At 38.1% G+C, this 72,089-nt stretch overlaps 1 protein-coding gene and 2 pseudogenes across 1 annotated transcript; 1 reads left to right on the plus strand and 2 right to left on the minus strand.

Annotated features, from left to right (window-relative positions):
- Nucleotides 1-18,716: 18,716 nt before the first annotated feature.
- Nucleotides 18,717-22,878, minus strand: LOC148197295 (uncharacterized; annotated as a pseudogene).
- Nucleotides 22,879-30,985: 8,107 nt separating this feature from the next.
- LOC148197296 (uncharacterized) lies at nt 30,986-35,229 on the plus strand. Its single transcript, XM_088092576.1, has 3 exons — nt 30,986-33,597; nt 33,670-33,754; nt 33,830-35,229. Exons 1-3 carry the CDS (start codon nt 30,986-30,988, stop codon nt 34,625-34,627), a joined length of 3,495 nt encoding a protein of 1,164 aa, XP_087948702.1. The 3' UTR covers nt 34,628-35,229.
- A 7,864-nt stretch (nt 35,230-43,093) lies between these two features.
- On the minus strand, nt 43,094-49,153 carry LOC148197297 (uncharacterized; annotated as a pseudogene).
- Nucleotides 49,154-72,089: the final 22,936 nt, after the last annotated feature.

A 72,089-nucleotide genomic window follows, 5' to 3' on the forward strand; every position in this document is an offset into this window, starting at 1 on the left:
AGCAAACCATCATAACAAACCAGGTGTCCAATAGAGTACATCAAACCTAATCTAAAACAAAAATAAATAAGTTTAGAACACTTAAACCAACAAAAGCATAAGTTCATGATAGCATTCATCAGTAAATGCTATCTCAGCTCCTCATCAATCTGAGCTGTCATCTGTATCTTCTTCCTCTCCTTCTTCTTGGATCTTATAGTCTTGATTCTTTTAGCATGATGAGGAGGCCATCCCTGCATCAAACTTAATTCACAAAACCAAAAGATACATTGTTAAGCATTAGTAAACCACAATGAAGAAATCAACCCCTTCAATGATGCTCTCTCCCAACCCCAAACATAGATGGAAAACTAGTGAGAACGTGAGTGGAAGGGAGATTTTCTCAAGAGGGTAGAGGGAAAAGATGTGGAGAACCTTGGAAAAGGTATGTAGGAGTGTGTGTGCAGAGAAGAGCCTGAAAATAGAAGCTTATGTGCAGCTTAGGGTATAAAAATACCCTAATGGGCTTGGGTCCACTAAGGGACAACCAAAGCCCAATCTGCGAGAGTACCGCTCAGCAGTAAGTTGCCGCTCAGCGGCACTTTCGTGATGTGCCCTTCTCCTTCTTTTCTTAACCTACGTGCCTCCTAGACATGCCCCTCACTGGTTCCCTGCAATTCAATGTTCATAATACTTATGCAAACCCTATTATGCAACTAAAATGAAACAAACAGAAACATTCAATCAACTGGGTTGCCTCCCAGGTAGCGCTTGTTTAACGTCACGAGCCTGACCCAAAATCCACCAACACCCATCAGTAGGTGTAACAAACTTACCAACACCCATCAGTAGGTGCAAAATTTTCTTACCAACACCCATCAGTAGGTGTTACAAACTGAGTATCCTTCAGTAGATACTTAACCACCTAGCATCCTTCAGTAGATGCTATATCCAACAAAATATTTACAAAAATAATGTCCACAGATTAAAGGTTACAAAACCAAAATCAAAATCAAAAGTTTTTAAATCACTGGGTTGCCTCCCAACAAGCGCTCTTTTAACGTCATTAGCTTGACCCAATAAAGCTCATGTTCCATCTTCTTTTTCTTCTTTCTACTGAACTTCTTCAGAAATTTGATCAAACCGGGAACCTGTTGCAGTGTCTCAATCATAGGAACTTTAATTTCCAATTTCTTGAAAATTTCCATAAAGCGCTCAAATTCCTTCTTCCTATGATACTTCTTTGGATGAGGAAGAGGTTTTTCATATGATTCTTTCTTTTTTTCTCTCGTCCTCTGATAACAGTTGAAAAACTGTTATTTTCATGCTTAAAATTGATACTAAAAGCAGCCTTTATACTTAGAAACTAGCTTGAAATCAAGTTTTTCTTCATATTTTCATAAATAAGAGAGCTGGACAGGTTTATGCTTGATTTCAGTGTTTTTGTGCAGGTTTTAAGGTGAATTTGGTAAAAGAAGTGAAGAAGGAGAGAGATGGAATCAGAAAAAACATCAAAAAGTGCAAAAGGAGAAGCCGAAGTCACCGCTCAGCGGCAGTTTACCGCTGAGCGGCACTCAGGAGCTTACGGGAGATCTGCTGAGGGGCAAAATGGCCGCTGAGGGGAAGAAACTACTAACGCACTTACCGCTGAGCGGCACTTTTATGGGCTTGGACCTAATTTTCTGTAATTTACGAATAATATATAAGCTTTAGGGTTTCCTAGGGTTAGGTATCTTTGGCAGAAACGAAGCAAACACTCTCTCTTCCACCCCTTTGAAGGAGAATCTTGGATGCTCAGGCTTCCTCTTCACATTTCTAGGGTTTTATCTTTCATTCTTTCATTGTTATTCATTTAGGTTCACCATGAATATGGTGAACTAAACCTTGTATGTTTGTTGGGGAATCAATGTAATCTTTTGAAGCTCTCATATATGGAATTTGTTTTTACATCTTTTATTTAAGACATATGCTTTCTTTCATCATTAGTTAGGGTTTTTCCTCTTTGCTTAATGCTTGCGTTGTTTAACTTATTCAATGCATGATTATTGGTTTTGTCGATACGGGAACGTACGGGGAAGTCTAGATCCGGGGAATCTCTCCCAATAGTATATTGGTTGTCGTTAAGCTCCTGCACTTGATGAACTAATTATTAGGAATGCTAGGAATTGTATGAACTCGTAATTAGGGAGAAGCCTTCTTGAAAGGTACTTTAGAGAGTGGCATTAACAATGATGATTTGAATGTTGAATTCCTAAAATATATGAGAGTGGATAAGATGAAATTGACCCCCAACAACATATTCATACATATATCTCATTGAAAGTGTTTATCTTTTGCTTTTGCCATTGATCAAAACCTCATGCATACATGTTTATTTTCGTCTTTTGCATAATATAATCCAAATATTTCGTCTTTAAGTCTTAGCTAATCAACAAACCACACAACTAAACTAGGCCGTGAGTCCTTTGGGATGAACGATACTTGGTCTTACCAAGTTTATTACTTGAACGATTCAGTCATACTTGCCGATAGTAAAACAAGTTTGTGACATCATATTTTGGTGATCATAAATTTGTCCATCAAGTTTTTGGCGCCGTTGCCGGGGACTCGTGGTTTAACTGGTTAATTTGTGTGATTATTGATTATCTTTGACTTTAATTTTGAATTTCTGTTTTTATTTTTCGGTTATTATTTTATTTTGTTTTATTTTTCTATTTTTTTTATTTTCTGTTTTTTGTTTTTATTTTTTTTGTTTTCTGTTTTTATTTTTTTCGTTTTCTGTTTTTATTTTTTTATTGTTTTATTTATTTATTTATTTATTTTTTCTGTTTTCTGTTTTTATTTTTCTATTTTCTGTTTTTATTTGTATCTTCTAGCTTGCTATCATTTATCTTCTTATCTTTTATTCTTTGTATCTTCTCTATCTTTTTGTGCTAACAATTGTTTTTAGGGTTTTGTGCCTAATGTCTGCAGAATGCAATTTGGTCAAGAATTTAACTATATGGGCACTCAATTCTACCAAAGTAATCTCAACCACTGGTGGGAACATGACTCAAGCATGGATCAAAGCCAATTTTGGCAAGCTGCCGGACAATTTGAGAACCAACCACAACAACAATGGCAGCAACAAAGCTTTAAAATCAACAAAGGGAAGCAAGAGATCTCTTCATTTAGACAAGGCATGGAAGAATCACTGGGGCATGCATGGGACAGGTATAAAAGACTATTACGAAAGACTCCCACGCATGGATTTAACGAAGGAGAAGTAGTCCTAATCTTCCTTGGAGGTCTTGGTTCACAAACCATGATGATGCTTAACGCCTCAGCTGGAGACAATATCAAATGGAAGACTCCAGAGGAAGCCACAGAAATAATTGAAAACATGACTACTAATAACAATAAGTGGAACAGTGAAAGAGGAGCTCCTATTCAACAAAAAGGAGTTCTACAGTTGCAATCCAATGATGCCTTGATAGCTCAGAACAAGTTAATAACTCAACAATTGGAGAATCTCTCAAAGATACTTGAACAATTGCCACAAGAGGTAAAGACTGTTGCACAGGTACAATCCCAGTTGTGCGAATTGTGTGGAGGTGACCATATCAATGGTCAATGTGCCTTTCCAGTTGAAGCTTTAGAGGATGATAACTTCATGGCCAATGCATTTCCATACTGTCAAGGGAACTTCAATCAAGGGTGGAAACCACACCCAAGTATTGGTCAAGGACAAAGTGGGCAAGCTGGACAATCAAGGCCATTTCACAAGCAACAACAGCAACAACCAACCTTATGGCAACAAATGTCTACACTTAATGAAAGATCAACAAGGTTGGAAGAAACTCTTCAGCAATTCATACAGAAAACTGAATCTTCTTAAAAGAGCACTGAAGCTGCTATTAAGAACTTGGAGATTCAAATGGGTCAGATTACCAAGCAATTGGAAGAAAGGCCTGAAAAAAATTTTGGGGCTAATACTGAGGTTAACCCCAGGGAAGAATGTGAAGTGCTAGTGAGTGTAAATGTTGAAAAATTTGAGTTGGAAAAAGAAGAGAGAGAAGAGAGAAAAGAGAGAGAAGAGAAAGAAGAAGAGAAAATTTGTGTGAAAATAAAGAAGTTGAGAAGAAAAAGAGAAGGGAAGAAAAAAATAAGAGAAAAGAAAAAGAGAAAATTTGGGGAAAAGAAGCATAAGAAAAAGAAGATGAGAGGAAACAAGAAGGAATCATATGAAAAATCCCATCCTCATCTAAAGAAGAATCATAGGAAGGAAAAGAAATTTAAGTGCTTTATGGAAATCTTCAAGAAATTGGAGATTAAAGTTCCTATGATTGAGACACTGCAACAAGTTCCTGGTTTGATCAAATTTCTGAAGAAGTTCAGTAGAAAGAAGAAAAAGAAGAAGGAACTTGAGCTTGGGTCAAACTAATGACGTTAAAAGAGCGCTTGCTGGGAGGCAACCCAGTGGATTTAAAAATTTTTGATTTGGTTTTGTAACTTTTAATTTGTGGACATTATTTTTGTAAATATTTTGTTGGATACAACATCTATTGAAGGATGCTAGGTGGTTCAGTATCTACTGAAGGATACTAAGTTTGTAACACCTACTGATGGGTGTTGGTGGATTTTGGGTCAGGCTCGTGACGTTAAACAAGCGCTACCTGGGAGGCAACCCAATTGATTGATTGTTTTTGTTTATTTTAGTTAGGGTTTGCATAAGCATTTTGAACATTGAATTGCAGGGAACCAGTGAGGGGCATGTATGGGAGGCTGATAACAGTTGAAAAACTGTTATTTTTATGATTAAAATTGACACTAAAAGCAACCTTTACACTTAGAAACTAGCTTGAAATCATGCTTTTCTTTATATTTTTGGAAATAAGAGAGCTGGACAGGTTTATGCTTGATTTCAGTGTTTTTGTGCAGGTTTTAAGGTGAATTTGGTGAAAGAAGTGAAGAAGGAGAGAGTTGAAATCAGAAAAGACAACAAAAAGTGCAAAAAGGAGAAGCCGAAGTCACCGCTCAGCGGCAGTTTACCGCTGAGCGGCACTCTGGAAGTCACGTGAGGTCCGCTGAGGGGCAAAATGGCCGCTGAGGGGAGAAAACAAGTCACGCACTCACCGCTGAGCGGTATTTTACCACTGAGCGGCAGTTTAATGGGCTTGGACTTGACTTTTTGTAATTTACGAATGATATATAAGCTTTAGGGTTTCCTAGGGTTAGGCATCTTTGGCTGGAACGAAGCAAACACTCTCTCTTCCACCCCTTTGAAGGAGGATCTTGGATGCTGAGGCTTCCTCTTCACCTTTTTAGGGTTTATTCTTTCATTCTTTCATTGTAATTCATCTAGGTTCACCATGAATATGGTGAACTAAACTCTGTATGTTTGTTGGGGAATCAATGTAATCTTGTGAAGCTCTCATATATGGAATCTGTTTTTACATCTTTTAATTAAGACTTATGCTTTCTTTCATCATTAGTTAGGGTTTTTCCTCTTTGCTTAATGCTTGCATTGTTTAACTCATTCGATGCATGATTAGTGGTTTTGTCGATACGGGCACGTACGGGGAAGTCTAGATCCGGGGAATTTCTCCCAATATGATATTGGTTGTCGTTAAGCTCCTGCACTTATGAACTGATCATTAGGAATGCTAGGAATTGTATGAACTCGTGATTAGGGACAAGCCTTCTTGAAAGGTACTTTAGAGAGTGGCATTAACAATGATGATTTGAATGTTGGATTCCTAAAATATATGAGAGTGGATAAGATGAAATTGACCCCCAACAACATATTCATACATCTATTTCATTGAGAGTGTTTATCTTTTGCTTTTTGCCATTGATCAAAAACTTCATGCATACATATTTAATTTTCGTCTTTTGCATATATAAAAATCCAAATATTTTGTCTTTAAGTCTTAACTAATCAGTAACCCACACAACTAAACTAGGCCGTGAGTCCTTTGGGAAGAACGATACTTGGTCTTACCAAGTTTATTACTTGAACGATTCGGTCATACTTGCCGATTGAAAAACAAGTTTGTGACATCATAATTTGGTGTTCATAAATTTGTCCATCAAGTTTTTGGCGCCGTTGCCGGGGACTCTGGTTTAACTGGTTAATTTGTGTGATTATTGATTATCTTTGACTTATTTTTTTTTTATTTTTAATTTAAATTTCGAATTTTTATTTTATTTTATTTTATTTTCTGTTTTTATTTTTCAGTTTGTATTTTATTTGATTTGATTTTATTTTATTTTTCTGTTTTTTTTATTTTTCTGTTTTCTGTTTTTATTTTCTGAATCTTATATCTTCTCTTATATCTTTTTGTGCTAACCAAATCTTTTCTAGGGTTTTGTGTTCTTGTGTATGCAGGAGGCAATTCGAACTAGGAGCAAGAAAACAACAGAACCTCTACTTGAAGGATTAGAAGACAGTAGACGGAGGAGAAGAATCAGAACATCTAGAGAACTTTTTCCTCCTCCGGAAACTCTGGTGCAACCATCACCACAAGGTTCTGACAATAGCACAGAAAATATGGAGAACAATAATATCAGAAGAACTCTTGCTGATTACACCAATATAGCTGGACCTCAGCACTTTAACAGCATAGCTAGACCTAGAGTTAATGCAGCTAACATGGAAGTCAAACCAGCACTGATCCAACTGGTGAAGAGCAATCAATTTAATGGGTTATCTCATGAAAGCCCATATGAGCACCTTACTACATTTAATGAAATTTGCAACACAGTGAAAATTATTGGGGTGCCAGATGAAGCGATCAAACTTAGTTTGTTTCCTTTCTCATTGGGAGGCAATCCTAGCTTTGGTTGAATTCTTTCCCAGAAGGAAGTTTCACAGAGTGGGAAGTAGTGGTAACAAAGTTTTTGAACAAGTACTTTCCACAATCAAAGGTGACAAAAGGCAAGCAAGAGATATCTTCATTTAAGCAGGGCATGGAAGAATCACTGGGGCATGCATGGGATAGATACAAAAGTCTACTAAGAAAAACACCCACGCATGGCTTTGAAGAACAGGAGGTAGTCTTAACTTTCCTTGGAGGTCTTGGTTCACAAACCAAGATGATGCTTGACGCCTTAGCAGGAGGAAATATCAAATGGAAAACTCCAGAGGAAGCTATAGAAATCATTGACAACATGGCTACTAGTGATAATGAGCTCAACAGTGAAAGAGGAGCTCCTATGCAACAAAAAGGGGTTCTCCAATTACAGACACATGATGCCTTGCTAGCTCAAAATAAAATTCTAACTCAACAGTTGGAGACTCTGACTAAAACTCTTGCACAATTACCTAAAGAGTTGAAAACTGCTGCACAGGTACAAACCCAGTTATGCAAATTATGTGGAGGTGATCATATCAATGGTCAATGTGCTTTTCCAGTGGAAGCCGTGGAGGATGTTAATTTCATGGCTAATCAATTTCCATACCGTCAAGGGAATTACAATCAAGGATGGAAACCACATCCAAGCATTGGTCAAGGACAAACTGGGCAAGCTAATCAATATAATAAGCAACAGCAGCAACCAACCTTTTGGCAACAGTTATCTATGCTTAATGAAAGATCAACAAGGTTGGAAGAAACTCTTCAGCAATTCATACAGAAAACTGAATCTTCTCAAAAGAGCACTGAAGCTGCTATAAAGAATTTGGAGATTCAAATGGGTCAGATTACCAAGCAATTGGAAGAAAGGCCAAATAGAAATTTTGGGGCTAATACTGAGGTTAACCCCAGAGAAGAGTGCAAAGTGGTAAAGAGTGTGAATGAAGAGATAATTGAGTTAGAAGAAGGAGAAACAGAAGAAAGAAGAAAAATAGAGAGCAAAAATACTTTTCCTTTTCCAATAAATAAAGGGAAACAAATGGACTTCACAATATTATTCAGAATGGTGGATAATGAAGCACCTTGGGAACAGATTTTACAGAAAATTGCAATTTACACAAAATCTGATGAAGAAATCTCTACAAAGAAGAGACGTAGAGATGATGAGGCAAAAGAGTGTATAACTGTTAAGAAAGAGTCATTCCCTCCTAAAGCATCAGATCCAGGCAGTTTTTCTATCCCTTGTACTATAGGGAAGAAAAAGGTAAAGAAAGCTCTCCTTGATTTAGGTTCAAGTGTTAACTTGATACCTTATTCTTTACTGGAGCAAATCGGCAATGTTAAAGTGAAACCTGCAAAGGTTAAAATAGTAATGGCTGATGGATCTTCAAAGGAGCCATGTGGGATTGTAGAGGACATTATAGTTTGTGTTGGCAAACTTCAGTTCTTGGCAGACTTTGTGGTGATGAAGATGGAGACTGAGAAGATACCTATCATACTTGGAAGACCGTTTATGAAAACGGCCAGGGCTATCATAGATGTAAATGAAGGTATAGTGGTGCTCCAGGACAGAGAGGAGAGAGTGGTGGTAGATGTCTTCAAAGATGAGACGCAAGCAAAGGAGGAAGAAGCTAGTTATAAAGCTGCATTTCGAGATGCACCCATGACTAGCCGTAAAGATGAAAATCTTGAGGTTTCAGGTAACCATTGTTTGTTGTTTCAAGTACCCAAGGAAGAAGAGATTGGAAGAGGAGAAGAAATTCCTAGAGACTGGAAGAAAAGAAGACTCCAACTTGGCACACCTGTAAGAATCAAGAACAAGTTGTGGGTTGTGAAAGGCTTTAAAGAGAAGGAGATGATAGAGATAGAGTCTCCATATTCTAGAAGAACCAAAACAGTTCAAAGGAAACAGCTGAGGAGTTGGTGGAATGACAACATCAACTATAAAGAAGATGAAACTTGAACTTTATTGGGTCAAGCTAATGACATTAAAAGAGCGCTTGCTGGGAGGCAACCCAGTGAACTTTTGATTTGGTTTTGTAACTTTTAATTTGTGAACCTTATTTTTGTATTTAGTTGGTTGGATATAGCATCTACTGAAGGATGCTAGGTGGTTAAGTATCTACTGAAGGATACAATGGCTGTAACACCTACTGATGGGTGTTGGTAAGAAAATTTTGCACCTACTGAAGGGTGTTGGTGGATTTTGGGTCAGGCTCGTGACGTTAAACAAGCGCTACCTGGGAGGCAACCCAGTTGATTGAATATTTTTGTTGATTTGTTTTAGTTAGGGTTTGCATAAGCATTTTGAACATTGAATTGCAGGGAGCCAATGAGGGGCATGTCTAGGAGGCACGTAGGTTAAGAAAAGAAGGAGAAGAACACATCACGAAAGTGCCGCTGAGCGGTACTTTACCGCTGAGCGGTACTCTCGCAGATTGGGTTTTAGTTCCCCTTAGCGGGACCCGAGCCCATTAGGGTATTTTTAAACCCTAAGCTGCGTATTCTGTCACACTTTCAGATTTTTCTCTACACAAACACTCCCACATACCTTCTCCAAGGTTTTCCACATCTTTTCACTCTTCCCTCTTAAGAAAATTTCTCTTCCACTCAATTTTTCATTAGTGTGCCATTAAAGTTTGGGGTTGGAAGAGAGCATTCTAGCTTGGAAGCATTCTCATTGCATCTAGTATCTCCACCCAAGTAAGTAAAATGCATTTTGTTCATTCTAGGGTTTTTGATTTTGAATATGATTGTCAAAGCATGAAGATTTAGGGGTTTTGATTTCTTTGCATGATTTGATGATATATTTGATGTTTGAACCGATTAAACTGCATGATTATGAACTGGAAAACTGAAAATTGCATTTGGGTGGAGTTAGGAAAGCTTTAAAATAGGTTTTTCAAAAATCTGCAGAGTTGCCGCTGAGGGGTAAACTGCCGCTGAGCGGCACTCTGCCAGATTTGGTTTTTCTGGTTTTTTGTGATCTGGAATGTGGTACTGGTGGCGCTGAGGGGAAATTCTGGCCCTCAGCGGTGGTTTAGCTTCGAAAGGAGTTGTGTTTTGTGTTTTACTAATGATTAACATCATGTTCTGTGGTTTTGTATTTGTGTTTTCAATGCAGAAATGGCATCCTCTTCAGGAAAAAGATTGAAAACCATGGCAACCAAGAGAAAGGAAAAGGAACCAGAGCAACCCCACTCTAGCAGGTTCCTCTCTAGGAAACATGAGAAGCATTTTAAAGTGGTTCAGGACAGGATACTTCTAATGGAGAGAAAGGTTGGAATGATACCTAACTTTGCTCCTCAATTTGGAGAGCAAGTGTTAGGGAATGATTGGGGAAAGCTAGCCACTTATCCTGCACCTGCCAACATAGCTGTGGTAAAGGAATTTTACACCAATGCAAAGAAGATTGGTGATTATCCAGCTGAGAATTATTTGGGCTATGTCAGAGGCCATGCTATCAGGTATGATCCTGATTCTATTAATAACTTCCTGGACACTGTATGGGCTGGTGAGCAGTGCCAGTTTACTCTTTGCATGGAGGAAGGTGCTGATTATGAGGATGTGGAGAGGGTATTGTGTATACTTGGAGGACACTTCCAAAGGAATAGATCTGGCTCAGTGGTTAACATTAGGAGGACGGATTTGACTCCTCTTGCAAAGTATTGGATGGCGTTTTCTCATGCCAACATTCAGCCATGTTCACATGTGTCAGATATTACTCTCAGCAGGGCATTCTTCATTTACTGTGCTATCAGAAACTTGAATGTTAATATTGGGCAGGTGATAGCTGATGAGATTAGTGTGTGCGCCAATACTTCAAACAACAAAGCACCACTAGGACATCCTTCTTTGATCACGCACCTTTGCAAGATAGCCGGGGTGGACACTTCTGCTCCACCATTTGAGAGGCCAAGAAAAGCTATTGATGAGGCCTATTACAGACAGTACTGTGGAGGTGAGGATGCAGCTCAGCTAGTTCCACCACGCCGCTCGTAGAGAGAGAGGGCCAGCACAGAGCCAGACATCTGCTGATACACATGAAGCAGAACCATTCCAGATGAGGGACATGTATATGTCTCTTATAGGTGCTCAGTTGCAGTCCATTCACAGAGGGCAGGTGGCCACTGCTGAGATGATTGTGGGGATGTATGATACACCTCCAGCCCACAGGTGGACTATGGATGAATTCCATAATGTGGTAGCTTGGCCAGAGGAACCAGTGCATGGAGGAGGAGCTGGAGCAGCTGAAGCTTCAGCTAGAGAGATGGAAGAAGATGAAGCTGATGATGATGATGCATTTGAAGATGATGAAGATGAGAGGAAGAGAGAAGATACAGAGGACAGCTCAGACTGATGAGGAGCTGAGATAGCATTTACTGATAAATGCTATCATATGATTATGCTTTTGTGGTTTAAGTTTTCTGAACTTATTTGTTTTTGTTTTTAGATTAGGGTTTGATGTACTCTATTTGAAACCTGGTTTCTTGTGATGGTTTGCTATTAACTGTGATTGTGTGATAAGTAATACTGAATGATGCTTATGATTAATTGATGTTGAGATGATGTGCACATTAAAATGCTTATACAGGTGATTCACAAGCTTTGTGAACAAATGCATGATATCATGATTGTGATTGTGAAATTAAGCAGGATGTGTATGTCAAATGTGAATGAGCTTATATGTGAGATTTTGAGCTCCAGAGTTGTTATTGTTGAATGCTATTACTTTGAAAGCATGAATGATTTTGCCCAGGTTTTCTATGATTGAATCAATTGCTTGTTTTGCATCATATGATCAAGGCCGTTTGTTGGAAACCTTTTTATTGGCCAAATTTGTAAAAGTTAGCCCACTAAAAGAGAACACTTTGTGTTCAATCCTTTTGAACCCTTAGCCTTGAATATACACTGAAACCTTTGATTGAAAAATCTTTACCTTGAGTTAAGTAGAAAATCTTGTGTGGTATTGTTAAATGTTCAAGTTTGGGGTTGTTGGGAAAACATGAAAAGCATTGAGCTAAGAGCTAAAAAGTAAGAATATGCAAAGAAAAAGAAAAAGAAAAGAAAAAGAAGCAAAGCTCAATGCAAATGCAAAGGCAAGTTGGGAAGAATAAGAAATTGTGTTGTTATGATTCTCTTAACTCAAGGATTTTGTGATCCAGAAAAACCAATTTTCTTGTTACCCCAGCCACATTATAAGCCATTGAAAAGTCCTTGTGATGATGCATGCTTGTGAATGTTTTTGATTGTGGTAAAATGAAAGGCAAAGTTGATTCATGTGACATTGTGATAGTAGAGTGAATGAGTGATTACCTCTTATACACTTGTGTGTTGAGTGAAACACTTTACCTAGTGAGGAAATATTATATAAGCACATGAACATCCATGCTTAATTGATTGATCATTCATGAAAAATAGCATTTGTGGGAATTTAAATGACTTTGTGAACACTAAAGCATGTGCACATCTTGATTGAAATTTTGGTCATAAGTTTGATTAAAGTTTTTACTTATCTTGAAAAGAAGATTTTTGAATGAGTAAACCATCATATGAATTGGTTGAAGATTGAGTTACATTTTGTTTGCTTGAGGACAAGCAAAGTTCTAAGTTTGGGGTTGTGATAACAGTTGAAAAACTGTTATTTTCATGCTTAAAATTGATACTAAAAGCAACCTTTATACTTAGAAACTAGCTTGAAATCAAGTTTTTCTTCATATTTTCATAAATAAGAGAGCTGGACAGGTTTATGCTTGATTTCAGTGTTTTTGTGCAGGTTTTAAGGTGAATTTGGTAAAAGAAGTGAAGAAGGAGAGAGATGGAATCAGAAAAGACATCAAAAAGTGCAAAAGGAGAAGCCGAAGTCACCGCTCAGCGGCAGTTTACCGCTCAGCGGCAGTTTACCGCTGAGCGGCACTCAGGAGCTTACGGGAGATCCGCTGAGGGGGAAAATGGCCGTTGAGGGGAAGAAACTACTCACGCTCTTACCGCTGAGCGGTACTTTACCGCTGAGCGGCACTTTTATGGGCTTGGACCTAATTTTCTGTAATTTACGAATAATATATAAGCTTTAGGGTTTCCTAGGGTTAGGTATCTTTGGCAGAAACGAAGCAAACACTCTCTCTTCCACCCCTTTGAAGGAGAATCTTGGATGCTCAGGCTTCCTCTTCACCTTTCTAGGGTTTTATCTTTCATTCTTTCATTGTTATTCATTTAGGTTCACCAGGAATATGGTGAACTAAACCTTGTATGTTTGTTGGGGAATCAATGTAATCTTTTGAAGCTCTCAGATATGGAATTTGTTTTTACATCTTTTATTTAAGACATATGCTTTCTTTCATCATTAGTTAGGGTTTTTCCTCTTTGCTTAATGCTTGCGTTGTTTAACTCATTCGATGCATGATTATTGGTTTTGTCGATACGGGAACGTACGGGGAAGTCTAGATCCGGGGAATCTCTCCCAATAGTATATTGGTTGTCGTTAAGCTCCTGCACTTGATGAACTAATTATTAGGAATGCTAGGAATTGTATGAACTCGTAATTAGGGAGAAGCCTTCTTGAAAGGTACTTTAGAGAGTGGCATTAACAATGATGATTTGAATGTTGAATTCCTAAAATATATGAGAGTGGATAAGATGAAATTGACCCCCAACAACATATTCATAGATATATCTCATTGAAAGTGTTTATCTTTTGCTTTTGCCATTGATCAAAACCTCATGCATACATGTTTAGTTTCGTCTTTTGCATAATATAATCCAAATATTTCGTCTTTAAGTCTTAGCTAATCAACAAACCACACAACTAAACTAGGCCGTGAGTCCTTTGGGAAGAACGATACTTGGTCTTACCAAGTTTATTACTTGAACGATTCGGTCATACTTGCCGATAGTAAAACAAGTTTGTGACATCATATTTTGGTGATCATAAATTTGTCCATCATCCTCTTTTTCTTTTCTCTCACTTTCTTTTTTTCTTTTCTTTTTCTACTCACTTTCTCAATCTTCACACAAATTTTCTCTTCTCTCTCTTTTCTCTCCTTTTTCCAACTCAACTTTTTCAACATTTACACTCACTAGCACTTCACACTCTTCCCTGGGGTTAACCTTAGTATTAGCCCCACAATTTCTACTTGGCCTTTCTTCCACCTGTTTGGTGATCTGCCCCATCTGAGTCTCCAAATTTTTGATAGCAGCTTCAGTGCTCTTTTGGGTAGACTCAGTTTTCTGTATGAAATTGTTGAGAGTTTCCTTCATCCTCATGGACCTTTCATTAAGCATAGATAACTGTTGCCATAAGGTGGGTTGCTGCTGCTGCTTATTATATTGACCCGCTTGCCCAGTTTGCCCTTGACCAATGCTTGGGTGTGGTTTCCACCCCTGATTGTAGCTCCCTTGACGATACTGATTGGTCATGTAGTTTACATCCTCTACGGCTTCAACTGGAAAGGCACATTGACCATTGATATGGTCGCCTCCACACAATTCGCACAATTGGGTTTGTACCTGTGCAGCAGTTTTCAACTCTTTGGCAAGGGAAGGTATACATTTACGGTTCTAGCTTCTTGCTTCTACTTGTAGGAACCATGATCATGACCATGAGGTTGCTCCCCTTTTGCTTTTGCATCCTTGTCCAGCCGTTTACTAATGGCATCAAGTTAGTGTTTCATGTCTTTAAAGGAGTCAAGTTGTATTGCATTTGTTGGAAGGCCTTCATTAAATCAAATTTGCTAGAAGGACTTCCATGGTGACTAGCTCCATTGGAGGAAGCACGGCTTGAACCTACAGACATGTTAACAAAGCAAACAGCAGCAAAGCTAACACACAAAACTGGTTAGAAACAGCCAAAAATCACTGCCAAAACAGCAGCACACGGTTTCACTCAAAACAACAAGAAAGGAAACTCAAATCTCTCGGCAAATGTCTCAAAAAAACAAGGTAAGGGCAGCACCCTTCTTTCAAAATAGTAAAGTGTCTCACAAGTCTACTTTGAGAGCACCAACTCAAGTATAAAGAAAATGGAAAAATGTACAATCCACCCTTAATGCAAAGGAGCCAAATCTAGACAGCACATGGTAGAAGTCAAGAAAATGAAAGAAAACTTCAAGACAAATGATGAAATTTGAACCTAAAAAATCAAGAAACTTGGCACAAAACAAGGTGGCAGCAATCTAAGGATTTTAAGAGACAAAACAGCAAGAAATAAGAGTCAAAACAGTGGCACAATTGAACAAGACTGATGGACAAATTTATGATCACCAAAATATGATGTCACAAACTTTTTTAACAATCGGCAAGTATGACCGAATCGTTTCAAGTAATAAACTCGGTAAGACCAAGTATCGTTCTCCCAAAGGACTCACGGCCTAGTTTAGTTATGCGATTTGTTGATTAGCTAAGACTTAAGAACAAAATAAGTGGAGTTTAATATGCAAAAGACGAAAATAAACATGTATGCATGAGGTTGATCAATGGCTAAAACAAAAGACAAGCACTTTCAATGAAATATATTGATGAATATGTTGTTGGGGGTCAATTTCATCTTATCCACTCTCATATATTTTAGGAATTCAACATTCAAGTCATCATTGTTAATGCCACTCTCTAAATTACCTTTCAAGAAGGCTTCTCCCTAATTACGAGTTCATACAATTCCTAACATTCCTAATAATTAGTTTTTTTAGCACAGGAGCTTAAGGCAACCAATATACTATTGGGAGAAATTCCCCGGATCTAGACTTCCCCGTACGTTCCCGTATCGACAAAATCAATAATCATGCATTGAATGAGTTAAACAAAGCAAGCATTGAGCAAAGAGGAAAAACCCTAACTAATGATGAAAGAAAGCATAGGTCTTAGATTAAGATGTAAACACAAATTCCATATATGAGAGCTTCAAAAGATTACATTGATTCCCCAACAAACATACAAGGTTTAGTTCACCATATTCATGGTGAACCTAGATGAACAATAATGAAAGAATGAAGGATAAAACCCTAGAAAGGTGAAGAGGTAGCCTGAGCATCCAAGATCCTCCTTCAAAGGGGTGGAAGAGAGAGTGTTTGCTTCGTTTCTGCAAAAGATACCAACCCTAAGACATCTAGGTCTTTAAATAGGACATAAAAATAATAGAAAACGGGTCCAGGCCCAAACAGATCATAAAATCGCATAAAACTGGCCCAAAACTCGTCTGGTTGACTTTTTTCGTATTCTGGTTGACTGGTTGACTTTTCTGGTTGACTGATTGACTTTTCTGGTTGACTGATTGACTTTTCAGCACTCCAATCATTCTAAGCATAAAGGTTGCTTTTAGTATCAATTTTAAGCATGAAAATAACAGTTTTTCAACTGTTATCAAAGACAACAGCAAAAAATTGACACAAACAAGAGACAATTAACACCCTAAATTCTATGCATACATGAAGAGAAGGATCTAAAATTGAGTGGAATTAATTTGGCATGGTTCAAACCTATATGTTCTATAAATTTATGATAAGAGAGGTACAAAATGAATATGTCAAACACACCAAACAAAAGATGAAAGTCTCAGCCAAACCATGCAGATTTAAGCAAACAGGTGCAGTTTTGGTATTGCTGAAAAGAAAAATGCAATGTGCAGCAACTAGTCTCGGCCAAGCATGTATTCTTTTAATATGTGTGTTTGACAAAGTTGTAATTTGATTTGCTTAATGCCTCTACTGGTGCAGAACATACAAGCAAAGCATACACACTTAAATCCTAAGTTGATCCAACTCAATTCAGCATACAAGAACCAAGATGCAAAAGGACTCTTAGCAAGTGCAATTTCAAGAATTATTTTCTAGAAAACTCCTAAGGAGGAAACACATATGACTCAATTCAAAGCTAAGCAATCGAGAAAAGACACATACAATCCAGCCAAGACAAGAAGAATAAGTTGGAAAAACAAACAAATGGAAAGAATAAACCTACTTGTTGAAGACCTCTAATAGCATTGTTGCTGTTTGAAGAAACATGCTTGCACAATCCTCTGGACAGCCACGGTTTAACACCTCCAAGCCTTGATTTGAAGCTTTGATTCCTTTCCTAAGAGTGTGGTGATGTTCTAGCACAGTCCAGTGATGAATTCCAGCAGCCAAAATAACCAAACAGCAAGCAACAATGCAAATAGAGGAGAATTAAATCAACAGTAGAAAACTGGACGACGCAGTGACGAAAAAGAATTTATGGCGAACAGTATAGGATGAATTGGCACAAAGTAAAAACTAGGTATGAAAGTAGACATTCAGACGAAAAGTTTAAAAAAATTGCATGGAAAACAGACAAGAAATGAACTCAAACAAAAACAAACAAGTTGGACAAGCATGCAACGTACGCTGCCAGAGCGCGAGAATTGAAAAAAAGGCTTGTCTACTCTACTCTAACATGCAATTCCTAAGATTATCAAACCTAAGGCTCATGATACCACATGATGTGGAATAGCATACCTAGAGAGAATATTCTAAATGGCATACCAAAAAATAGAGAGAAATTAAAAATGGAAAAGACTAAGAAAAGGAAACTTATGACTTGAAGATGTACCACTTGAAGGAGACTCCAAGATAAGCATCAAAGGAGGACCGCCACTTGCTTAAGCAAGATAAGGTCTGCCAAAAGAGGGACTTTATAGAAAGAATATTATCTCAAAAGAGGATTGCAAATGTGGAAATCAACTCAAGAAATAAATTGATTCAAAGGTGTCTACAAAGGTGATGGAAGCTTAGCCATGCTTAGAATGACCTGGACCTTGCCGAGAACAGTATTGGTGCAGCGGATTGAAATCAGCAGTGTGGATGCAGCGGAAATTGAATGAGATTGATTGATGGTTGGTGTGTTTGAGTGGAATGAGTATGTTTAGGAACCTCATAGCTTAGAAGGCCTTCCTACAATGGAAGGAAGCTAGAGGAAAGCACTACAAGAAATGCAGTAATTACCGAAGGATAAATACCGAAGGCTTTTTGGACCGTCGGTAAATGCGATTTACCGAAGGCTTTACCGAAGGGCATGTGAGGTGGTAATTACCGAAGGATTGTGACCGTCGATAATGGCTGAGTGGAAATACCGAAGGCTTATGACCGTCGGTATAAGCATCGACTTAATGAAATGCGAATTTGGGATTTCCCTCTCCCATTGTCCCAAATTGTTTTCGCGCAAGTCTTCCTTTCTCCCTGTACCCGAAATTTCTTTCTTCGAACACTACTCCCTTTCTTGATTCCCCAATCCATTTGAGTCCGAGAAAATTGTTTGTCCTTTGCTCCCAATCAACATTGGCTTCCTTCTTCGGTTGGTGGTGGTGAGGGGAGGCTTGGAGCTGGTTTGGTGCTGTCGCTACGAGAGGTTGGGTGGTGCGTTTCTGTCATCTTGGTTAGGGGTTTTCTTTGACGGCTATTGTACGGTAGAGGCTGAGTGTCTGCCCTTTGTGCCGCTGTGGAGGAGGCTATGTTGGAGGGAGGGTGTGGACAATCCCTGCGGTGGAGGTTTTGTGTTGCCTTACTTCCCATACCGTCAAGGTAAGTAGGTTTCTTATTGACCCTGCATGTGTTTAGCTCCTATTCTTCGTAAGAGGGTGTTTAATGATTAATATTTGTTGGTGTTACATTTTGCTAATGTAATTTGTCCATTACTCTACAAGGTTTTAGGGTTTTGATAAGGGGCTGAGTCACAGAACGTGTAGAAGGTTCTAACACAGTGGGTTAAAGCTGGTTGCAAAAGGGCTGCACTAAAGTGTCCAACAGTTATCATTTACAAGTAGATAAAGTTCATCCTGTTGTGTTTGCCATTCTCATTGTGTTGTGTTAATTGCCTTATGAACTGAGAGCCAATTATAATTGAATTTGGATTGTTTAGTTTGCAATTTGAGCAATATGAGCATGTATGAATTGTCTATTTTGATGATAGCCTTGATAGGAAATAAATTGTGCAATTTGAGGATCCACGTGCTATGAATGCAACTGCAACTTTATTGAGCCTTTCTGGCTTTTCTGAATTTGTATCACATGGCCTGAAATAGCAGTTTTTAGGGAAATTTGAGATACATAGGCTAGGATTGCCGAAAAACGATATAGAGGAATTTATAAAATTTGTTAGCCGTAGTGGAACACGACCTTCAAAAGAATTATATGAAATGTTGAACTCAGATAATGAACTGAGTTCATCGAGAACATGTATACTTCCTGTGAAATTGTTCCAAGAGAGATCCAGTTTTATCAGATTCTTCAGGTTCTCGATCTCCCTAGGAAGCTCACCTATCAGCCCATTAGCACTTAGATTTAGAAAATACATCAAATCCACCAGTTCTCCAATTGATCTAGGAATGCTCCCTCCAAACATGTTTCCTCCAAGTTGTAAATCATTGAGCCTTTCAAATGGTGACAAGAATGATGGAATACCACCATCAAAATTATTCTCCGAGAGAATTATAGTATTTAATTCAGTCCAATTCCGAAAATTTGATGGAAACGAACCAATCAAGAAATTGAATCCAACATCAAAGTTGATCATTTTGTTACAGTTTGACAGTCGATGTGGAATTTTCCAAATTCCAAGTGGAATTTTTTCCAAATGTACCTGCTCAAGTGTTTGAATTTTCCAAATTCCAAGTGGAATTTTTTCTGTCAAATGGTTTTCAAACAACATAAGTTCGCGTAATATACTCAAGTTTCCTAATTTACTTGGAATTTCTCCTTCGAGTTCATTGAAATTCAAATACAACATATCCAGTGATTTGCAATTACCAATCTATGGAGGTATTTTCCCTGACAAACTGTGCTCTGGAATCACTAGAACATAAAGGTTGGTAAGGAGTCCTAAGGTTGACGGTATACTGCCAACTAAGTTACTGGCTGTAGCATAAAACTCTATTAGGCCAGTACAATTCCCCAAGCTTGGTGGTATACCCCCACTGAATTTATTGTGAGAAAGAGACAGAATAGACAACATTTTAAAATTTCTAGATCCCAGTTGAATAGTACCTCTAAGACTATTACGATCTAGAAATAACACAAGAAGATTTTCGATATCATTTAGACTCTTCGGAATAACTCCCTGCAATCCATTACCTAACAAATACAGATTCTGTAATTTACTACAATTTCCAATGGACACGAGAATACTCCCTGAAAGCGGATTATAAGAAAGATTCAGGGTGATAAGGTTGGTCATATTCCCAATACTTGAGGGAATGGAACCGGTTAAACTGTTGTGACTGAGATACACTTCTTCCAGGAGAGAATATTCCCACAAGAATTTAGGAATTTCACCACTCAGCAGATTAGAACAATAATGGTTGGAACAGAATCCACTAGCTTTTGCTAATCCAAATTGCAAATTGAAACTTTTTAAGTGTAGAAAATGTGGCTGGAAAAATTGGAACAGCAATGTGCAAAAGAATGACAATGTATCCAAGGTCCCAATGATATGTCAAACAAGTTTATCTCATCAATTTTGGTCTGTACAAACACTTAGACAACAAAGAATGATACTACAGCAGCAAATCAGTAGTGCACTTCCCAATGTACACAGATTTGATGTTTTAGGAAGTGATTTGGCACAAAGGTGTAAAAATGACCAAATGAACAGTAAAGATGAACTTTGATGCATCAAATATATGTATATAGACAACCAAACTGTGCCAAAATCCACTGAATCAGTATATGACTGGTTGAGTTTCAAATATGAAGCAAAAAAAATAGGAAGTCAAACTATGCTTTTGAAGATTTAATGAAATTGGACCAAATCAATAGTGGTCAGAAGTTTCAAATGACTAAGTGAACTTGTTTAAATGCTCACACTGCACTGAAATACAGTGATGCATCAAATCACTGTGACAGTTGCTCAAAATGCAGAAAATGCATTAATCATTGATGCAGAATCAGAAAAACAGCAGATTCAATGGTGGCTGGTTCAATTAAATGTACAAGAAACATCCTAATCAACTAGATCTAGTTGCTGAATAAGAACTAGTAGATTAATAATTTTCTTAAGACATGGCAAAGATGCAGCACAATGCAAATCTGACACAAAATTCTGATACAGTAGTAAAAACCAGATTTAAATCAACTCAACTACTGTTTTTGCAGATCTGTGATTGATTGTAATGACTATCACTTCAGACATGCTTAATATCACATAAGAAAATTGTCCCAAGTTTTAGATACAAGAAAACTGGCAGAAACAGTGTGCACCACAGCAGACCAGAAACTAACTTTTACTACATAATGTGAAATCAGAGTTGGATGAACTTAATCACATATTTTGAATGTCAGTGTGTATTACTGATTGTTAATACTTGAAACATATATGAAATCTACAAACAAACTTGTTTCAAGCTTGAAAATCCAGAAATCTGAACTGAAACCTCAAAAGGTGAACTAGAAATGCACTAGAATGGTCAAATTTTGATGACTGCAGCAAACTAGCCTAAGAAACTTCAAACAAACTATCCTAACAAGTTTAGGATGGTAAAACAGTGCTAATTAGAAAGTCACACTACAAAAACAACTTAGAACTCAAAATATGACACCCTAGAACCTAAAACTAGTTAGTAGAATACACTAAAAGTGGTCATAATGCATAGTGTATTAAAGTAGTAACCAAAACAGTATGACAACTATCTACACAAGTTTGAAAACATAAAAGAAAGATAGAAATGAGGGCACAATTCGAAAATACAAAGAAATAGAAGATTTGACTATTTATGGACCTAAAATCACACTACACCATGGTAAATTTGGTAAGAATGATGATGTGCAATCTGTAAAAGACGCCTAAAAGTGTCTACACAAGTTGTTACCTCCTATAAATGACTAAGAATGGACTCAATAATTGATTCCTAACACACTATCTTCAAATCACTACTCAAACCTCAAAAGGTGTACTAGAAATGCACTAGAATGGTCAAATTTTGATGACTGCACCAAACTAGCCTAAGAAACTTCAAACAAACTGTTCTAACAAGTTTAGGATGGTAAAACAATGCTAATTAGAAATTCACACTACAAAAACAACTTAGAACTCAAAATATGACACCCTAGAACCTAAAACTAGTTAGTAGAGTACACTAAAATTGGGCATAATGCATAGTGTATTAAAGTAGTAACCAAAACAGTATGACAACTATCTACACAAGTTTGAAAACATAAAAGAAAGATAGAAATGAGGGCACAATTCGAAAATACAAAGAAATAGAAGATTTGACTATTTATGGACCTAAAATCACACTACACCATGGTAAATTTGGTAAGAATCATGATGTGCAATCTGTAAAAGTGATGAGTCAATATTTTCTCAATTTCACTTAGCTTATTGTACCGAATTTAATCAGGGAATTGTGCTTAAATGTCCAGTATTTTCCCATTTTTCTTAATTGTGTTTAATTTGATCGGAAATTCAAATTTTAATTAATTTGAATTATTTGAGCTAATTATTTGCATTGTTAATTGTAGGGAAATTGTTGGATAAATTTTGGAACATTTGGAGGTCAAAAGAAAGATGCCACATCAAATATATTTTAAAATAAAATGAAAGAGAGGTGTGGATTTAAATTGGGGGGTGCACATTGAGAAGCTGGATTCGTTTGGAGAGGTGCACACGGTGAGCAGCCACGCGTCCTAAAATGTTTCTTCATTTTAAAGCAGCCACATGCCATAGGTCACGGCCCACATAATGGAAAAGAGGTGCAGATTTTAATTCTCGGTGCTTTCCACTCTACACATAAACTTTTGACTTTTCAATTGGAGATGAGAAGCAACTCTCGGTGTGTGCTTATTGGAGGGGCCCTCATGGTTTTGCTACAAAATTAAAAGCACACGGCCTAGGGCCCATGAAGCAGCATAGGAGCAGGTGGTGTCACGGTTTGGGCCATTCAATTCTTCTAGAGAAGAGGCCTTCACACGTTCCAGCAGTAGGGGCTGTAGCTGGACAGCAAGCACACGGAACTGTAAGGGTGCACATCCAGCTTTCAAATGGAAAAGAATTCCACACGTTCACGGTGCATTCAGCAACTTGGAGAGATTCGGCCCACACTTGGCAGCACCCACGGTCCCATTTTGTTTGGCACGGTCCAGCAAATTTTGGAAAGGAATCCACGTCCAGCTTGGAGAGAATGGAGGGAAGCGGTCCAGAGTTGAATGGAGAGGTGCACCTAGCACATTAACGCCCAGCAGAGGCACGAGGAGAACACACAGCCGCCACAGTAGAAAGGAGTGTGACCTAACGGGGGAACAGCTACCAGCTTCACGAGAGTTTTCCTTGGAGCAAATTTTTTTTCATATATTGTAGAAATGGAAGGTTACGGGTGACGGCCTGGACGGGTTTGATGTGCACACTTGGAAGCTCCAGCCGCCACTCTCTCTCATTTTATTTTCCAGCTGCCGTGGATGGCTCTTTGCTTTGCTTTTGAATGTTATTTTGAGGGCATTTTAATGCTTATGCTTGAACTGAGTTTTTTTTTACGTTGTCACAATGGATGAGAAATGAAGCACATTTACTTCTCCGTTTAGTATTCTTTTTGCAAGCACAAAGGGATGAATGAAACATCTTGGTTTTTATTCCAGTAGGGAAATCAGTTTTTCTTTTCTTTCTTTAGACAGTAGCAACACAAATGTTTTCTTCTTTCTTTTGGATAAGTGTGGATGATGAGCTGAGAGAGAAATGGAGCGGTGATAGAGAATGAACATACGGGAATGGTGACTCTCGGCTTGCTGGAAGAAAAGTGAAGCGTGACTCACTTTGCATGAAGAGATGGAACGGTGATTGACTTTAGGAGAGTATTTCTATTAGCTTAGCTGGAGTAGAGAATGAAAGGTGGACACTTGGAAAGAAGAGCACGGTGTAGTGTTTCTTTCGGTTTGGAGCACAAGCATGGGAGCGTCCTGGAATGAAGCGGTAATGAGTTTTTAATTTCTTTCTTGGAGAAAGAAGTGAAATGGTGACACGTTTAGGAAGCACGCAAGGGGGAGAGAGTGGTATGCGGTTGCTGTGAAGGTGGATGGTGTCTTTAATTTTATTCAGAGAATAAAAAGAGTGGATTAGGATAAAGTATAGGGTGATGGGACATTTGGCAGAAATTGTTGGAGGATGAAGAAGTGATTTAAATGTGGTAGGTAGGAGCTGGATGAGCACGGTCACGTGGAGCTCTCGGAGGGCAGATTCATTTTCTTTTTAGAAGCGCACAGTGATTGATGATTTCACTTGGAGAAGTTGGCTGATTTCATTTTTATCTTTACTGTTCATGAATTTACTTTTAAGTGTTATGTGCGTGAATGATATGCGTTGGGGAATGTCTTCAATCAGCAATTTATTTCTTTACCTCAATAGTTGCATTTAATAGCTGAATTGCATTTGCTGAAGTGTCTACTGCATCCTAAGTGGTTAACGCCCTTTTTTCCAATTAAAGTTTAGTCTCGCTACATGTGCTCATGAATCGTGTTTTCATTCCAACTATTTTACTTTCGCTAAATTGTGCTTCTGTTGATGCGTTGAATTCAATAGTGTTAGATGAGTTTTCAGATTTTTCTAGTGCATTTAAATTAGTTCACACATCTTGCTTTAGGACCATTCAGTTTACTCTCTTTATTTAATTTAATGTTTTCAATTGTATTCGGTTGTGTTTAATTTTAATTTTAGCTTTAAGTTTTTCCGCAACAAAAAAAAAATCACAAACCCCCCACTATGTGTTTGACCTAAGACTCGAACCACATTTGGTCCTTGAGAGATGACCTAGGAGTCACTTCCTAGTCTATACTGCATTCTTATATGCACAACTTTTGTGGGAGGTGCGACCCTCACAACAAAATGGCGCCGTTGCCGGGGACCAACGGTTCAGTCTTAGGTCTTTTTGTTGTGTTTGTGTGTGTTGTGTTTTATCTTGTGTTGTGATGTGATGTAATGTGATGTTTTGTTTTGTGTGTGCGTGTTGCATGTATAAATGTGTTGTGTTTAATTTGTTTCGTGATTTTTAGTATTCTTCTTTTTCCATGTCTACCTATTTTGATTTCGTGAACACTGCTTGTTTTGCTAGTGCCTCTGATTATGATTCTCCTTCTGCATGTTACTCTGATTGTAATTCATATTCTGCTGATTTCTATGTTGAGAACAATATGACTCATCCTCTAATTTCTGAGAGTGCTCTTTGTGAGCCGGTTTCACTTAAAGAGGATGATCTTCATTGCGATCTCACCCCTGGACTGATACATTTGCTGCCTAAGTTTCATGGTTTTGCAGGAGAATGCCCACACAGACATTTGGAGGAGCTCCACATCATGTGCTCTTCAATGAAGCCTCCAGATGTCCCTCTTGATTACATTTTCTTGAGCGCATTTCCGCATTCATTACAAGGAGCAGCTAAGGATTGGAAAGACTCTCTTCCTCTGAGATCCGTTACCGATTGGGGATATCTTGAGCATCAGTTTCTGAGCAAATTTTCCCTTGTGCAATATGCTTACAGCAACGGTCTTGGATGGAATGACCCTACCTTGGGATGGTATGATGCTCCACAGCATCAATATCAAGAACCACCATTCCAGAGTGCTTTTATGCCTCCACCAGTCCAGCAATACGAGAGTCAGCAGTATAGTGCTCCTGCCGAAATAGCTCCTCAGCCTTCTACTTCTAAGCCTACATTGAAGGAGTTGTTGGAGCAGATGACCATGCAAAACCTTCAGTTTCGGCAAGAGAACATGCAGTTCCAGCAAGAAATAGGAGCTGCCATTCAGAGTATGACTGATCAGATAGGGCAGATGGCCACTCAACTCACTAAGGAACAGTCTCAAGATTCAGAGTTACCATTTCAGACTGTTCAGATTCCAGATGATGATGATAGTGGCATCAACATAGAAGATGGGGAGAAGAGTCATGAACTTACTATTGTGCCATCTACTTTCCCATCATCCTATGTCCCTACTCTTGCACCTGAGGAGAGTGATGAGTATTTTGAGGAGCAGGCAGAAATAAGCAGTAACCCTGAACCAGGTAGACCACCTTCATCTTCCCACACTTTAGCAATCTTCAAGGAAGAGGAGGTAAGCATACCTCAATTTGATTATGTTGATGATTATGTGGTTGAGAGGTATGCTGATGATTATATTGTTGTTGAGTCTGATTTTAATTTCCCCTCTATGCATGATGAGAACCAATTTTTGCTGTCGCATCCGAATGTTTATTCTCCATGCATTGAACATGAATATGAGTCTGTAGTTGATATTGCTTGTGATTTTGAAATTGATTCATGTTCTGAGGATGTATCTGAGGTTCAGTCTGATAAATTGGGATTGGGTGTTATACCTCTGCATGTCATTTCTTTGGAGCCACATTGCACTAACCATGTTGCAAGAGGTACACATGAATTTGACCAACATGCACCCACAGTGGAAGGAAAAGGTGCTTACATACACACTAGTTTCAACATCAATAGGCACCAGCTGAACCCGCTCATCAACAATCACATCTTCTTAGATCCAGTTGTGGAAGACATTTCCCTGCTTGATCAAATATGGAGGATGAAGCAATTTTTCCTCAAAACTTCCTGGCTGGATCCAACGGTGGAAGACATCTCCCTGCAAGTCCAAAATTGGCAACTGCCACCATGATCAGGGGAGTTTTCTTTCTCTCTTCTCCTCCTTTTCCTACTTTTATTGCACTTGTCTATGATGTGTTGATTGTTCTGATTTCTGATCTTATGCTTATGACACATTGAGGACACTGTGTGGTTTAAGTGTGGTCTATTGGGGGAGATTCTGATTTTTCTTTGTTAGTTTTTGTTTTCCGTGTTAAATTTTTTTTCTTTTCTAGGTAGTTTTTGTTGTGTCTTGTGTACAGTTTTGCATGCTTTTCGTAAATTCTGGATTGTGGTTAGGTTGTCAGTTTTCCTTCACTTCATTGATACTCTGAGATGTTGGATTCCTTGCTTTTCTTTGCTTGGAAGATGATTATGATGTTTGAGAGGTTGAATTGATTGTGACAGAATTACCCTGTGTGAGATTTGAGCCACTTTATGTTCTTTCTTGTGTGTGATATGTCTCTTGATTGCTTGCGCATATGCCTTGGCTTGACTCTTGTTGATAACTCTTGATTGATATGCATGTTTGGAAGTGATAAAGGCAGTTTTGTTTTTTAGCCTCTCTAGCCGAATAAGCTTACCCTGCTCTGATTCTTTGAAAACCCTTTTTGAGCCTATACTTTCCTCATTTCTTTGTTTTGAAGCTCATACACTGGCCCTAAGTGAAAAACCATGATTACCTTAACCTTAGGGAATTTTGGAGCTTTGGAAGTGTTTTGGGAACAAGTGTGGTCTCCTTAGGGATTCTTATGAGTTGGCTAGTTGGTCCCTCTTCTTGTGTTGTTGTTGTAAATATATGTGTATCTTGTCTCTTGAAATTGTGTGCTGAATAGAGAAAAGAAAAGAGACAAGATGAAAAAAAAAAGAGAGCAGAAAAATAGTGAAAAAAAAATGTGAATAATTGTGAATAATGGAGTCAAGAAGAGGATGGAGTTAGAGGTTGTGGGTGTGTTTGAATGTGTTTACACTTGTTCCCCATTGCTCCTCTGTTCCTTATGGTTTGTAGCTTCTTATCCAGATATATCATGCCTTGTCCTTGGCCCCATTACAACCATGAAAAGACCTTTTGATTTAAACATGCGTATGTGCTTGAGTGTTGATATTAGAGGCTTGCCAAGTCTGTTTGTGATTGCTTTCTTGAGTGCATTGAGTGACATTGATTTACCTTAAACACTTGAGAGAAACACTGATTGTGTGCACCTGTGAGGCTCTGTTGCTTTTGATTCATCTCTTGAACTGATTGATAATTTTGCCATGCTTGGAAGTGCTTGGATGATTTCATGAGTATCTGATTTCCTTGATTTTGTGTTGGATATTGTCTACTTCCCTTCTTGGTCCAGATTCATTAAGAATTGTGTAATTTTGTTCTTGTCCTAGTTAGTGTTTGTTTTCTGTGTGCTGAGTTTGTGTCACTTCCCTAATGTCCTTTGAACTATTCCTTGATCTGCGTCTTGATTTTGCCCGGGAGTGCAAAAGACTAAGTGTGGTCTATTTTGATGAGTCAATATTTTCTCAATTTCACTTAGCTTATTGTACCGAATTTAATCAGGGAATTGTGCTTAAATGTCCAGTATTTTCCCATTTTTCTTAATTGTGTTTAATTTGATCGGAAATTCAAATTTTAATTAATTTGAATTATTTGAGCTAATTATTTGCATTGTTAATTGTAGGGAAATTGTTGGATAAATTTTGGAACATTTGGAGGTCAAAAGAAAGATGCCACATCAAATATATTTTAAAATAAAATGAAAGAGAGGTGTGGATTTAAATTGGGGGGTGCACATTGAGAAGCTGGATTCGTTTGGAGAGGTGCACACGGTGAGCAGCCACGCGTCCTAAAATGTTTCTTCATTTTAAAGCAGCCACATGCCATAGGTCACGGCCCACATAATGGAAAAGAGGTGCAGATTTTAATTCTCGGTGCTTTCCACTCTACACATAAACTTTTGACTTTTCAATTGGAGATGAGAAGCAACTCTCGGTGTGTGCTTATTGGAGGGGCCCTCATGGTTTTGCTACAAAATTAAAAGCACACGGCCTAGGGCCCATGAAGCAGCATAGGAGCAGGTGGTGTCACGGTTTGGGCCATTCAATTCTTCTAGAGAAGAGGCCTTCACACGTTCCAGCAGTAGGGGCTGTAGCTGGACAGCAAGCACACGGAACTGTAAGGGTGCACATCCAGCTTTCAAATGGAAAAGAATTCCACACGTTCACGGTGCATTCAGCAACTTGGAGAGATTCGGCCCACACTTGGCAGCACCCACGGTCCCATTTTGTTTGGCACGGTCCAGCAAATTTTGGAAAGGAATCCACGTCCAGCTTGGAGAGAATGGAGGGAAGCGGTCCAGAGTTGAATGGAGAGGTGCACCTAGCACATTAACGCCCAGCAGAGGCACGAGGAGAACACACAGCCGCCACAGTAGAAAGGAGTGTGACCTAACGGGGGAACAGCTACCAGCTTCACGAGAGTTTTCCTTGGAGCAAATTTTTTTTCATATATTGTAGAAATGGAAGGTTACGGGTGACGGCCTGGACGGGTTTGATGTGCACACTTGGAAGCTCCAGCCGCCACTCTCTCTCATTTTATTTTCCAGCTGCCGTGGATGGCTCTTTGCTTTGCTTTTGAATGTTATTTTGAGGGCATTTTAATGCTTATGCTTGAACTGAGTTTTTTTTTACGTTGTCACAATGGATGAGAAATGAAGCACATTTACTTCTCCGTTTAGTATTCTTTTTGCAAGCACAAAGGGATGAATGAAACATCTTGGTTTTTATTCCAGTAGGGAAATCAGTTTTTCTTTTCTTTCTTTAGACAGTAGCAACACAAATGTTTTCTTCTTTCTTTTGGATAAGTGTGGATGATGAGCTGAGAGAGAAATGGAGCGGTGATAGAGAATGAACATACGGGAATGGTGACTCTCGGCTTGCTGGAAGAAAAGTGAAGCGTGACTCACTTTGCATGAAGAGATGGAACGGTGATTGACTTTAGGAGAGTATTTCTATTAGCTTAGCTGGAGTAGAGAATGAAAGGTGGACACTTGGAAAGAAGAGCACGGTGTAGTGTTTCTTTCGGTTTGGAGCACAAGCATGGGAGCGTCCTGGAATGAAGCGGTAATGAGTTTTTAATTTCTTTCTTGGAGAAAGAAGTGAAATGGTGACACGTTTAGGAAGCACGCAAGGGGGAGAGAGTGGTATGCGGCTGCTGTGAAGGTGGATGGTGTCTTTAATTTTATTCAGAGAATAAAAAGAGTGGATTAGGATAAAGTATAGGGTGATGGGACATTTGGCAGAAATTGTTGGAGGATGAAGAAGTGATTTAAATGTGGTAGGTAGGAGCTGGATGAGCACGGTCACGTGGAGCTCTCGGAGGGCAGATTCATTTTCTTTTTAGAAGCGCACAGTGATTGATGATTTCACTTGGAGAAGTTGGCTGATTTCATTTTTATCTTTACTGTTCATGAATTTACTTTTAAGTGTTATGTGCGTGAATGATATGCGTTGGGGAATGTCTTCAATCAGCAATTTATTTCTTTACCTCAATAGTTGCATTTAATAGCTGAATTGCATTTGCTGAAGTGTCTACTGCATCCTAAGTGGTTAACGCCCTTTTTTCCAATTAAAGTTTAGTCTCGCTACATGTGCTCATGAATCGTGTTTTCATTCCAACTATTTTACTTTCGCTAAATTGTGCTTCTGTTGATGCGTTGAATTCAATAGTGTTAGATGAGTTTTCAGATTTTTCTAGTGCATTTAAATTAGTTCACACATCTTGCTTTAGGACCATTCAGTTTACTCTCTTTATTTAATTTAATGTTTTCAATTGTATTCGGTTGTGTTTAATTTTAATTTTAGCTTTAAGTTTTTCCGCAACAAAAAAAAAATCACAAACCCCCCCCCACTATGTGTTTGACCTAAGACTCGAACCACATTTGGTCCTTGAGAGACGACCTAGGAGTCACTTCCTAGTCTATACTGCATTCTTATATGCACAACTTTTGTGGGAGGTGCGACCCTCACAACAAAAAGACGCCTAAAAGTGTCTACACAAGTTGTTACCTTAAAAGTTTGGGTATTTTTACTAATGTGATTGTCAGTAGATACTTTTATAGCTATTTGATTGCCTAAATTATGTTAATATGTATTATATATCCATGCTTTTATAAATATTTGATTGCGTAAATTATGTTGATGTCTATATTGTATGTTCATGTATATTGTGTTTCATTTATTAGGCTACAACTTGATTAAGTTAAGTAGTCATTTAAAATCCTATGGTACTACACACATTCTCAATGCAATGAGAAGGGTAAAAATACTATAAACACTTAGAACCTACAAAATATTTGGAAGTACTCTAGACAAGAGAACTTCAGTACTAATAAGTTGTCTCCTCCAACTTTAATACACAACCCCTTAGGATGTCTAAGGCACTTCAATACTGAGGACTTGTCTTTGCATGCCCTTATTGAATGCCTATGACAATAGTGTTAAAATTTCCTTCCATGTTCGACTTGAGTAGTAATAGGTTTATTACTTAATGTTACATGGAGTGTTGCTGTTTTGGCTAAGTTTTTATTTGTTTGGCTTGTCACAGAACATGGCTCATTTTCCCAACCATCGTGGATGGATGTACGACCGTTGTTATAGTGGAGGGAGAGGTTTGAAGGAATCTTTTGTCATCGGAGTTGAAGAGTTCGTGGAGACGACCCGACAATGTCAATATTATGCCCTTGATGGAGGGATTCGATGTCCATGCATCAAGTGCGAATGTACAAGGATTTTGAAAGATGAAGTCGTCAAAGTTCACCTTTACCAAAAAGGGTTCATGCCTAATTACACGGTCTGGACATTTCATGGTGAAGAAATTCCTTCGACCTCCACTGCAGCTGAAAAACGGCTTGCATCAGGTTCGAATACTATTGTACATACATCTGAGATAGATCAATTTGCCTATATGCAAGAGATGGTCGACAATGCTCTTCGTCACCATGCTGAAGAAGTAGACGATAGTCATGATGAAGAGCCTCCAAATGAAACGACGCAGAGGTTTTACAATTTACTTACAGAGGCAAATCTACCTGTATTTGAAGGTTCATCGGAGTCAAAATTGTCAGTGTGCATTAGACTCATGGCTGGCAAATCTAATTGGAACGTTCCCATTCAAGCAGTGGACTTCTATACAAAATTGATGTTAGATTTGACACCACCAAACAATTTCATGCCGAAGAATTATTACCAAGCCAAAAAATGTGTTTCAAAGTTGGGATTGGATGTCAAGAAGATTGATTGTTGTGTTAATGGATGTATGTTATTCTATGACAATGACAGTGGCAAAAATGATGCATTGTTGGTTGAATGCAAGTTTTGTGGCTCACCTCGATATCATACAATGCATGCTGGACGGAGGCAAAAAAAACCAATTCCAATAAAGTCCATGTTCTACTTGCCTATAATTCCAAGATTACAAAGATTGTTTACTTCAATGCAAACATCACAACACATGACATGGCATGATGGTAACAAAACTCCGGGATTTTTGCGTCATCCTTCTGATGGTGAAGCTTGGAAGCACTTCAATCGTAAACATCCATCCTTTGCTAGCGAACCACGTAACGTCAGACTTGGTCTATGCTCTGATGGGTTTACCCCGTACATTCAAGCGTCAGCATCACCATATTCATGCTGGCCCGTGATAGTTACCCCATACAATCTACCACCTGAGATGTGTATGACAAAGCCTTACATGTTTCTATCGTGTATAATACCAGGTCCATCTAATCCCAAATCATTGATTGATGTTTATTTGGAGCCTTTGATTGATGATTTGAAGAAGTTATGGAATGGTGTTTGGACGTATGACGTTTCAAGGAAGCAAAATTTCCTTATGAGGGCAGCCTTGATGTGGACTATTAATGACTTCCCAGCGTACGGCATGTTATCTGGTTGGAGCACGCATGGTCGATTAGCTTGTCCACATTGCATGGAACATACAAAGTCATTCCAATTGACTTATGGTCGGAAAATTAGTTGGTTTGACTGCCATCGACGGTTCTTGCCCATTGATCACCCCTTTAGAAGAAACAAAAAGGCATTTCACAAAGGGCAAGTTGAAACGGATATGCTCCCGCCGAAGTTGACTGGATCACACGTTTGGAGAAGAGTGAAAGACTATCCAAAAGTCACTAAATCTGGTCATAATAAGATAGAAGGGTTTGGAGAATGGCATAATTGGACTAAAAGAAGCATATTCTGGGAACTTCCCTATTGGAAAGACAACTTGCTAAGACACAACATCGATGTCATGCACATAGAAAAGAATTTCTTTGACAATGTCTTCAACACAGTTATGAATGTTATAGGTAAAACAAAAGATAATGAGAAAGCAAGAAAAGATTTACCTTTGTATTGTGGACGAAAAGACTTAGAGTTGAAGGCGCAAGGTAACGGCCGATTATTTAAACCAAAAGCAAATTACACCATTTCAAAAGACGAGGCAAGAATAGTGTGTGGATGGATCAAGGAGCTTAGAATGCCAGATGGATATGCTTCTAACTTGTCCAGATGTGCCAATGTTCAGAACGGTACTATTCAAGGGTTGAAGAGTCATGATTGTCATGTATTCATGGAGACTTTAATCCCTCTTGCGTTCAGTTGTTTGCCAATGCACGTGTTAAATCCACTGATAGAGATCAGTAACTTCTTTAAAGATTTGTGTTGCACGACACTAAAGGAGAATTCCCTTAAAAAGATGGATGAAAATATCCCAATTATTCTCTGCAAATTAGAAAGAATATTCCCTCCTGCATTCTTTGATTCAGTGGAGCATATTCCAATTCATCTTGCATATGAAGCTTGGCTTGGGGGACCCGTGCAATACAGGTGGATGTATCCATTTGAAAGGTTTATGGGAGAATCCAAACGTTCAGTTAAAAATAAAGATAGACTAGAAGGCTCAATTTGTGCAGCTTACTTGCACAGAGAGACAACGTATTTTTGTTCACATTATTTCAAAAATTTCATGTTGTCCCCCACTCATGTCAGAAATGAAATGCAATGGCAAGTTGAACCACGTGAAGGTGCATTGTCAGTGTTCCGACAATCAAGCCGTCACGCAGGGAAAGAATTCACTCATTGGTTAACTGATGCTAAATTCAACTCTGCTCATGTCCATGTCTTAATCAATTGCAGTGAAGTAAAGTCGTACCTTGAGTATGTCATCATCCATCTCTTATCTTTCAAACGGTTCAATTATTATACACTAATGAATTTCATTTGTACCAGCTCATTTGTTGTGGCTGAGCAAGTCGCAGAAGGAAATACTTCTGCTAGAATACACTCAGAGTTTCCCCATTGGTTTAGAAATCAGGTCCGTACTTTTTCCTACATTTAGAGCAAGGTTAATTTGAATCTTGCTTTTATAATTTTGTTAGTACCTTTGTAGGTTTTTAATCAGCCATTAACTCCCACGGTTCAAGAGTTAAGACATCTGTCGAATTGGCCAATGAGATGTGTCAAAGAATGGCACACTTACTTCACCAATGGTTACAAATTCCATACACATGAATGGTCTAAAGGAAAGAAAACATCAAATTGTGGTGTGTATGTGAAGGGCCTAACAGAGGGATGTTATGATGATTTCTATGGGATCATTCATAAAATATATGAGTTAGAGTACAACAACACTACTTCTCCAAACAGAGTAGTACTTTTTTATTGTGAATGGTTTGATCCTTCTAGAGCTGGTACTAGAGTCGATCCACGCTTTAATATTGTCGAACTCAACCAGAGATTAAGATATGGACCTTTTGATCCTTTCATTCTACCAAGTAATGTCAGACAGGTTTATTATGTGCCATATCCACCATTCCGCAATATTGACAAGCGTGGTTGGTGCGTAGCAATACAAACCAAGCCTAGAGGTCGCATTGACTCAAATGAGGTTGAGGAAGATGTTGCCTACCAACTTGACCAAATGTCACAACCACAAGAAGTTATTGAAGTTGAACGTATAACCGCATTGGTCGACCATGATGGTGATGGAGATGAATTACAAGCAACAATACAAGGTGATGAAGAACAAGAAGAAGAGGAAGAAGAAGAAGAAGAAGAAGAAGAAGAAGAAGAAGACGAACAAGAAGATGATGATGATGATGACGACGACGAAGAAGAAGAAGATGATGATGATAAAGACGATGATGAAGAAGAAGATGAAGATGAAGATCATGATGACGACGATTGAATGTTGGACATCCATTGTAGCAAATTGAACTGTCATTTCAATAGAGTTATCTAAAATACCATCTTAAAAGTTGTATGCAATTATTTATACATTTACTTTAAAAACCATTGATCCTTCGTTAATCATTTCTATTTTTTCGCTTTATTTGTAACCATTTCAATGCAGTCATGACAGGACAAGGTTCAGAACGTCCTGATAAAGGAAAGGGGGTAGCAAGGCCTAGAAAGAGGCAACGGCAGGCACCAAAGTATGTACTTAGGGTGCCTGCTAGACTACCTGCCACTGTTGCCGGCAGTACATCATCTGTGGGGCCTCCTCCTACCCCTACAGTACAGCCTCCTACACCTGCAGTAGACCCTACTCCTACCCCTGCAGTACACCCTTCTACTACCCCTGCAACAGACCCTCTTCCTCCTCCTGTAATTATAACCCCCACTCCTCTTCCTGTGGTTATAACCCCCACTCCTGTCCCTGACCCTACTTCTATACCTTCCTCATCTGTTATACCGCCTTCTGACACTGTCACACCATCTGCTGATCAAGATTCAAGTGGTGATGGTGAAGGTCTTGACCCGCCCCTCCATGATCGACCATGGATTGAGCCGTATGGTAAAGGGTAAGTTTTTAATCTCTTGATATAATTTGATGTTTAAACCCTATTGTAATTCAAATCACTTTTATCCTGCAGGTTTATTCCATCTAGGGTTGCTTCCCAGGCCATCACACGTTCAATTAAGCAACAATTTCTAAGTCCATGGCCTACTTGGGGAGCAATTCCTGATGACGACAAAAAGGCATTCTGGGAGCGCTTTCAGGTGAACAATCTATTTAACTAATTGTCCCTCTTATTTTAGTATGTTCTGTAATCAATGTTTGTTCTCTTTAATGTTACAGATGAAGGTGCAGTGGAAACCTGAACATGAAAGTCAGATACACAGAAATTTCCACATGAAAGCATCTCATCGACTGTCAGAGATGTTTAGGGATGCCCGCAATGCAGGACAGTGCCCTTACTGGCTGGGTGAACAAATTTGGAACTCTTTACTGGCTCATTTGAATACAGTAGAGTTTCGCAATAAATGTGCCAAAGCCCAGAGGAACAGAGCGTCTGAAAGGGGTGGCACCCTGCATACTGGTGGGTCGATCACCATTCATGAGCATGCCATTCGTATGGTATAATCTCATTACATAACTTTTTCTTTCATACATAAGTTATGTATATTCTATTTCATATGTACGCTTTTAATTCTTAATTATGTTACAGGCACAAGCTCTCGGACGGCCGGTCCATGTTGATGAGGTCTTTGCACAGACTCATGTTCGGAAGGGAACTAATCAATTTGTTGATGAAAGATCTCGGAAGACTCATGTAAGCAAATAACACTATTACTATTACTAATTTTTCATTTATGTTATACTATCATTCCCTGACATTGCTTTTAATGTTTCAACAGGAAGACTTTTCTACGAGACTTTCACAGGTTAGATCTGAACATGAGTCAGCTCCTACACCGGATGATGCCAGTAATGTAGATGATGACATCCGTAGGACACAGTGCTGGATCGACATCGTTGGTGGGAAGAAAAAAGGACGACTGTATGGTGCGGGACAACTTGCTGCAAACTATACAGCATCCAGAGGAGGTACTCTGAAGCACCAGCCTTCTTCTTCCACCAGTACTCCTGACGAGGTCGTTCTTCGCCTCACGCAGGAACTCCGGCAACGTGACCAGGAGATCACTGATCTCAGAGCAGAGTTTACAAACTTTAAGGCCCTGGTCATGAGAGTCTTGCCTGAAACCTCACAGGACATACAAAATATCCCTCCGACCCAGTCACGACCCTCCTCATCACCTGCTGCCACTCAGCAGCCCACATCAGTCCAACCCTCATTAGTCCAACCCTCATCAGTCCAACCCACACCAGTCCAGCCATCAGTACAGGAGCAGGATGATGAAGATCATTCTGATGATAGTTATGTACATTATTAGTTTCATTTTCTTATTACTTGTTACACAAACATTTAGATATTAGAACATTTTTGACTTGATATGATTTCAATGTTAGTTAAATCTACTTCCAGACTTTGGATGTTAGAACATCCTTTTGTTACATTATTTTATATTTGCACTATAATTACATTATCTATACATTAATGGATGTTCGTTGGATTAATTGATGTTCAATGGATATTGATAATTGATTGCATCTTTGAGATGCACATTATGCATGTTTGTATGTGCTTGAAAACTGATATGCAGGTCTGTTTGTAATTGAAATTTGATATACAGGTCTGGGTTGCACAAGAAATACCATTTCTCTGAAACCTTCTCTGCAATTTACCGAAGGCTTTTGCCCTTCGGTAAATGCCCACAGTAGGTCATTACCGAAGGCTTCTGCCCTTCGGTAAATACCCTCGTATGGTCATTACCGAAGGCTTTCGCCCTTCGGAAATTACCGAGGGCTTCTGCCCTTCGGTAATTACCGAAGGCTTTTGGCCCTCGGTAATTACCGAAGGGCAAAAGCCCTCGGTAAATTTTAGCGACAAGAGATTTACCGAAGGATTTTTGGCCGTCGATAAGCCTTCGGTAAACACCCTTTATCGACGGCTTATGGCAGTTTCCGAGGGCTTCTGGCCTTCGGTAATGCCCAACTTTTTTGTAGTGAAGGGAATAGAAAGTAGAGAGAATAAATGACTCAAGAGCAATAGGGCTGGAAGTTAATTTCAACAACAATTTACTAAGCTCAAAAGTACTTTACATGGTGAAAGAGGTCTCTTATTTATAGGGAAATAAGAGTCTCAGATCTGAAATGAAATTCAAAATGAAATGACAATTAAACTGAAATGAATGGCGCCAATTTTGGTTTGGGCAGCAGCTCACACAGCTCATGTGAATTCTTGGGCAGCAAGTTTGAAAATGGAAAGCGCCAAATTCTATTTTAGTGGTTTTGGCCAGCAGCACACATGTAAAACACCTTTGTTTGATAGCTTGGGCAGCAAGCTTTTCCCCCAAGTCTTTATATTGGCAGCTGCTTTTTATTAATCCTACAAAGCAAGGAAAAATGTGCTTTTAATTATGGGAAAAAGAATCAATGTAAATTACCTTCCATAAAAGCAAAATGGTAGGTGATCCTTCTTCCTCTTGAATCCTCTTTGCCATGGCTCTAGTAAGAGGTCCAATGTGCGTCTTAGATGGTCTTCCATCAGACCCTCCCTCTTGAAATGGATCTGTCCTCAGATCTAATTCACCCTGTTGATCATTCCCTGTGAAAGGAATTAAATCGTAGATGTTAAAAGTATGACTGACACCATATCTTTCAGGGAGATCTAAGATGTATGCATTATCATTTATTCTTTTGACCACCTTGAATGGACAATCTCCTCTTGGACTAAGTTTGGATTTCCTTTGAGAGGGAAATCTTTCCTTTCTCAAATGAAGCCAAACTAGGTCTCCTTCTTCAAAAACTATTTTCTTTCTCCCTTTTTTGTTGTATTCTGCATATTTTTAAGTTTGTTTTTCAATTTGGATTTTGACCTTCTCATGTAACTTCTTGATGAACTCTGCTTTAGAATTACCTTCTTTATGAAAAAAAGAAGATGATTCTGGAAGAGGTAGTAAATCAAGAGGTGTGATAGGGTTAAAGCCATAAACAACCTCAAAAGGAGAAAGATTAGTAGTTTTGTGGACTACTCTATTATAAGCAAATTCAATGTGAGGTAGATGTTCATCCCAAGATTTGTTATTACCTCTTAATATTACCCTTAATAGTGTAGATAGAGATCTATTTACTACTTCAGTTTGCCCATCAGTTTGTGGGTGACATGTAGTAGAAAATAGAAGTTTAGTTCCAAGCTTTTCCCATAAAGTTTTCCAAAAATGGCTTAGAAACTTCACATCTCTATCAGACACTATAGTTTTGGGTAAGCCATGCAATCTTACTATTTCTTTAAAGAAGAGTCTAGAGATATAGCTAGCATCATCTACTTTGTGGCAAGGTATAAAATGAGCCATTTTACTAAAACGATCTACTACCACAAATATAGAATCATACCCCCTTTGAGTTATTGGTAATCCTAAGACAAAGTCCATGCTAAGGTCTTCCCAAGGGGTATTAGCTATAGGAAGAGGTGTATAGAGTCCATGAGGCAAAATTTTGGACTTAGCTTGTAAACAAGCTATACATTTAGAACAATGCCTTTGAATATCTATTCTCATGTGTGGCCAATAAAATTTACTTTTCAAAATATTTAGAGTTTTATCAACTCCATGATGACCCATGAGACCTCCTCCATGACTCTCTTTGATAAGAAGTTTTCTAATGGATCCTTGGGGTATACAAAGTTTTCCTTTATTAAAAAGATACCCCTCAGAAAGATAGAATCCATCAAAAGGCTTCTTAAGACATGATGAATAAGTAGATGCAAATGTTTCATCATTTTCATATAAATATTTTATGTCATCAAATCCTAATATTTGAGATCCTAGAGTTATTAACAATGCATGTCTTCTAGATAAAGCATCTGCAACAACATTAGTACTCCCTTTTTTGTGTTTGATGACATAGGGAAATTGCTCAATATATTCCACCCACTTTGCATTCCTTTTGTTTAGGTTCGCTTGCCCTTTAATGTACTTGAGAGATTCATGATCAGTATGTATTATGAATTCTCTAGTTACCAAGTAATGCTCCCAAGTTTTTAAAGCTCTAATGAGGGCATACAATTCTTTGTCATAGGTAGGATAGTTCAAAGTTGCCCCTCTAAGTTTTTCACTAAAATAAGCTATGGGGTGTCCTCCTTGTATTAGAACAGCTCCTATACCTACCCCAGATGCATCACATTTTAGTTCAAAGGCTTTGGAAAAATCAGGCAAAACTAGAGGTTGATCAATGGCTAAAACATGTATGCATGAGGTTGATCAATGGCTAAAACAAAAGACAAGCACTTTCAATGAAATATATTGATGAATATGTTGTTGGGGGTCAATTTCATCTTATCCACTCTCATATATTTTAGGAATTCAACATTCAAGTCATCATTGTTAATGTCACTCTCTAAATTACCTTTCAAGAAGGCTTCTCCCTAATTACGAGTTCATACAATTCCTAACATTCCTAATAATTAGTTTTTTTAGCACAGGAGCTTAAGGCAACCAATATACTATTGGAGAAATTCCCCGGATCTAGACTTCCCCGTACGTTCCCGTATCGACAAAATCAATAATCATGCATTGAATGAGTTAAACAAAGCAAGCATTGAGCAAAGAGGAAAAACCCTAACTAATGATGAAAGAAAGCATAGGTCTTAGATTAAGATGTAAACACAAATTCCATGTATGAGAGCTTCAAAAGATTACATTGATTCCCCAACAAACATACAAGGTTTAGTTCACCATATTCATGGTGAAACTAGATGAACAATAATGGAAGAATGGAAGAGATAGAAAAACCCGAGAAAGAGAAGAGGAAAGCTGTCACCATGTCCCAATCTACCCCAAGGGGTGGAAGAGAGAGTGTTTGCTTCGTTTCTGCGAAAGATACCTAACCCTAGGAAACCCTAAAGCTTATATATTATTCGTAAATTACAGAAAATTAGGTCCAAGCCCATAAAAGTGCCGCTCAGCGGTAAGTGCGTGAGTAGTTTCTTCCCCTCAGCGGCCATTTTGCCCCTCAGCGGATCTCCCGTAAGCTCCTGAGTGCCGCTCAGCGGTAAACTGCCGCTGAGCGGTGACTTCGGCTTCTCCTTTTGCACTTTTTGATGTCTTTTCTGATTCCATCTCTCTCCTTCTTCACTTCTTTTACCAAATTCACCTTAAAACCTGCACAAAAACACTGAAATCAAGCATAAACCTGTCCAGCTCTCTTATTTATGAAAATATGAAGAAAAACTTGATTTCAAGCTAGTTTCTAAGTATAAAGGTTGCTTTTAGTATCAATTTTAAGCATGAAAATAACAGTTTTTCAACTGTTATCACAACCCCAAACTTAGAACTTTGCTTGTCCTCAAGCAAACAAAATGTAACTCAATCTTCAACCAATTCATATGATGGTTTACTCATTCAAAAATCTTCTTTCCAAGATAAGTAAAAACTTTAATCAAACTTATGACCAAGATTTCAATCAAGATGTGCACATGCTTTAGTGTTCACAAAGTCATTTAAATTCCCACAAATGCTATTTTTCATGAATGATCAATCAATTAAGCATGGATGTTCATGTGCTTATATAATATTTCCTCACTAGGTACAGTGTTTCACTCACACACAAGTGTATAAGAGGTAATCACTCATTCACTCTACTATCACAATGTCACATGAATCAACTTTGCCTTTCATTTTACCACAATCAAAAACATTCACAAGCATGCATCATCACAAGGACTTTTCAATGGCTTATAATGTGGCTGGGTTAACAAGAAAATTGGTTTTTCTGGATCACAAAATCCTTGAGTTAAGAGAATCATAACAACACAATTTCTTATTCTTCCCAACTTGCCTTTGCATTTGCATTGAGCTTTGCTTCTTTTTCCTTTCTTTTTCTTTTTCTTTGCATATTCTTACTTTTTAGCTCTTAGCTCAATGCTTTTCCTTTTTCATGTTTTCCCAACAACCCCAAACTTGAACATTTAACAATACCACACAAGATCTTCTACTTAACTCAAGGTAAAGATTTTCAATCAAGGGTTTCAGTGTATGTTCAAGGCTAAGGGTTCAAAGGATAGAACACAAAGTGTTCTCTTTTAGTGGGTTAACTTTATGAATTTGGCCAATAAAAAGAGTTCCAACAAACGACCTTGATCATATGATGCAAAACAAGCAATTGATTCAATCATAGAAAACCTGGGCAAAGTCATTCATGTTTCCAAAGTAATAACATTCAATCATACCAAAAACTCTGGAGCTCAAAACCTCACATATAAGCTCATCCACATTTGACATACACATCCTGCTTAATCTCACAATCACAATCATAATATCATGCATTTGTTTACAAAGCTTGTGAATCACCTGTATAAGCATTTTAATGTGCACATCATCTCAACATTAATCAATCAATAAGCATCATCAAGCATTACTTATCAAACAATCACAGTTAATAGCAAACCATCATAACAAACCAGGTGTTCAATAGAGTACATCAAACCCTACTCTAAAAACAAAAACAAATAAGTTCAGAAAACTTAAACCACAAAAGCATAATCATATGATAGCATTTATCAGTAAATGCTATCTCAGCTCCTCATCAGTCTGAGCTGTCCTCTGTATCTTCCTCTTCCTCCTCATCTCCATCATCTTCAAATGCATCATCATCATCAGCTTCATCTTCTTCCATCTCTCTAACTGAAGCTTCAGCTGCTCCAGCTCCTCCTCCATGCACTGGTTCCTCTGGCCAAGCTACCACATTATGGAATTCATCCATAGTCCACCTGTGGGCTAGAGGTGTATCATACATCCCCACAATCATCTCAGCAGTAGCCACCTGCCCTATGTGAATGGACTGCAACTGAGCACCTATAACAGACATATACATGTCCCTCATCTGGAATGGTTCTGCTTCATGTGTCTCAGCAGATGTCTGGCTCTGTGCTGGCCCTCTCTCTCTACGAGCACGGTGTGGTGGAACTAGCTGAGCTGCTTCCTCACCTCCACAATACTGTCTGTAATAAGCCTCATCAATAGCTTTTCTTGGCCTCTCAAATGGTGGAGCAGAAGTGTCCACCCCAGCTATCTTGCAAAGGTGAGTGATCAAGGAGGGATGTCCTAGTGGTGCTTTGTTGTTTGAGGTATTGGCGCACACACTAATCTCATCAGCTATCACCTGCCCAATATTAACATTCAAATTTCTGATAGCACAGTAGATGAATAGTGAGAGTAATATCTGACACATGTGAACATGGTTGAATGTTGGCATGAGAAAACGCCATCCAATACTTTGTAAGAGGAGTCAAATCCGTCCTCCTAATGTTAACCACAGAGCCAGATCGATTCCTTTGGAAGTGTCCTCCAGGTATGCATAGTACTCTCTCCACATCCTCATAATCAGCACCTTCCTCCATGCAAAGAGCAAACTGGCATTGCTCACCAGCCCACACAGTGTCCAGGAAGTTATTGATAGAATCAGGATCATACCTGATAGCATGGCATCTGACATAGCCCAAATAATTCTCAGCTGGATAATCACCAATCTTCTTTGCATTGGTGTAAAATTCCTTTACCACAGCTATGTTGGCAGGTGCAGGATAGGTGGCTAGCTTTCCCCAGTCATTCCCTAACACTTGCTCTCCAAATTGAGGAGCAAAGTTAGGTATCATTCCAACCTTTCTCTCCATCAGAAGTCTCCTGTCCTGAACCACCCTAAAGTGCTTCTCATGTTTCCTAGAGAGGAACCTGCTAGAGTGGGGTTGCTCTGGTTCCCTTTCCTTTCTCTTGGTTGCCATGGTTTTCAATCTCTTTCCTGAAGAGGATGTCATTCCTGCATTCAAACACAAATAAAAAACCACAGAACATGATGTTAATCATTAGTAAAACATAGAACACAACTCCTTTTGAAGCTAAACTACCTTTGAGGGCCAGAATTTCCCCTCAGCGCCACCAGTGCCACATTCCAGATTACAAAAAATCAGAAAAACCAAATCTGGCAGAGTGCCGCTCAGCGGCAGTTTACCCCTCAGCGGTAACTCTGCAGATTTTTGAAAATCTTGTTTTAAAGCTGTCCTAACTCCACCCAAATGCAATTTTCAGTTTTCCAGTTCATAATCATGCAGTTTAATCGGTTCAAACATCAAATATATCATCAAATCATGCATAGAAATCAAAACCCCTAAATATTCATGCTTTGACAATCAAATTCAAATTCAAGAACCCTAGAATGAACAAAATGCATTTTACTTACTTGGGTGGAGATACTAAATGCAATGAGAATGCTTCCAAGTTAGAATGATCTCTTCCAACCCCGAACTTTGATAGCACACTAGTGAAAAAGTGAGTGGAAGAGAAATTTTCTTAAGAGGGAAGAGTGAAAAGATGTGGAAAACCTTAGAGAAGGTATGTGGGAGTGTTTGTGCAGAGAAGAGCCTGAAAGTATGAGAAATTGCGCAGCTTAGGGTTTCAAAATACCCTAATGGGCTCGGATCCCGCTAAGGGGAACTAAAGCCCATCTGCGAGAGTACCGCTCAGCGGTAAATTATCGCTCAGCGGCACTTTCGTTATGTGCTCTTCTCCTTCTTTTCTTAACCTACGTGCCTCCTAGACATGCCCCTCACTGGTTCCCTGCAATTCAATGTTTAAAATGCTGATGCAAACCCTAACTAAAATAAACAAAAACAATCAATCAACTGGGTTGCCTCCCAGGTAGCGCTTGTTTAACGTCACGAGCCTGACCCAAAATCCACCAACACCCATCAGTAGGTGTTACAAACTTACCAGCACCCATCAGTAGGTGCAAAATTTTCTCACCAACACCCATCAGTAGGTGTTACAAACTGAGTATCCTTCTGTAGATACTTAACCACCTGGCATCCTTCAATAGATGCTATATCCAACAAAATATTTACACAATAATGTTCAACAGATTTAAAAATTACAAACCAAAGTAAAATTTAAAAGTTCTAAAATCACTGGGTTGCCTCCCACCAAGCGCTCTTTTAACGTCATTAGCTTGACCCAGTAAAGTTCAAGTTCCTTCTTCTTTTTCTTCTTTCTACTGAACTTCTTCAGAAATTTGATCAAACCAGGAACCTGTTGCAGTGTCTCAATCATAGGAACTTTAATCTCCAATTTCTTGAAGATTTCCATAAAGCACTTAAATTTCTTTTCCTTCCTATGATTCTTCTTTAGATGAAAATGGGATTTTTCATATGATTCCTTCTTGTTTCCTCTCATCTTGTTTTTCTTATGCTTCCTTTCCCCAAATTTTCTCTTTTTCTTTTCTCTTATTTTTTTCTTCCCTTCTCTTTTTCTTCTCAACTTCTTTATTTTCACACAAATTTTCTCTTCTTCTTTCTCTTCTCTCTCTTTTCTCTCTTCTCTCTCTTCTTTTTCCAACTCAACTTTTTCAACATTTACACTCACTAGCACTTCACATTCTTCCCTGGGGTTAACCTCAGTATTAGCCCCAAAATTTTTATCAGGCCTTTCTTCCAATTGCTTGGTAATCTGACCCATTTGAATCTCCAAGTTCTTAATAGCAGCTTCAGTGCTCTTTTGAGAAGATTCAGTTTTCTGTATGAATTGCTGAAGAATTTCTTCCAACCTTGTTGATCTTTCATTAAGTATAGACATTTGTTGCCATAAGGTTGGTTGTTGTTGTTGTTGCTTGTGAAATGGCCCTGATTGTCCAGCTTGCCCACTTTGTCCTTGACCAATACTTGGGTGTGGTTTCCACCCTTGATTGAAGTTCCCTTGACAGTATGGAAATTGATTGGCCATGAAGTTAACATCCTCTAAAGCTTCCACTGGAAAGGCGCATTGACCATTTATATGGTCACCACCACATAATTCACACATTTGTGGTTGAACCTGTGCAACAGTCTTTAACTCTTTTGGCAGTTGTGCAAGTATCTTTGTGAGATTCTCCAATTGTTGAGTTAGTACCTTGTTCTGAGCTAGCAAAGCATCATTGGATTGCAATTGTAGAACTCCTTTTTGTTGAATAGGAGCTCCTGTTTCACTATTCAGCTCATTATCACTAGTAGCCATATTATCAATGATTTTCGTAGCTTCCTCTGGAGTTTTCCATTTGATGTTTCCTCCTGCTGAGGCGTCAAGCATCATCTTGGTTTGTGGACCAAGACCTCCAAGGAAGGTTAGGACTACTTGCACATCACCAAAGCCATGCGTGGGTGTCTTTCGTAACAAGCTTTTGTATCTTTCCCATGCATGACCTAGTGATTCCTCCATGCCTTGCTTGAAAGATGAGATCTCTTGCTTTCCTTTGTTGACCTTGGAAGAATTGAGTGCCCATATAGTTAAATTCTTGATCGAATTGCATCCTGCAAGCATTAGGCACAAAACTCTAGAAAAGATTTGTTAGCACAAAAAATAGAGAAGATACAAAGAATAAATGATAAGAAGATAAAAGATAGCAAGATGGAAGATAAAATAGAAAAAACAAAATAATAACCGAAAAATAAAAACAAAAAATCAAATCAAATCAAATCAAATCAAATCAAATAAAATAAAATCAAATCAAATCAAATAAAAATAAAATAAAATAAAAACAGAAAAAATAAAAACAGAAATTCAAAATTCAATGTCAAAGATAATCAATAATCACACAAATTAACCAGTTAAACCACGAATCCCCGGCAACGGCGCCAAAAACTTGATGGACAAATTTATGAACACCAAAATATGATGTCACAAACTTGTTGAACAATCGGCAAGTATGACCGAATCGTTTCAAGTAATAAACTCGGTAAGACCAAGTATCGTTCTCCCAAAGGACTCACGGCCTAGTTTAGTTATGTGATTTGTTGATTAGCTAAGACTTAAGAACAAAATAAGTGGAGTTTAATATGGAAAAGACGAAAATAAACATGTATGCATGAGGTTGATCAATGGCTAAAACAAAAGAAAAGCACTTTCAATGAAATATATTGATGAATATGTTGTTGGGGGTCAATTTCATCTTATCCACTCTTATATATTTTAGGAATTCAACATTCAAGTCATCATTGTTAATGTCACTCTCTAAATTATCTTTCAAGAAGGCTTCTCCCTAATTACGAGTTCATACAATTCCTAGCATTCCTAATAATTAGTTTTTTTAGCACAGGAGCTTAAGGCAACCAATATACTATTGGGAGAAATTCCCCGGATCTAGACTTCCCCGTACGTTCCCGTATCGACAAAATCAATAATCATGCATTGAATGAGTTAAACAAAGCAAGCATTGAGCAAAGAGGAAAAACCCTAACTAATGATGAAAGAAAGCATAGGTATTAGATTAAGATGTAAACACAAATTCCATATATGAGAGCTTCAAAAGATTACATTGATTCCCCAACAAACATACAAGGTTTAGTTCACCATATTCATGGTGAAACTAGATGAACAATAATGGAAGAATGGAAGAGATAGAAAAACCCGAGAAAGAGAAGAGGAGAGCTGTCACCATCTCCCAATCTACCCCAAGGGGTGGAAGAGAGAGTGTTTGCTTCGTTTCTGCCAAAGATACCTAACCCTAGGAAACCCTAAAGCTTATATATTATTCGTAAATTACAGAAAATTAGGTCCAAGCCCATAAAAGTGCCGCTCAGCGGTAAAGTACCGCTCAGCGGTAAGTGCGTGAGTAGTTTCTTCCCCTCAGCGGCCATTTTGCCCCTCAGCGGATCTCCCGTAAGCTCCTGAGTGCCGCTCAGCGGTAAACTGCCACTGAGCGATGACTTCGGCTTCTCCTTTTGCACTTTTTGATGTCTTTTCTGATTCCATCTCTCTCCTTCTTCACTTCTTTTACCAAATTCACCTTAAAACCTGCACAAAAACACTGAAATCAAGCATAAACCTGTCCAGCTCTCTTATTTATGAAAATATGAAGAAAAACTTGATTTCAAGCTAGTTTCTAAGTATAAAGGTTGCTTTTAGTATCAATTTTAAGCATGAAAATAACAGTTTTTCAACTGTTATCACATGTACACCTTCTTTTCCAACTTTGAATCCAAGGAAAATCACACTTTCTTGACAAAAAATACATTTGTCAAAGTTGGCAAAGAGATGATATTCTCTAAGAAGAAGCAAGACTTTTCTAACATGGTTAAGATGTTCTTGAAGGCCTTGACTATATATTAGGATATCATCAAAGTAGACCACTACAAACCTTCCTATGCATTCTCTAAGAACATGGTTCATTAACCTCATGAATGTACTTGGAGCATTGGTCAAGCCAAAGGGCATGACTAACCATTCATACAAACCAAACTTGGTCTTAAAAGCAGTTTTCCATTCATCTCCCTCTTGAATTCTTGTTTGATGATATCCGCTTTTGAGATCAATTTTGGTAGAGAACCAAGTTCATGATTTATTGAAACAAGTGCCTCTTTGCAATAGAGAAGAAAATGAGGTTGTCCAAGAAAAAGATTTTTAGAAATATTCAAAGTTTGGACAACTTCCTTATTTGAGGCATGGTTTAGGGTTTTCTCCTTTCCTTCTTTCCTACTTTTCTTTTCTCCATCCAACTTCTTTTTAAGAATTATTTGATCCTCTCTTACTTGTGAAGGTGTAAGAGGACACAAGATAATTTTCTTTCCCTTGTGTTGAATGGTGATTTTATTGGTGACTCCATCATGTAAAGCTTGCTTATCATATTGCCAAGGTCTTCCAAGTAATATGTGCCCAGCTTCCATTGGTACTATATCACAAACAATTTGATCTTCATATTTGCTAATGGAAATGGGTACTCTTACTTGTTCTTTAACTACTATTCCATCATCCTCTTTGATCCATTGAAGTTTGTAAGGTTTAGGATGAGGAGTAATGGTTAAGCCAAGCTTCTCTACCATTCTAGAACTACAACAGTTACAACAAGAACCACTATCCATAATCATTGAACATGTCTTTTCCAAAACTTTTCATCTTGTGTGGAATAGGTTCTCTCTTTGCGATTGTTCTAATTCTACATGTTTACTTTCTAGGAGTCTCCTTACCATAAGTAAGTCACCATCACAAGGTGAAGCTTCTTCTTCTTCAAAAGTGGATGTTTCAGACTCACTATATGAAGAACCCTTACTTTCACTCTCATGCTCAAGGATGTAAGTTGACCTTCTATTGCGACACTCAGATGCATAGTGCCCTTTTTCCCCACATCTAAAGCACTTAGTCTCCTTACTCTTATGATCTCTTGAAGGTTCTTTGACTTTTTCTTTTCCTCTCTCTCTCTAACTTCTTCATATCTTGGCTTGGTTAGACTACCCTCCCTCTTATACTCTTTCTTATGGTTAGAACTATGAGGGTAATCTTTCTTGGTGGAGCTTTTCCTCTTGAGTTGTTGCTCTACCCTCACACAAAGTTGGACTAACTCATTGAGATCATTGTAGGGTATAAGTTCAACCCTATCTCTTATGTCATAGTTGAGTCCACTTTGAAAGCTAGCAATTGTTATCCTAGGTTCTTCTCTTATCCCAGCTCTTAACATGAGTAACTCCATTTTCTGTCTATATTCCTCAACACTCATGTTCCTTTGTTGGAGTTTGTGGAGCTTATCCATTAATTCCCTATCATAATAGGTTGGTACATGCCTTCTTCTCAAGGCAGTTCTCAACTCATTCCAATATCTGATGGGAGGTAAGTGTCTTAGCCTATAATCCTTGACCAAGGCTGTCCACCAAATTAAGCCATACCCTTGAAAGCTTAGAGAAGCCATGGTGACTCTCCTTTCATCATCTATTTGGTGGCACTCAAACAATTGCTCAACTTTCATTTCCCACTCTAGATATTCTTCCACATCATCCTTTCCATGAAAAGAAGGTAGATCAATTTTGGGCTCTCTTGGATGGTGTTCTCTCACTCTATTGTGTCTTCTAGGAAGCATTTGGTAGTGGTCATCATTGTGATGACTACTATATTGCTCAAGCTCACTAGGAGAAGATGATGATTCTTCTCTTCTCCTATGGGAAGATCTCTCTTTTCTTTTGTCTTGATTATTCAAAAGTTGACTAATCATGTCTTTGAGCTCACTAATCTCTCTATCCCTTTGTTCAAATTTTTGTTGAAATTCCTCCCTTAAAGAACTCTCACTATTGGGTTTGATGCTACCTTGCACACTTGATTGACTCATTCTTGTCAAATGAAAAAGGTTTTCACAAGGTTTTCAAAATATTTGACAAGTAATGAATGAAAAGATTTTCACAACTTTTCTTTGTTTTTGGTGAAAAATTTCTAAAGAGATTCTAAAGGTGAAAGATGTTTCTAAGTAGCCCCCAGGAAGAAGAGGTGAGTCACTAATGGACAAGCTTAAAAACCAAGTTCTTCCTTAGCTATAGTTTCCTTAGAGTTATCTTTTACCTAAGTTTCTAATTAGAAATTCTTCAAATTCTTTTCAAATGTTATGAAATGATCCTATAACCAAAGAAAGGTTGTCTAAATGCTATGCAATCCTATATATCACGGAGACAAAAAAAATTAAGCAGCAAAGTAATGAAAACAATAAAGATGCAAGAATGTAAATGCTAGACGGCCCTGAGTGAAAGTGCAAGTGACACTTGGAGCCCCTTGACACACTTCCACACTAAAGAAAACGAAATTGGACTATTACAATGTTCAATTGTGAACTTGGAATTGCTTCAAGAGCATTTTCCCAAGTCACTTAACTCAAAATAGCAAAAATAATCCGAAATACACTTTTCAAACATCAAATTCCATGATATAGACTTTAAATGAGGCCAAGAATTTAATGAAAACTTTGTCTTCTTGCTGCTGCATAAACCTAATTGAATTGGAGATGCAAGTTGCTGCTGTAACAGAATTTACAGCTTGCTGGACAGTGTTGTTTAGCTGCTGTTAAGTCTTCCTTCTTGCTCCACTTTCAATGCTCAAACCACTTCCTAGGAGGCTACCAATGTAGGAGAAGGATTCTGGTGCTGGATACCCCAAACAGCTTGCACATACACTCCAAAACTCACCAAAATCACACCAATCAGTTTAAAAATCTGCACCAAACTATGCTGTTGTTTGCACCAAACTATGCTGCTGTTTTGGAACTTAGGATGCCAAAAAAATAGATACAGCAATTTGGAACAGCACACCAATGAAATGTACACAAAAGGAACTTATCAAAGGCACTAGAATGGATGAAGAAAGCAAGAAAAAACACAAGCACAGTTCAGAAATTATTCCAAATGCAAACTATTTGATAATTTTCAGTAGTGTTTGATAAAATGCCCCAATGAATTTCAGATTTTGTGTTTTTGATTTTTTTTCAGGGCCTGTAATCTGGATTGGTTGGTTCTAACAGCTTTTTAACACTTGATACTTCTTCTTTTGATCATGTATTTTCATTTTTAAACATTGAACCAGCTTTTTCACAATCCAACAATGAATTTTACACTAAAATTACCAAAACAGTGGCTGAAAAAAAAACAGAAACTGCACGAGAAAAATGAACTAAAATGGTGGTTTTGGAACCCAAAATGAGTGGCAGTGATTCAAAAATTTGATGAATGTTCAAACAACTTTTCTTGGTGATATTAAACATGTTTAAACTCTTAAACAGCTGAAACAATGATTAATATTCAGAATCACTGATCCACTTCCATTTTTAACTCAAAAATGATGGTCTAAATATCCAATCTGCATATAAATTCATTTTTGACCAAATGAGCAGTATTAACAACTTTCAAACATCCATTTAGACTTGCTCAAGCTTTCCAAAAGCACAGAAAGAACAGGATTCGAAAATCACCCTTTCTATGGCCAGATTATGCAGCAAAAACCATCAATTAACCAACCACTTTTAGTTTTTCATGGATTCAAAAACTGGACAGCAAAGGAAATGACTCTAAGAAGTGTAAAAACAAAGATCTAAGCTAGATTTAATGTGCTTAGTGATGGACAAATTTATGAACACCAAATTATGATGTCACAAACTTGTTTTCAATCGGCAAGTATGACTGAATCGTTCAAGTAATAAACTTGGTTAGACCAAGTATCGTTCTTCCCAAAGGACTCACGGCCTAGTTTAGTTATGTGGTTTCTTGATTAACTAAGACTTACAAACGAAATAATTGGGGTTTAAGATGCAAGACAGAAAATAAACATGTATGCATGAATTTTGATCAATGGCAAAAAGCAAAAGATAAACACTTTCAATGAAATATAGATATGAATATGTTGTTGGGGGTCAATTTCATCTTATCCACTCTCATATATTTTAGGAATTCAACATTCAAATCATCATTGTTAATGCCACTCTCTAAAGTACCTTTCTAGAAGGCTTCTCCCTAATCACGAGTTCATACAATTCCTAGCATTCCTAATGATCAGTTCATAAGTGCAGGAGCTTAACGACAACCAATATCATATTGGGAGAAATTCCCTGGATCTAGACTTCCCCGTACGTTCCCGTATCGACAAAACCAATAATCATGCATCGAATGAGTTAAACAATGCAAGCATTAAGCAAAGAGGAAAAACCCTAACTAATGATGAAAGAAAGCATAAGTCTTAATTAAAAGATGTAAAAACAGATTCCATATATGAGAGCTTCAAAAGATTACATTGATTCCCCAACAAACATACAGAGTTTAGTTCACCATATTCATGGTGAACCTAGATGAATTACAATGAAAGAATGAAAGAATAAACCCTAAAAAGGTGAAGAGGAAGCCTCAGCATCCAAGATCCTCCTTCAAAGGGGTGGAAGAGAGAGTGTTTGCTTTGTTCCAGCCAAAGATGCCTAACCCTAGGAAACCCTAAAGCTTATATATCATTCATAAATTACAAAAAGTCAAGTCCAAGCCCATTAAAGTGCCGCTCAGCGGTGAGTGCGTGACTTGTTTTCTCCCCTCAGCGGCCATTTTGCCCCTCAGCGGACCTCACGTGACTTCCAGAGTGCCGCTCAGCGGTAAACTGCCGCTGAGCGGTGACTTCGGCTTCTCCTTTTTGCACTTTTTGTTGTCTTTTCTGATTTCAACTCTCTCCTTCTTCACTTCTTTCACCAAATTCACCTTAAAACCTGCACAAAAACACTGAAATCAAGCATAAACCTGTCCAGCTCTCTTATTTCCAAAAATATAAAGAAAAGCATGATTTCAAGCTAGTTTCTAAGTGTAAAGGTTGCTTTTAGTGTCAATTTTAATCATAAAAATAACAGTTTTTCAACTGTTATCACTTAGCATGACCAAACTCAGATTAGACAATTCAAAGAAACTTAACATGGTGAAAAGCTTGGATTAAAAGCTGAAACAATGGAATGCTATTAATTGTGAGCAACCAAGCTATGCAAATTGCATTTCATTGCTTGTAATGGTCTGCTACACTTTTAGCATCATTCAATATCATCAACCAAATTTGTATAAAGCACTAGAATAAAAAGAAATCAACTGGAAAACAAATTCATGATTTAAAAACATAATTGAAATTTTGCAGCAGAGTTCAATACAGATTTGAAATCAAAATGGATTTCTAGTGCTCTAGCTTGTATCACCAAGGCTAGAACAGATTCTCATTGCCTTTATTGGTTGATATATAGCTTATCTAGCACTTGAACTCAAGCAAAATGAATTAAACCAGCAGAAAAGAATACCAAAGCAGTGACAGAAATTAAAACTGAAATATTCACCTGCACATGACCAAGACAACACTGAAATTGAAAATTAAAGCTGGAAATGACTCAAACAAAGAAAATTCACCGTTTAAAATAAAGGATAAACATGATAACAGAATGGAAGCGCACCGAACAATGATTAAACACACCAAATTAAGAAGAATAGAACCAAAATAAAATGGAAACAGTGTTGGAACAAAAACTGGATAGAATGCAAAAACAGAAACAGAATTGGAATAAAAATGGATGAAATAGCTTAGCTCTTGGTGCGTGGACAACCTGGCTCTGCTACCACTTGATGGAAGCTTAGCCATGCTTAGAATGACCTGGACCTTGCCGAGAACAGTATTGGTGCAGCGGATTGAAATCAGCAGTGTGGATGCAGCGGAAATTGAATGAGATTGATTGATGGTTGGTGTGTTTGAGTGGAATGAGTATGTGTAGGAACCTCATAGCTCATAAGGCCTTCCTACAATGGAAGGAAGCTAGAGGAAAGGGAAGAGAAAGTAGAGAGAATAAATGACTCAAGAGCAATAGGGCTGGAAGTTAATTTCAGCAACAATTTACTAAGCTCAAAAGTGCTTTACATGGTGAAAGAGGTCTCTTATTTATAGGGAAATAAGAGTCTCAGATCTGAAATGAAATTCAAAATGAAATGACAATTAAACTGAAATGAATGGCGCCAATTTTGGTTTGGGCAGCAGCTCACACAGCTCATGTGAATTCTTGGGCAGCAAGTTTGAAAATGGAAAGCGCCAAATTCTATTTTGGTGGTTTTGGCCAGCAACACACATGTAAAACACCTTTGTTTGATAGCTTGGGCAGCAAGCTTTTCCCCCAAGTCTTTATATTGCCAGCTGCTTTTTATTAATCCTGCAAAGCAAGGAAAAATGTGCTTTTAATTATGGGAAAAAGAATCATTGTAAATTACCTTCCATAAAAGCAAAATGATAGGTGATCCTTCTTCCTCTTGAATCCTCTTTTCCATGGCTCTAGTAAGAGGTCCAATGTGCGTCTTAGATGGTCTTCCATCAAAAGGAGACCCCTAAGCCTTATTATATAGCCTTTGGAATGAGCTTAGATGCAAGATCTAGGAGATGTGGGACTTTAGAGTGAGGAGGCCGGCCAGCCAACTGCTGCATGTCCTCTAGGAGCTTTGAAGTCCCACATTGATGAAATCTCTCCACTCCAAAGGGTTTATAAGGCAACTAGTTCTCCTATAGTTCAAAACATGAAAACTACCTATGCTACCTTGCACTAATGCCTAGGAGGCCCATTTCCTCTCCTTTTCTTTTTATGACCAAGCCATGGAAAGTTCCACATTGCTTGTTCTTAAAGAGAAAGAAGAGTTTATTCACAATAACTAAGAAAAAGAAATCAAAGAGGCAAATACACGCCTATGAAACCTATTCTACTTTTTTTTGTTCTTTTTGTCACTCTGAAACTCTTCATTCTTGACCTATGTATGATCATATCATGAGATGAATATGTTGTTGGGGTTAGATTTCACCAAGTTCCCTCTCATGTATGTAAGAATTCTTCTTTATGCATTAATGTTAACGTCACTCACTAAATCACTTAAACCCGATCCCTTGGCGAAATAAGCATGTCCCTAATCACCAGTTCATGCAATTCCTAGCATTCCTAGCAATTAGATGTGAAGATCAAGAGCTTTAAGACGACCAAGACTCATACCCTCATTCCTGAGAAATATTACTCTTGGGAGAATTCAACAAGAACCTGAATTGTAAGGAAGCTCCCGGCACTCATGCAATTCATACATCATGCTATGAATGAGTTAAACAAAGCATGTAATAAGCACAGATGAATTACTCTAACAATTAATGAAAAAGCATGTGTTATTAAGACTCAATTCAAATACATGAGAGTTCACAAGGTTACATCATCCCCCAACAACAAATAGAGTTTAGTTCACCATAGACATGATGAAACTAGATGAATAATGGAAAAGCATGAGATAGCACAACCTTAAAATTAGAGGATGGAAGCTTTTGCATCCAAATCCGCTTTTAGAGAGTGGGAGAACGTGTTGTTGTGCTGCTCCCGCAAGAGATACCAAACCTAGGATGTCTGGGTCCTTTAAATAGAGCGAAAACATAACAGAAACGAAGTTCGGCCCATGTCTGGCGCTCAAGCACCCTAAGTGGGGCGCCCGGGCGTCAAACGGTACTTTCTGGTGCTTAAGCGCCCAAAAGGGGCACCCAGGCGGTGTGTGGTTCACTTTTGGAGCTCAAGCCCCCATAAGGGGCGCTCAAGCCTTGCGGATTTTTTTAGCACTGTGTTTTTTTCTCTTTTTCTGCATTTCTTCTCGCTCCTTGAGTTCCGACTCCTTCATACTTTGACTCCTCTTCCAAATCACTTCATTAACCTACTAAAACAAGGGAATTTAGTCATAAAATCATTAAGTTCAACCTCAACTCTCTTATTCACACAACTCAACAGAAAATCATGATTTCAAGCAAGTTTCTAAGCAGAAAAGGGTGCATTTAGTATCAAAATTGCATCACAGATAATGGTATTTTCAACCGTTATCACAACCCCAAACTTAGAACTTTGCTTGTCCTCAAGCAAAACCAATTGTAACTCAGCTTTTCAGAACAATTACTACAATGATTCAACATTTTTCAAAACCTTTTTATTCCAGGACAAGAAATCACTTTTATCAACTTAGCATAAGGATGTGAATCAAGATGTGTAGATCCCTTAATTCAATCAAAATCAATGTGATACTCATTTACTTCAACAAATGCTATCCTTAAGAATGATCAATCAACCAAGCAAAGATGTAATCAAAAATTCAAAGAACTACTCCTCACCAAGGAAACTGTTTCACTCAAGCACTCAAAAGTGTTGGTGACTTTTTCACTATGCTATCACAATGTCACACAAATTAACTTTGCCTTTCATCTAGCCAGAATCAAACATACTCACAAGCAAGTTCTCATCACAAGGGCTTTTCATGGCTGCTAACTCTGCTGGCTAGGAAGGAAATTGGTTTTTCTGGTCAGCAAAATCCTTGAGTTAAGAGAGGCATTTATGATTTCATCATTCAAGCACAAACTCACTTCTTTTTCCTAACTTTCCCTTGCATTGAGCTTTTCTTTTCTTTATTTTTCTTTTTGTTTTGCCTTTGCTTGTCATGTACTCACTGTTTAGCTCAATGCTTTTTCTTTTTCCTTTCTCAATCTTTCCAGCAACCCCAAACTTGAACCTTTATCAATACCTCACAAATGTTCTCAACTTAACTCAAGGTAAAGATTTTCACAAAGGGTTTTCAAAACATGCATAAGACTCAAGGTTCAAAGGTTAAAACAAATTGTTTTCTTTTCAGTGGACAAAAATCATGTCAAGGCTAAAAGAATAAGGGGTAATAAAAGATGGCCTTGATCATATGAAACCTACAAGCAAGTAGTTCAATCACAGAAAATTTGGGTAAAATCATTCATGCTTCCAAAGTAATAGCAATTATTCACAAAAAACTCTGAACCCCAAATCTCACACAGGTAAACTCACAAGTTCCAGAATTAACAAAAACACCATGCTCAGTATCTCAATCAAACTTTACGTCAAGCACTTGTTTCATACACTGTGAGCCATCACCTGTATATTAGCACATCATGCATGATCTCAACATCAATCAACACACTAGAGAATCAGTAAGCAATACTTATGATAAAACACAACACAGTTGAATCAAAGCAGTGTGGTTCATTCAAGCAAAGTACAATAAATAAACAATTGATTAAACATAAAGGTTTAGAAAGCTGGGTTGCCTCCCAGTAAGCGCTTCTTTAACGTCACTAGCTTGACCCAATCTTCATCATCATAGCATCCATCAGTAGATGTTGTCAGTAACATCCATCAGTAGATGTCTAATCACATATAGCATCCATCAGTAGATGCTAATATTTCTTATCTTCATTGGTATCCCTCAGTAGACATCAATCTTTCTCATCTTCATCGGCATCCATCAGTAGATGTCTAGTCACTGTCATCTTCCATAGCAACATCCATCAATAGATGTTGTCATTCATTATCCTCATCATAACAACATCCATCAGTAGATGTTGTAGAAGCATCCATCAGTAGATGTTATCATTACTGCCATCAGAACCAGCATTTAACCTAAAAAAAACTCAAAAACACAAAGGAAAAAAATCAAATCAAAACCCCATAATTAAATCAACTAATAAGAAAAGTTCAGAAAACAAAATCAAAATCAAATCCCTTAGTAGATGTTGTTATCTGAATCCTCTTAGCATCCCTTAGTAGATGTTGTCCAGCATCCATCAGCAGATGCTGTCATTACTGCAAAACAAAATCAAATCCACACCACACAACTAAATAAAAAAGATTAGAAACTGGGTTGCCTCCCAGCAAGCGCTTCTTTAACGTCACTAGCTTGAACCAATGCAATTGCCCTGTGCCTCAATTGTTCCCTTTTCTGGATATTTTTTTCTTTTTGTTAAATTTTTTTAGGAATTTAATATAACCAAGAACCTATTGCAGTGTCCCAATCATAGGAATTTTAATCTCCAATTTCTTACAGATTTCCATGAAACGCTCAAACTGTTTTTCCTTCTCCTTCCTATGATACTTCTTTGGGTGAGGAAGCGGTTTTTCATATGATTCTTTCTTTTTTCTCTCATCCTCCTTCTCTCAAATTTTCTTTTCTTCCCTCTCTATTTCCTCCTTCGAAATCTCCTTAGGGTACAGAAGATTTTTTTCAATTTTTTTCTTTTCTCTCTCAACTTCTTCTGTTTCTTTTCCCTCTTCTTCCACACTCTTCCCCTTTTTCTTTTCTCTGAACCTCACTTTTTCTCTCTTCTTTTTCTTCCTCTTCCTTTACATCTTTCTCTTTTTCACTCAACCTTTCTTCTTTTCTCTCTATTTTTCTCTCATCTAAAACTTTGTCACTTCTAGTGATAATAGCTTGACATTCCTCCCTAGGGTTAACTTCCATATTGCCCCGAAAATCATCCAGCTTCTAAAGTATGTGACCAAGTGTTAACACTCCGACAAGTGTACCGAATCGTATCAAGTATGGTAAGACCAACTATCGTTTCCCAAGAGACTCACGGCCTAAACATTCATGTGGGTTCTTGATTAATTAAGACTTGTAAACAAGATCATAGTGTTTATAATGCAGAAAATAAATATGAATGCAAATGTTGATCAATTGACTTTAAGAATGCACAGGTGATTGGTGTGTAAAATATGGAATGATTATGTTGTTGGGGTTTCTGACTTATCCTATCCACTCTCATGTATTTATGAATTCATCTTCTTCATTAATGTTAATGCCAATTTCTAATTTACCTTAAACCCGATGTCTCGGTAAAGAAAGCCTACTCTTAATTACTAGATCACAATGTCTTGTATCCCCAGCAATTAATTATGCATTACATTCGCACAGAAGCTTAAAGGCAACCAACTCTCCTATCCCTATGTTTAGGTAATATTGCTTTAGGGAGAATTTCCCAAGTTCTAGATTTCCCCATATGTTTCCATATCGACAACATCAATAATCATGCAATTGAATGAGTTAACCAAAGCATGCATAGAGCGTAGAGGAAAAACCCTAACAATTAATGAAGTAAAGCATTTATAATATAAATCAATTCAATACATGAGAGTTTCAAAGGATTACATCATTTCCCCAACAACAATGGAGGTTTAGTTCACCATACATGGTGAAACTAGATAAAAATATGGAAAAGAATGAAATACAAAACCCTAAAAGTTGAAGATCGAAGCTTCTGCATCCAAAATCTGCCACCGAGGGGTGAAAAAAGTGTTTTTGCACCTCTTTCTGTCCAAATATCAGAACCCTATGTCGTCCAAAACCTTAAATAGAGAACAGAAAAAGTCCAAGCCCACGAGACCAGCGCTAAGCACCCCAAAAAGACGTCCAGCGGTAGCTACGGCACTTAGAACGACGCTTAGCGGTGGCGCTCAGGCACGAAACAGTGGCTTCAGCACAAAACTAACGCTCAGCAGTGGCGCTCAGGCGTGAAACAGTGGTTGCACTTCTAAATTGGCGCTCAAGCATGAAACAGTGGTCACACAACTAAATTGGCGCTCAGCGCCCCAGAGTGACACTCAGCGGTGTCTATGATTCTTCTATGTGCTACTTTTCCAGCCTTTCCTGACTCCAACTCCTTGCTACTTCAACTTCTTCATCCAATTCATCTTAATTCCTGTCAAAACAAGGAAAACCAAGCATAAAACCAATAATACCACTTTCAACTCTCTTATTCTCACAACTTAAGCAAAAGCATGATTTCAAGTTAGTTTCTAAGTCATAAAGGGTGTTTTTAATATCAAAATTAAGTATAAAAACGACGGTATTTCAAACGTTATCACCAAGCTGCATCTTTATCCTTCTAAATGCTGCTTGAGTGCTTTTATGATGAGAATCAAACATCTGCAATAACTGTTGAAGTGTGTCATCCATCTTAGCCATTCTCTTTGAAAGAGAGGGTTGTTGCTGCCATTGTTGTTGTGGCAACCTATCAAATTGTTCGGCAGCTTGCCCAAATTGAATTTGACCCATGTTTAAGTGAGGTTTCCACCAGAGGTTAAAATTACCTTGGTGGAATTGAGTGTCCATATAGTTAACTTCTTGCCGAATTGCATCCTGCAAGCTTTAGACACAAAACCCTAGAAAACACTGTTAGCACAAAAACAATAAAAATAACAATAAATAAATCAAAACACCAAAAATAAAGATAAAAATAAAAATACGAAAAAGAAAAATAAAAATAAAGTAAAAGTTAATCAAAAATCACACAAATAGAATAGTTTAAACCGTGAGTCCCCGGCAACGGCGCCAAAAACTTGTTGATGAATCGGCAAGCGTACCAAATCGCACAAGTAATATAAAATGGTAAGACCAAGTATTGTATCCCATAGGACTCTCGGCACTAGACATTCGTGTGACAACTCGATTAATTGAGACTTAAAGAAAACGAGATCAATCGTTTTAGATTGAAAGACAGAAAATTAAATATGAATGCAGTTTGATCAATAGTAAAAGAGCACAATGATAAACAAATGTTGTTTAATATGAGATGAATATGTTGTTGGGGTTTGATTTCACCAAATTCCCTCTCATGTATGTAACAATTATTCTTTATGCATTAATGTTAACGTCACTCTCTAAATCACTTAAACTCGATCCCTCGACGAAATAAGCATGTCCCTAATCACCAGTTCATGCAATTCCTAGCATTCCTAGAAATTAGATGTGAAGATCAAGAGCTTTAAGACGACCAAGACTCATACCCTCATCCCTGAGAAATATCACTCTTGGGGGAATTCAACAAGAACCCGAATTGTAAGAAACCTCCTAACACTCATGCAATTCATACATCATGCTATGAATGAGTTAAACAAAGCATGTAATAAGCACAGATGAATTACTCTAACAATTAATGAAAAAGCATGTGTTATTAAGAATCAATTCAAATACATGAGAGTTCACAAGGTTACATCATCCTCCAACAACAAATAGAGTTTAGTTCACCATACACATGATGAAACTAGATGAATAAAGGAAAAGCATGAGATAACAAAACCCTAAAAGTAGAGGATGGAAGCTTTCGCATCCAAATCTGCCTTGAGAGAGTGGAAGAGTGTTTTGTTGTGCTGCTCCCGCTAGAGAAACCAAACCTAGGACGTCCGGGTCCTTTAAATAGAGCGAAGCCAAAACAGAAACAAAGTCTGGCCCATGTTTGATGCTCAAGCGCCCTAAGTGAGGCGCATGGCGTCGAACAAGACTTTCTAGTGCTTAAGCGCCCAAAAGGGGCACCCAAGCGGTGTGCGGTTCACTTCTGGAGCTCAAGCCCCCCCTAAGGGCGCTCAAGCCTCGCGGATATTTTCAGCACTGTGTTTTTTTCTCTTTTTCCACAGTTATGCTCGCTCCTTGAGTTCTGACTCCTTCATACTTTGACTCCTCTTCCAAATCACTTCATTAACCTACTAAAACAAGGGAATTTAGTCATAAAATCATTAAGTTCAACCTCAACTCTCTTATTCTCAACTTAACAGAAAATCATGATTTCAAGCAAGTTTCTAAGCAGAAAAGGGTGCATTTAGTATCAAAATTACATAACAGATAATGGTATTTTCAACCGTTATCAATCCTCACAGAGTGACGTCTTCGTTCGCATAGCACATCTTCTTTCATTCAACCTTAATTTCATTCTCTCACTCAAGTCGCTTCAACATTCACTACTACATATTCAAATTTCCTTCTCACTGAACCATCTGCATCTCCTTCTCAAGATCTCGCCTATTAGTCATGAAGCCAATCTCCCCACGACCTCCAACCATAAGCATATTCCTTATTTTCTCCTTACCTCTCTGATTCAATCCTCTTCACCGAACCAATCTAGGGTTTCCTTCAATAATACCACTTTTTCCCCACCTTTGATCAATTAAAACCACATCTTCGCTCCTTTCCACCAATTTTGAATCCTTCTTCCCACCATTTAAAACCTTCCTTACCTTCAACCCTAGAGTTTTCACCTATTAAACCTAAAATCTAGGGTTCACTGTTATTTTCTCCACCTTCTATCGTGCTTCACATGGTTCCTTGTCGATCTACCTCAACCTAGAGCTATCATGGTGTGCCTTTTACCATTGTTTCAGATAGAGATCATCGCTTCACTTCAAGGTTCTAGCAGACGTTGTAGAGTAAGTTGGGCACCAGACTTCAGATGAGTTCAGGTTATCATTCTTAGAATGATGAGCAGTCAAAGAGGATGATCCAAACACTAGAGGACTTGCTGAGGACGTATGTGTTGGATCACTTGCGAGTCTGGGATGAGGTGTTGTCATTGGTGGAGTTCTCCTACAACAACAGTTATCAGGCTAGCATTGGTATGACACCGTTCGAGGGATTGTATGGGAGACGTTGTAGGACGCCTTTGTGTTGGTATCAGGATGGAGAGTCTGTGTTGACCGGCCCAGATTTGATTCAGTGAACTATAGAGGAGGTGAAGCAGATTCAGGAGAGGATGAAGGCATCTCAAAGTAGAGAAAAGTCTTATGCTGACCAGAGATGGAGACCTTTCGAGTTTGCAGTTGGGGATCATGTTTTCCTAAAAGTGACACCTACTACTGGTGTGGGAAAAGTCATTCATCCTAGGAAGTTATCTTCTATGTTCATTGGTCCTTATCAGATTTTGAGACAAGTAGGACTAGTGGCGTATGAGATAGCGAATCTTCATTCAGTTTTCCATGTTTCATAGCTCAGGAAGTATGTGCCTTATTCCTCTCATGTGCTAGAAGTAAAGGATGTTCAGATTAGAGAATACCTTTCATTGGAGGTGCACCCTGTCAGGATTGTGGAGAGCCAGACGAAAAAACTTAGGGGAAAGACCATCAGTCTAATCAAAGTTGTTTGGGATAGTACGACAGGTGACTCTACCTGGGAGTTAGAGGGAGTCATGAGAGAGACGTATCCTCACCTTTTCTCTAGTAAGTCTAATTTTCGAAGTCGAAAATTTTTGTTGTTGGGACAATGTAAGAACCTAGAAAATAGAGTATTAGAGTAGATGGGTGTATTAAAATAATAAGACCGAGTATTTTATTATAAAATAATCTTATAATATAAATAGAACTTTCTAAAGCTCGGTTCATTATCTAAAATACTTCTATCTCTCTAAAACAATGTTCTCTTCCTTTTCTCTCACTTCACTCTAACCTTTCTCACTTCTCAATCATCTGTTCGACGATCAAGAAGTGTCTAGGTGATCCTGGCGTCAAGGGCTACCAAATTGACCGATCAATTTGTTGAATCGAGCAAGTAAGTGGTAAACCCCTTTTTCTTAGTCCTTAGGGTTTTGATTATGTAAAATAGTTTTGTTTTGCATGAATAAAGTGTTATGCTTCCTAGATTCTTAGTTTGTTGGTGATTCTAAGGTTGTTCTTCAATTATCAATCGGTAAATTGTAGGTTTTCTAGAAGTTCCTTGTACTGCAAGTAATCGCCAGAGTGTTTAGAGATCTTGAGTTGTTGAGTTGAGGTAAGGAAAGCTAGATTATTGCTTTAATTTGTGATTTGGTGTGAATGTATGATGACTCAGTGTTTATTGTAGTGATTAGACTAAATTTAGGTTTTTAGAGTAAATATACTATGTATAACTTGACACCTTTAAAGATATATTGAGGAACTGTGATATTGAACTGAATTGGATTATGCTTGATGTATTATTTACTATATGGAATGTTGCAAATCTATTAGAGAGTGATCAATTAAGAATTGAAGTGATTTATACTTGTTTAAGTTAGTTTTTGAAAAAGTGTGGTAGGGAAATTTTGAATTAGGAGTTGGGTCCTGAATTGGTGAGTTGGAATAGGCTAGGCAAGTCAATTAGGACTTGCTTGAGTCCATAAATTGCTGAAAATTGTAGAAAAAGTGGTATAATGTGATTTGGGTCAATAAGTTGATGAATTTGGATGTTTTAGAGCATAAATTGTTAGTAAACCCTTTAGAATGGGGTTAGGCAGGTTTATACACACTTAGTCAAGTATAATTAGGTATAAAACACAATTTAGGAGGGTTAGAAGTTGGAAAAATAATTGGAATTGGTAAATTTGGTGTAGGTTGCGTAATTTTGCAAATTTGGTGTTGTAGATTATGTAGACCCGTTGAGTGAGTAGAGTCGCTCAGTGAGTGGTTGTGGAGGTTGGCCCCTTGTTTGTTGGTCCGCACAGCGGGAAGGGTCGTTGAGCGAGATCTCTGTGTCTGTGATGATTCGTTATTTCTTGAATTATATTTAGTTTATTGCACTTAAATAAACCAAGGAATTATGTTTAATTGTCTATTATTTCCCCGTTTTCTGAATTCTGCTTAATTTGGTCGGAAATTCGTAATTGTGCTAATTTGGGTTTTCTGAGCTGATTAAGTGCATTTCTGGTTGCAGGAAAGTTGTGGAAACATCATCTGGAGCATTGGGATATGGCGTGATACACTCAAAGGCTCAACATTTAGTCATTTAGATTCTAATTAAAATTGTAATTTCGTTTTCTAGAAGCCCTTAATTAGAATTAGGTGTTTTGGACCCTTTTAGGGGCAATTTTGTAAAAAGACCCATTTGTAGGACATGTGCCTTTTTTTTATTAGGGTTTTTAATTGATTGTGGACCCCATTTGGAGGAGAAATCTCGGAACTTTAGAGAGCCTTAGCCAGCCACACAAAGAGGACTCTTACACACTTGATATTTTTCATGTTTTGGAGCTTTTCTCTCTTAGGGTTTGTTGTATGAACACTCTTATGGAGAGCTTGACTTGGGTGTCTCGTTTTTGGCCATTTCAATGAGCAAGATGCAGATTTTATTCTTCTCTTAATTTACTCTTGGTTGTCTTAGCTTATTGGTGGTGAAAAACTATTCATTTCCACTTCCATTTGCTTGTTCTTGATGCTTGGAGTTTGAGTTTTGGAGCTTGTCTTTGCATTTCCATGGTGGATGTTGGGTTTGAGTAACTTTATATTTCGTTTTCCTCTCCCTTTGCTGCTGTTCCTCTCGTTTTTTTATCTCATTCTATATGGTTGGATGATAAAAATGAAGTTCTATGTAGTTTTAGGTTGAAGAGAGCTTAAGATGATGTGTGGGTGTTGTGGGTTTAACTCTTTCCTTGCATATTTCGGTTTTGATGCTTGAGACTAGGTTGGGATCAGATCTTGGTGATGTTATGGAGGATGGACAGAACTGGAATGATGGTCTAAGTATTATTTTCGTTTTTGCAAAGAAACTTGAAGAAATGGTAGTGTTGAAGATGGGTTGATGAGTAGAAGTTTGGGTTTATTGTTCTTGTGTTCATTTGAAACTTTAACTTTGGTTTCTTGAAGTTGTTCTCTGTATGGAAGAGTGGAAGAAAGCTTTTGGATGCATAATTCTTGAAGAAAAACCGTTTGGAGTTTGTAGGAGAGAGGAAATTGCTTCATTTAATTTTTACCACTTTTGGACCAACACAAAAGATGCTTGTTTTGACCCAAGGAATGTTTCCACTTTGAGATTTGGCTTTTGCTTGTTCCAGCCGTGAATTGCAATGAGAAATGGAGGTTTTTAGAGTTTGTTTTCATTTGATTTAGCTTACTTGGCACATTGGTAGGAGCACCCATGGTATCTTCCATTTGCACATTGGTCTTTGAAGCATTCTTTGGCATTTCCACTTGGTGGTTCACGTAAATTGTGTGCTTTGGTGTATAAAATCATTTCTTTGCTGCATGGAAGGAGAGAGGGGACGGTCTTGGAGAGTGTGGAAGGCACATGTGATGGACAAATTTGTAAGCACCAAAATATGATGTCACAAACTTGTTTCACAATCGGCAAGTATGACCGAATCGTTTCAAGTAATAAACTTGGTAAGACCAAGTATCGTTCTCCCAAAGGACTCACGGCCTAGTTTAGTTATGTGATTTCTTGATTAGCTAAGACTTAAGAAAACAATGATTGAAATTTTAATATGCAAGACGAAAATAAACATGTATGCATGAATTGATCAATGGCAAAGACATAAGATAAACACTTTCAATGGAATATATGAATGAATATGTTGTTGGGGGTCAATTTCATCTCATCCACTCTCATACATTTTAGGAATTCAACATTCAAATCATCATTGTTAATGCCACTCACTAATGTACCATTCTAGATGGCTTCTCCCTAATCAAATAGTTCATACAATTCCTAGCATTCCTAATGATTAGTTCATTACCTCAGGAGCTTAAGGCAACCAATATAATATTGTCAGTAAAATATTGGGAGAAATTCCCCGGATCTAGATTTCCCCGTACGTGTCCGTATCAACAAAACCAATAATCATGCATTAGAATGAGTTAAACAATGCAAGCATTGAGCAAAGAGGAAAAACCCTAACTAATGATGAAAAGAAAGCATATGTCTTAATTCAAAGATGTATTCAACAAATCCATATATGAGAGCTTCAAGAGATTACATTGATTCCCCAACAAACATACAAGGTTTAGTTCACCATATTCATGGTGAACCTAGATGAATAACAATGAAAGTATGAAAGAATAAACCCAATAAAGGTGAAGAGGTAGCCTGAGCATCCAAGATCCTCCTTCAAAGGGGTGGAAGAGAGAGTGTTTGCCTCGTTTCTGCCAAAAATCTCTAACTAAAGGACGTGCAAGCCCTTATATACTAATCTAGAGTTACAAAAGATTACAAAAGCCCAAGCCCAAAAAGTGCCGCTCAGCGCCATTTACCGCTCAGCGGTGGTTACGCGTCTTCTTTCTTCCCCTCAGCGGCCATTTGCCCCTCAGCGGTTCCAACGCCACCTCTTGAGTGCCGCTCAGCGGTAGTTTGCCGCTGAGCGGTGCCTTCGACTTCTCTTTTTGCACTCTTTCTTGTCTTTTCTAATGTCCTCTCTCTCATTCTTCACTTCTTTCACCAAATTCACCTCAAAACCTGCACAAAAACACTCAAATCAAGCATAAACCTGTCCAGCTCTCTTATTTCTGAAAATATAAACAAAATGCATGATTTCAAGCTAGTTTCTAAGTCTAAAGGTTGCTTTTAGTATCACTTTTAAGCATGAAAATAACAGTTTTTCAACTGTTATCACAACCCCAAACTTAGAACTTTGCTTGTCCTCAAGCAAACAAAATGTAACTCCATCTCCAACCAATTCATATGATGGTTCACTCATTCAAAATCCTCTTTTCAAGATAAGTAATAACTTCACTCAAACTTATGACCACGAGTTAATTCAAGATGTGCACATGCTTTAGTGTTCACAAAGTCATTTAAGTTCCAACAAATGCTATTTTTCATGAATGATCAATCAATTAAGCATGGATGTTCATGTGCTCATGGAATCTTTCCTCACTAGGTAAAGTGTTTCACTCAACACACAAGTGTATAAGAGGTAAAGTGTTTCACTCATTCACTCCACTATCACAATGTCACATGAATCAACTTTGCCTTTCATTTAACCACAATCAAATACATTCACAAGCATGCATCATCACAAGGACTTTTCAATGGCTTATAATGTGGCTGGGCTAACAAGAAAATTGGTTTTTCTGGATCACAAAATCCTTGAGTTAAGAGAATCATAACAACACAATCTTCTTATTCATTCCCAACTTTCTTTTGCCTTTGCTTTTGCATTTGCATTGAGCTTTGCTTCTTTTTCTTTTCTTTTCTTTCGCATATTCTTACTTTTTAGCTGTTAGCTCAATGCTTTTTTCCTTTTTCATGTTTCCCCAATAACCCCAAACTTGAACATTTAACAATACCACACAAGATCTTCTACTTAACTCAAGGTAAAGATTTTCAATCAAGGGTGTTCAGTGTATATTTAAGGCTAAGGGTTCAAAGGATAGAACACAACGTGTTCTCTTTTAGAAGGCTAACTTTATGAATTTGGCCAATAAAAAGGGTTTCAAAAACACGGCCTTTGATCATATGATGCAAAACAAGCAATTTATTCAATCATAGAAAACCTGGGCAAAGTCATTCATGCTTTCAAAGTAATAGCATTCAACAAAAACCTCACATATAAGCTCATTCACATTTGACATGCACATCCTGCTTAATTTCACAATCACAATCATGATATTATGCATTTGTTCACAAAGCTTGTGAATCACCTGTATAAGCATTTTAATGTGCACATCATCTCAACATCACTCAATCAATAAGCATCATCAAGCATTACTTATCACACAATCACAGTTAATAGCAAACCATCATAACAAACCAGGTGTTCAATAGAGTACATCAAACCCTAATCTAAAAACAAAAACAAAAACAACTTACAAACTACTGGGTTGCCTCCCAGTAAGCGCTTGTTTAACGTCCCGAGCCTGACCCAAACTTTCAAGGATCCACCAACAACATCATGGTGGACAATTGTTGCACCTCTCCCCCTAGATAGGGCTTGAGACGTTGACCATTTACCACCCAACTTCTCTGCGGATCATCAGATGGATTAAAGATTTCAATTGCTCCATGCGGATGCACTTCTTTTATCACAAATGGTCCTGTCCATTTTGACTTCAGCTTCCCAGGAAATATCTTCAATCTTGAATTGAACAATAATACCTGTTGTCCTGGATTGAAAACTCTATTCACCAACTTCCTGTCATGATAAAATTTCATTTTGTCTTTGTAAGCCTTGGATGAATCATATGCATGTAAGCGCATTTCTTCAAGCTCCAAAATCTGCCGTCTGCGGGTGCATTGAGTGTCATAAGGATCAAAATTCAAGAATTTCAAAGCCCATAATGCTCTATGCTCCAGTTCAACTGGCAAATGGCATGCTTTCCCATAGACTAGTTGAAATGGTGATAATCCCATAGACGTCTTCATTGCTGTCCTATAAGCCCAAAGAGCATCATCCAATTTGAGAGACCAATCCTTTCTGGATGAAGTCACAGTCTTTTCCAGGATTCTTTTTATCTCCCTGTTAGACACCTCAGCTTGGCCATTGGTTTGTGGATGATAAGGTGCAGCTACCTTATGCTTTACTCCATAATGTTTGAGTACTTTCTCTAGCTGATAATTGCAAAAATGAGATCCTCCATCACTGATCAACACTCTTGGAGTGCCAAAACGTGAGAATATCTGCCTCTTCAGGAATTTAATTACCGTGCTAGCATCATTTTTAGGACAAGCCAATGCTTCCACCCATTTACTCACATAATCCACTGCTACCAGAATATATTCATTGTTGAAAGATGGAGGGAAGGGTCCAACAAAGTCAATACCCCAACAATCAAAGACCTCAACCTCTAAAATACCTTGTAAAGGCATCTCATGACGTTTAGTGATTGTCCCTGCTCTTTGACATTTGTCACAATTCCTAGCATGATTATGAGCATCCTTAAATAAAGTTGGCCAATAGAATCCTGATTGAAGGACTTTTGCTGCTGTTCTTTCTCCATTAAAATGTCCTCCATAAGGTGAATCATGACAATGCCAGAGAATTCCTTCTGCTTCTTCATTTGTAACACATCTCCTTAGAAGATTATCCGCTCCAATTTTGAACAAATACGGATCATCCCATACAAACTGCTTGGCATCATGTAGAAATTTCTTTCTCTGTTGCCAAGTTAAATCTTCTGGCATGACTCTTGCAGCTTTGAAATTGGCCATATCAGCAAACCAGGGCCTCTGCTGAATATACATGAGTGATTCATCTGAAAAAGATTCCCAGATTGCAGACTCCTTGCTAGTGACCTCATTGTTGACTAACCGTGACAAATGATCAGCAATTAAGTTCTCACTTCCTTTCTTATCACGGATTTCTACATCAAATTCTTGTAATAGTAGTACCCATCTAATCAGACGTGGCTTAGAATCTGGTTTTGTCAACAAATATTTGATAGCTGCATGATCTGTATAGACAATCACCTTAGACCCAATAAGATAGGGTCTAAATTTCTCTAGAGCGTATACAATGGCAAGAAACTCTTTCTCTGTAGTAGCATAATTCAATTGAGCATCATTCAGCACCTTGCTAGCATAATAGATTGGATGAAACTTTTGTTCCTTCCTTTGGCCGAGAACAACTCCCAATGCATAATCACTTGCATCACACATTAATTCAAAATTTTTATTCCAATCTGGTGCTACAATTACTGGAGCTGACACTAGCTTCTTCTTCAATATATCAAAAGCTTTCAGACAATCTTCGTTCATCACAAAAGGCGCATCCTTCATCAAAAGATTACTCAATGGTTTAGCAATTTTTGAGAAATCTTTGATGAATCTTCTATAGAACCCAGCATGACCAAGAAAACTCCTAATCCCCCTTACATCTGTTGGGGGAGGCAGTTTCTCAATGACTTCTACTTTGGCTTTATCCACCTCAATTCCTTTAGCAGAGATTTTATGCCCCAGTACAATCCCTTCAGTTACCATGAAATGACATTTCTCCCAATTCAGAACCAGATTTGTCTGAACACATCTTTTGAGGACAGTGTTCAAATTAGCTAAACATCTTTGGAAAGAATTTCCAAAAACTGAGAAGTCATCCATGAATACTTCAATGCATTTTTCTAAAAGATCAGAAAAGATTGCCTGCATACACCTCTGAAACGTAGCTGGAGCATTACATAATCCAAAAGGCATCTTTCTATATGCAAAGATACCAAAAGGACAAGTAAAAGCCGTCTTCTCCTGGTCTTTTGGATCTACCACAATTTGATTATATCCAGAATATCCATCCAGAAAACAATAGAAAGCCTGCCCTGATAACCTTTCTAGCATCTGATCCATGAAGGGAAGAGGAAAATGATCCTTCCTGGTAGCTTTATTCAGTTTCCTGTAATCAATGCACATGCGCCAGCCAGTAACTGTCCGAGTAGGAATAAGTTCATTCTTATCATTATAAATTACTGTCATCCCTCCTTTCTTTGGAACCACCTGTACTGGACTCACCCATTCACTGTCAGAGATTGGATAGATGATACCAGCTTCTAGCAGTTTCAACACTTCTTTTCTGACCACCTCCTTCATGACAGGATTTAACCTTCTCTGCGGTTGAGCACTTGGTTTATAGTCCTCTTCCATAAAAATCCTGTGCATACAATAAGTTGGGCTAATACCTTTGAGATCTGATATTGACCACCCAATTGCTTCTTTGTTGGCTTTCAGAATTTCTATCAACTGCTCTTCTTCTTGTAAAGATAAAGAGTTGTTGATGATGACTGGCTTTGCTCCATCCTCTTCTAGAAACACATATTTCAAATGTGATGGCAATCTTTTCAATTCTGGCGACTGTGCTTTGATTGTTTCTTCCTTATCAATTGTTTCAAATATTGGATCTTCCTCTGGACCCTTTTTCAATGTTTCCAAGTCCCTCAGACATTCATCAATCAATTTCTCTTCTTCTTCATCCAAATCTTCACATGCATCAATGAGCGTTTTTTCCAATGGTGAAATATTACGCACCATTCTTTCTTGAACCATACAAACTTCATCAATTTCATCAAATTGAAAGCATGCTTTGTCATCATTTGGATACGTCATGGCCTTGGATACATCAAAAGTAACTTCCTCATCATCAACTCTCAGTTTAAGCTTACCATTCTCCACATCAATCAAAACTCTAGCAGTCTTCATAAAAGGTCTCCCCAGAATAAGAGGAACATCACTAGCTCCTTCCATCTCCATCACAATGAAATCTACTGGGAATACAAATTTGTCAACCTTCACTAGAACATCTTCAACCACTCCATATGGATATTTAAGAGACCTGTCTGCCAATTGAAGAGCCATTCTGGTTGGTTTAATTTCCAACCCCTGAATTGTTCTGCACATGGATAGCGGCATTAGATTAATGCTAGCTCCCAAATCAATCAATGCTCTTCCAACTTTCACATCTCCTATGGTACATGGAATGGTGAAGCTTCCTGGGTCTTTAAGTTTAGGAGGTAGTTTCTGTATGATTGCACTGCAATTGCCCTGTATATTGATAGTTTCCTTCTCAATGTACTTGTGTTTCTTTGTGAGAAGTTCCTTCAAAAATTTTGCATATGCTGGCATCTGTTGCAATGCTTCAGAGAATGGTATAGTGATCTCCAACTTCTTAAAGAGTTCCATGAATCTTTCCAACTGCTTTTCTTTCTCCTTCCTTGAATAACTCTTTGGATAAGGAAGTGGCTTTTCATACTCTTTTTCTTTCTGTCTCTCTTCTCTCTCATTTTTTTCTCTCCTCTCCTCTTCTTCTTTTCTCTTTTTCTCTCTCTCACATGTTTCTTTTTCACTCTCACTCTCATTTTCTTTCTCCTCTCTCTCTTTTTGTCTCTCCTCTAACACTCTACCGCTTCTAGTCACAACAGTTTTGCACTCCTTTCCAAGATTATCCTGTTTAATTTCGTCAACTATTCTCTCAACATGAACCTCCATTTTTTTAAATGCAACATCCACATTATGACAATAGGACGCATTTGTCTTCAAGAATCTCTGGAAAGTCTCTTCAAGCTTTGTTGTTTTCTCAACTGGAGTAACTTGCATCTGCCATTTTTGTCGTTCTTGAACCATTGAGACCTGTTGTATTCCCTGTGGTATTCGAGAAAGTTTCATGGTTACTTCCTCAAGCTGTTGAAAGAGAGTTTTATTTTGTTCTAGCAGAGCATCATGTAATGGTAACAACTCCCTCTGATGAAAGTCTCCTTTTTCAATATTGAGTTCGTT

The sequence above is a fragment of the Vigna umbellata genome, chromosome 6, assembly GCF_029865625.1.
Source record: "Vigna umbellata cultivar VRB3 chromosome 6, Vumbellata_1.0, whole genome shotgun sequence".
NCBI lineage: Eukaryota > Viridiplantae > Streptophyta > Magnoliopsida > Fabales > Fabaceae > Vigna > Vigna umbellata.

Excerpts from the sequence above, each read along its gene's own strand:
- LOC148197296 (XM_088092576.1), top strand. The coding sequence starts at position 30,986 with ATGGCTCATTTTCCCAACCATCGTGGATGGATGTACGACCGTTGTTAT. Across the intron at positions 33,598-33,669 it reads GAAGTAAAGTCGTACCTTGA|CTCATTTGTTGTGGCTGAGC; the intron begins GTATGTCATCAT and ends CATTTGTACCAG. Across the intron at positions 33,755-33,829 it reads CCCATTGGTTTAGAAATCAG|GTTTTTAATCAGCCATTAAC; the intron begins GTCCGTACTTTT and ends GTACCTTTGTAG.